A 70,455-nucleotide genomic window follows, 5' to 3' on the forward strand; every position below is an offset into this window, starting at 1 on the left:
CAATAGAGGTGCCATAATTAATCGACTTCGGCATGTCCATGAATGGCTAGACTTGACCTGCTTACAGTGACGAAGCCAGAAATTTAGTTGAGTGAGGGCTTGAATAAATATTAAGTTAAAACTAATAAAAATAATGATAAATGTATCTTTCAAATTTTCATATTCAACCAAATAAAATAATACTATTGACAAAAATAAAATAAAATATTATCAATGGTATTATTTTATTTTTTAATAAAGTATTATTTTTTTTATTATTTGTATTGGACTACTTTTAAAATGGGCTTGATTAGAATAAGAGTAGGCTAATGAATCATGATTAAGATATTGAGTGAGGGCTTTTGTGAATTGGACTTTAATAAATTGAGCAAAGTGAATTAATATATGTATATATCTATATATAAAAAATTTGATGTATATATTTGAGTGAGGGCTTTAACCCCCATATGGGCTAAAGTCCTTCCGTCCCTGCCTGCTTACGTCGCTCTCTGCAAAGCTTTTCGTGCCAGAGCGTCGAACTTGGAGCGTGTTCTTGAGTTCCTGACACTTGCTTCAATTTGGACATGGGAGAGATTTGCATATAAATTTTTAATATTAAGTTTTCATAATTTTTCATATAAAGTTTAGATTTAATAATTTTTATTAGTAAAAAATTTTATTTTTTGGATTTTTAATGGATGGAGTTTGGGTCTAATATTAGGAGGAAGAAGGAGTCGACTGAAAAAAAAGTTGACTGGAGAAGAAAGAAATAAAAAAAAAAAATTATATTATTTGTTTTGTTTTAAATTTATTTTTAATATTTTTTGAAATAATTAATAATTTACAACCATTCAAGAATTGACACCTACTTACAAAGTCAAATATAACAGACTTAATCATTAAACTTTCCATTTTTTTTCAATTAATTAATTAGTTTTAATAAATTTTAAATTCTAAAAGTTTGAATTTTAAATTTTAAACTTTCCATTAATTTTAGAGAAAAAAGACCTACTATAAAATACTCACATATATAATGTGGATAGAAGAAATTAATACTCGTTCCTACAATTGGATTTGTTTAGCTTGAATTTGATCAACTCTAAATAACTTCTATTATTTAATTTTTTTAAAAAAATAAATTGCTCTAAAAACTCTGAGCATGTGTATTTATTTATCTTTTTCAAAAATATAATATTATATTTTTTTTATAAAGCTTTAAAATAAATATTTTTTTATGAAAATAATATTATTTATTTAATTAAATTATATATAATATTTTTATTTTAGCTTTCGAAAATCAAAATACATAAGCATTTCTTGGTTTAACATTCTTGGTTTAACAGAATATACTTAAAAATAAAAGAATATTCTGTTAAATTTAACGATTAGGTTTGATCTCCCGTTAAAAAATAAACCAAATAATTAAACCCAAAAAATTAAACAATCTTTTAAATAAATAATCTTTTAAATATTAATAATCTCTTTTTAAATTAAAAAAATCATCTTAGCCACATATCTCTCTAACAAACTTATCTTGGGAGAATATTAATAATTTTTTTTATTTATTTTTTAAAAAAGAAAAATATAGATAAAATATTTAGAAAAGATAATATAAAAGAAGATTGATTGTGTTGGCTTAGAGATTTTTGGGCTTGGGCTTAAAAAAATAATAAAAAAAAAGATAAAATGGGCTGTAATTAGTATTTACCTTATATGTTTGTACTTATTTTTAGTTTTATTTTTAATTTTACCACCAAGAGGAGAAGGTTGAAAAATATTAGAATATGAAAATATTATTGGTGCTTATTAGTAATTTGCAAAGAATGTGAAAGTCTATAAATATATAGTTGTGTAGCTATTATTAGATATGAAATGAGATAATAGAACTTTTTTCAATTAGAAGATTAATGTACATTTTACTATTAATAACATACATTATTATAACACAACTATATTTTACTTACTAAATATACTGACACATATTTTATTTTTATAAAACAAATCGTTCAAATAATTATACTATTTTAATTATTAATTCAAATAAAAAACTAAAATATTAAATAAAACTAACACTACGTGGCTTGGCACGTAACAATCACCTAGTAACTAAGTATACGTGCTTTGCACGTAACATTTGTCTAGTATATGTATAAGTAAACAATTTTTAAAATTTTATAATAATGTATAATTTTATCATAATTATATATTTAATGTAAGTATTAAAATGTTCATCATATATAATAATTATAGTTATTATCAATTTTTCAAAGAAGAATAATTAGTGGAAGATAAATATCCACTTCTCCAGGGTGGTAGTTCGTTGTAGTGCATGTGAAGTTATTTATTTATTATTATAATTTGGCACACTCACTCACGCTTCATTAACAATTCTAACAACTTTCCAATAATAATTCTATAACAGGTTTCTTACCTCATACCAAGAATCATTAAGCCCTAAATAAGCATATATAATGGATATTGTGTATCAAATTAATGTTCATACAGCACATATTTTTTTTTTTTTTGAAAATATACAGCACATATTTTAGTATATATAATACAAGGAAAAAGCCTTATTAATTAGTCAACCCCAAAAATAAAAGAACAACTTATGAGTCCATGTGGCTTTTATCATATATCCAAGATTTGGTGAAAGATAATATATTCATTTACTATATAGGAATTAGTTTTGTCACCTCTTAATATATATTGAATATATATGGAGTAGCTAGTAGGCAATTGCAAGTGTGTATTTTTATTAGCATGATCATCACTTGATCAATAAACCCCAGCTAAAATTAAACTTCATGACCAAATATTAATGTAATTTTTTGTTTTTTTCTTTCACTCAATTAAGTATTGAATCTGAATAATAAGTCCTATATTAGTTTTTTTTAAAACCTTATCAGAACTTCAAAAATAAATAACAACAATTATACAATCAAACCACTAAAAAATTATGAACTGAGTCATTAATTACTTAATAATATATATTTAATAAAGTAAATATATTTTCTCCCAATAAAATCAGTTTTGTTAGAATAAATTAGATCTAATATTTTCCTAATACAAGTGCCACCTCATTATTATCTCTTTGATGACTAATTAAAAGCATCTCCAACATGACTTTAAAACACTAATGGCACGTTTACTATACAGTAATCAGAATCGGAATAAATTAATGGAGAAATGTAACGGAATAAATGAAAAATAATCGGAATCAATATTTGTAATATGTTGTTTACTAAAATTTTTTAGAAATGGAATAGTTGTGATTTATCTTGTTTACTTTACTAGGAAACGTAATCGGAATGCTTAAATTGACTAAATTGCCCTTTTGAGTTAAACTATATTATATGGTAGTTATTTTGCAAGACATATTTTAAAGGACAAAATTGTCATTATATATTTAATATTAAAAAATAAAATAAAAATAATAAAAATCCATTACCCTTAATGGCATTCCTTACAAAATTGGTGGGAGAAGTTCTCCCTTTCTTTTCTCCCTTATTCAATCAACTTCTCCCTTTCCCAGGCCCGGCCCTGGGCATAGGCGGGCTAGGCCTGTGCCTAGGGCCCACTCAGCCCAGGGGCCCAAAATTTTTTTTTTCTCTTTTAAAATTATACATTTTTTTTAACGATTTTGAAAAATACCACATTTTTTCTAACATAAGGGCCCAAAAAATTTTTTTTTCCCTATGACCCACTTTGTTTCAGGGTCGGCCCTGCCCTTTCCTAATTTTAATAATGCAAGTAAACAAATGTAAGGAAATGATTACCTTACTATTGATTCCCATTACTTATTAGTAAACATGCCATAAATATAGTGTAGTTTCATATTATATTTACTTTAATGGGATATTAAAATCATACTTATAAATAGTTTTATCTACACTGTCCCACCAAATTTAGTAGGGTACGGTAGACGACACTATTTTTTTTTTAAGTTTTTAATAATTAAATAATATTTTTAAGAGAAAAATTAAATAATTATATATATTTAGTATTAAAATATTCTTATTATAATAAAATAATAAAAATAATAGAATAATAGATAATATAATATTGGTGTAATTTTTAGTGTTGTGATTAGAATAAGAAAAAAAAATTAATGTTAAAATAGTAAATTTTTAGTGTGAATTTAGCACTAAATTTAAGTTTTACTATTAGAGATGGTTTAATGACAACTCATTTTAGTGCCCCAAACTATAAATATAACACGTTTTAAAAAAAAAAAACTATAAATATAACATATTTGGAGTGCTGTAAATATAAAATTAAAATCCTTTCGAAAAAAAATATAAAATTAAAATTTACATAATTATATATATATAAAAAAAATATGAGAAAAGGTTTGGGAATTTGGTATTTGATTTGTGAGATTAAAATAGAAGGGAGAAGAAGTCAAGTACTCCACGTGTCAAAGTGGGTCTGAATCTAAGTTTAAGCAGGACATAGAAGAGAGAATTATTCACTTCCACTAATGGTGAATGGTAACTGTAACTCAAATCAAAGGGATCACATTTCAGGAATTCTGTACTCTCTCTCTTCCCTTATGCAACTAGAATGGAAAGCTTTCATGGGGTTTTTGACATTTTGTGAAATGTGGTTGAAATTTGGTGGGAGGGTCCACATGAAAAAGTACAAAGAGTTAGAAACAAAGAAAGAAAATTCAACATAACAACACTCATCACTACTATTAGGGAGTACAACCTTCAAACTTTGGTTTGATTCCCTCTATCTTTTTTTTGTTGGCTTTTAAGGAAGGTGGAAAATTTCATATTCACTACTTCCCTTTTATAACTCAACTTTTATATATAAAGTCTCCATTGATTTTTGCAATTGATCTTATTCAATTTCTCACCTTTTTTCCCTTTTGGACGTGGATCCAAGTCCTTTCCTCTATTCACTCACTACTTTTCTTTCTTCATCTCTTTTCAATTCTTAATCTAAGTTTCTTTTCTGGGCATGGCGGAAAGATTCTTTCTTTGGGGTTTAATTATGGTTTGGTGATTATGCATTCATGGAATTTAGAGATTTTATCTGATCTGGGGATACATCAGATTCTTCTGCAGATTTATTATTAATCTATTATTGTAGGTGGGGTTTCTTTTCTGACTCTACTTGTTTTCTTTCTCTTGTTTCATTATATCTGCCTTATCAACTATTTATCTAGTTGGAAGATTGGGATATACCCCTGTGCTTTTATTTTTCCTTCTTTAATAACAATATTTAAGAGTATAGGTAGGTGGAACTTCTGCTTTTTTAAATATGTGGCTTTAATGTTATCTGAATGATTGATTCTAAAAGCATTCTTAAGAATCTCTGAGGTGGTGAAAGTTGTCATACCATATTAGAATCCTGGGTTTGAAGCACTTTTTTGGTATTGTATCTGGGTTATGTGATTGAGTGTGTTTTTTCTATTCTTGGTCTAGAAATTTGGTTCTGAAAGGCTATTAACAAATCTACTTTAATCTAATTCAGATACCCTTTTAACCATATTCTCTACATGACCATGTTATGTATGAACTCAATCCCATTTGACACTTAGCTAAAAATGTTTGTGACTTGATTTGCAGGAACAAGTTTGGATTATGGGTTGGCTGAACAAAATTCTTAAAGGTTCGAGTCACAAAACCTCACGTGGGCACTATCATGGAACCTATGAAGAGAACCATAATTCAGGGGTAAATGAATTCATGGATTTATTTCATTTTAATTTGGTTGGTTTTTGGCAATTTCTCTGAACTAAATCAATGGAAGCAATGCCGGTTACTATTCTTTGGTCTTTGCAGGATGAGTTGTCAGATTTTGACAAAGAGGAAATTGCACTTGCACTTACTCTATCCCTTTCGGAACAAGATTATAAAGGGAAAAAAGTAGCTGGTAAGTAACACATGATGGGAGATAAGATAGTATTTGATTGTGTACTAAATTTTATAAGATTATTATGCTCATGACAATTGCTACTTTCAGAACCTGAATCCGAATCCGAGTCTGAATCAGAACTCGAGGAGGTTGAATGTATTGCTACAATGCAGTCAGATGAAGATGAAGTTGAAGAACCAGTTCAGGTTATACTTCAATCAGATGAAGATGAAGATGAAGAACCGGCTAAAGTTGAGGAAGACGAAGAACTGCTTTCAAGTGTTCAATTAGAGGAAGATGAACAGCTTGCCAGGGCTATTCAAGAAAGCCTGAGCATGGAGTCTCCTCCCCATCATGACAACGGCAGCTTATTTCTGCCTCATCCTTTCTTGTTTTCATCTGGCTACAGGTAAACACAGTCGCCTTACTACTGTTATAAGCCAATGTCTCAAGTCCCCATGTTCTTAGTTCCTTTTGCAAATTGAGATTGTAGTTTATGCAATTGAATTATAACCATCAATGGCATATGGCTTGCAGGATTTGTGCTGGCTGCAATGCTGCGATCGGTAATGGAAGGTATTTGAGTTGTATGAATGGCGTTTGGCATCCAGAATGCTTTCGCTGCCACGCTTGTAATCAGGCCATTACTGATCATGAGGTCCGAATTGCCATGTCTTTGCCTAACTCATGGAATTTTCATTTGACTTATACAAACCAGTTAATTCTTTTCTATTTTGTTTCTTTCGACAGTATTCTATGTCTAACAACCATCCTTATCACAAATCATGTTACAAGGAGAGGCATCATCCAAGATGTGATGTTTGCAATAGCTTTGTAAGTTTCTTGTTTGTATAGTTATTAATCAACCTCTTACATCTTTTGGTGTTTCATTTATAATGAATTTGTTCTTATTATTGCTGCAGATACCAACCAACTCAGCAGGTTTGATTGAGTACAGGGCACATCCATTCTGGCGCCAAAAGTACTGTCCTGCCCATGAGCGCGATGGAACTCCTCGGTGTTGTAGCTGTGAAAGAATGGAGCCAAGGGACACAAAATATTTGTTACTTGATGATGGTCGTAAGCTGTGTCTAGAGTGTCTAGACTCTGCGATTATGGACACTCATGAATGCCAACCGCTTTATCTCGAGATACAAGATTTCTATGAAGGTTTGAATATGAAAGTGGAGCAGCAAATTCCAATGCTCTTGGTGGAGAGGCAAGCTCTAAATGAGGCCATGGAGGGAGAAAAGAATGTAATTGCAAGAATGCATTGAACTTTGATTCTATAACAAACAGTTAACACTCTTTCTTACCTAACCTTTCTCATTTGTGAGCAGGGTCATCATCATTTGCCAGAGACAAGAGGACTTTGCTTATCAGAAGAACAGACTGTTACAACAGTAAGAGCATATTCCTTCCCCGATTTTCATCTTTTTTACCATGACTAGGCGCGCTTACATAGGATGATATCTTCTTAACTTTCTTTCTATACTAACAGATATTGAAGAGGCCTAAGATTGGTGCGGGGTACCGGATCATAGACATGATAACCGAGCCTTTTAAGCTAGTTCGTCGATGTGAAGTGACAGCAATTCTTGTCTTGTATGGCCTCCCTAGGTAATACTTTACATATCTTTTAATGAAAAATACACAAGTCTTTTTAAGTAGAATTTTCAGTTCAATGGTCTAAAACTTGTACACAGGTTGTTGACAGGGTCAATTTTAGCTCATGAGATGATGCATGCTTGGCTCAGACTTAAAGGTTTTCGCTTGTACTATAATCATTATTGTCCAATGTCAATCTCTGTATGTTTTGGAACTTGTGCTTTTACTAATAGTAGCTATGATGTGTCTTCTTTGACAGGTTATCCTAATTTAAGTCCAGAAGTTGAAGAAGGTATTTGCCAAGTCTTGGGACACATGTGGTTGGATTCAGAGATGTATTCGGGGTTGGGGAACGATGTTGTTATTGACGCCTCTTCATCATCGTCGTCATCTTCAACTCCTCCTGGATCTAGTTCATCCAAGAAGGGGAAGAGATCAGATTTTGAGAAGAAATTTGGTGAATTTTTCAAACACCAAATCGAGTCGGATTCATCAACAGCATACGGCGAAGGATTTAGGAAAGGTAACGAAGCAGTGCTCAAGTATGGCCTAAGGAGTACACTTGACCATATCAAGATGACAGGAAGCTTTCCAATTTGACTTGCACAGAAATATATCTAAATCTATATATGTATAATCAATTATTTGTCAACTAAGTTGAAATAGTACTTTGGCCTTTATGATATTTTAGTGAATAGGATTAGAAAAGTCTAAATCCCATTAAAGCTTATACCTCATAAGATAGAATAAACGACTCAAAAAATGGTCGATTCCATATATGAAGGAAACCCTTTGTAATGTCTTCAGATCAGAACTGTTTGCAGTTGCAGTACCACATAGTATTTATTACACTCACATAATACTTTTGAGATGTTTAAAAGAAATTGTACACAATATGAATATGGAATGAGAAATGGCTTGTTTTATAAATAACATTTTCTAATTTTGAATTATTTCATGAATGGTATAATATAATCTAATATCATTTATTAGAGAAGTATATAAAACCATTTACTTTGGTAAGTATTAATTGTCCAAGTTATATAAAAATATTTTTTAAAATAATACAAAATAATACTTGAAATCAATTTTCGTAATATTTTTTTAATATAATCAAGCAGAAGATAGTTTCTAATCCAAACATATATGTAAAAAATGTAATAACTTAGTCATAATACTTTCTAATTAATTTATTATTATGTTCCCTTTTCATTAACAATTCACTAAGGTTTGTTTGGTACGTCGTATTGTAATGTATTGTATTGCATTGTATTAGTATTATTTAATACAATACAATGTTTGGTATTGACTTGTATTAATTGATTGTGTAAAGTTATAATATATTTTTAATACACTCGATCCCAACACCAACTACGGGTCTGGGTCCCGGGGGTTTGGGTCCGGGTCCGGGGTCCAGGTTCGGGGTCGGGATCCGAGTCCAGGTCCGGGGTCCGGGTCGGGGTTCGGGTCCAGGTCCGGGGTCCGGGTCTGGGTCTAGGTTCGAGTCGGGGTCCGGGTTTTAGGGTTCGAGTTCGGGTCCGGGTCTGATCCGAGTCCGGGTTTGGGTTTGGGATCCGGGTCTGGGTCTGGGTTCGAGTCCGGGGTCTGGGTCGGGGATTCGGGTCCGGGGTCCGGGTCGGGGTTCGGGGTTCGGCGTCCGGGTCCGGGTCCGAGGTCCAGGCCGAGGTCCCGGGTTCGGGTCTGGGTCCGGGTCCGGGTCGAAGATTGGTGTTGACCCCAAATTCTTTGTAAATATTGTAATACAAGCTAATACGGACCATTTATTATGTATTAAATTATACAACATACATTGTATTAAAAAATTTGGTCGTAATAATTAATACAAGGGTAAATGGCGGCAAAATCCCCAATACTTTCGTTTTAGTTTCATTAAACCCCCACAACCCAAATTTCTGCGGGTAAACCCCAATACTCGGGTTCTGTTAGCAATTTAATACTTCCGTCCAAATTTAGCTGTTAACTGCCAGGTTGGATTGTCCACGTGGACACAATATACACGTGGCACAATTTTATTGGTCTACCTAAAAAATTATTAAAAAAAAAATTAATTTAAAATTAAAAAAAATTATAAATAAAAAATTAAATAATTTTTTTTTCTTTCTTTCATTTTTCCTTTTTTTCTTTTTCTTTCTTTTTTCTTTTCTTTTTTTTTTTGTTTTTTTCTTTTTCTTTCGTTTGAAACAAACCCTCTCTCTTTACATCACTCTCTCTCGATCTCCTTTCTCTCGATCTCCTCTATGTTTTTTTTTCTGTTTTTTTCTTTTTCTTTCGTCAAAAACAAACACAAACCCTCTCTCTCTCTACATCACTCTCTCTCGATCTCCTCTCTCTTTCTCGTTTTCAATCTAGGGTTTTCAAAACCCCCTTGGGCGGCCACCAAAGTTCTCCACCCTCACGAGCCTCGCCTGACACCAAGGAGGAGATCGACAGATCTCCGATCTCACGAGCCCCATCGCAGAACCCCACACCTCACGAGCCTCGTGTTCAGTAAGCCCTCTCTCTCGCCCTTGCGATTTTCTTTCTCCGTTAGTTGCGATTTTATTTCTCTTTAATCTGAAGTCTCTTTGATGTGTTTAGATCTGGATGTGGGGTTTTGTTTGGATCTGAAAAGAGGTTTCGGTGATGGTTTTGGTGTGTAGATGTGGTTTTGGTGGTGTGGGCAGTTCTGTTGAGGTGGGCAGATGTGGTGGTCTGGGTGGAGGAAGGGTGGTCTGGGCGGAGTAAGGGTGGTTGTGGTGTGGGCGGTGGTCTGGGCAGAGTGATAGAGCGAGAGTGATGGTTGAGATTGAGAGAGGTGGGGATCGAGTGCTGAGAGAGAGGGGGATCGAGAAAGACTGTTTGCAAGAAAGAAAAGAAAAAAAGAAAGAAAAAGAAAAAGAAAGAAAAAAAAATTATTTAATTTTTTATTTATAATTTTTTTTTTAATTTTCAAATAATTTTTTTTTATTTTTTTTTAAAATAATTTTTTAGGTGGACCAATAAAATTGTGCCACGTGTATATTGTGTCCACGTAGACAATCCAACCTGACAGTTAACAGCTAAATTTGGACGAAAGTGTTAAATTGCTAACAGAACCCGAGTATTGGGGGTTTACCCGCAGAAATTTGGGTTGTGGGGGTTTAATGAAACTAAAACGAAAGTATTGGGAGTTTTGCCGCCATTTACCCTTAATACAATACATTGCTTAATCCAAACATAGTGTTATTTATCATTTAATACAATACGACCCTTATACGGCGTACCAAACGAGCCCTAAGAGTATTATTTTGTACCATTTTAAAAAAAAATAAAAATTTGAATTGTTAATTGTTAAGTCAATAGTGATGCCTAAAACCACTTAAAGTACCATATCGTTTTAAGTGCAATTAAAAATGTGATTCTATATAATTTTAAGTTAATAATTATTATAAAATATCGCTAATTATTTGCATAGCATTACATTTTATGTTGGTTCTGCTTACATGAGGAAAAGGTAATTCATGAGCATTGCATTCTTTCAGAGGATGGTGTTCTTGGTTGGGCTCTTGACTATGCTTTTTGCTATCAGGAAGCCAACATTTCGAAGCCTTGTTGTGCCGATCGGGCTGAATCTCTTTCTATGGGCAGTCTTCAAGCTCTACAGGTTAGACAACGCCTGTCTTTGGTCATTTGAAGCTTAACATTGATGATGACCTAGCCGTAGGAGATAGAATGGCTGGTTGTAGTGTTGTGATAACGAACCATTCTGGTCATTGCTTGGCATCAACGGTAGCCCTTGTTCAAGCATTGGTCTTGCCTCCGACTGTTATAATGGTCTTTTCCTTTGCAGAAGGTTGGGGTTCAATGTTATTGAAGTTGAGTCTGATTGTAACAGAGTGTGCATTGCTTTGACTACTAAAAACACTCTCTTAGTTGAGTTTGGGTTTGTTTTAGTTGATATCTTATCTATTTGTAATAGCTTGACTGTATTTGGTTTCAAATATTGTAATCCATAGCACATGATTTTGCTAAATTGGCCCTTACGTTTGATAATGTTATGTAGTGCTATAAACATGAGAATGAGAATGGTAATTGTAATATGAATGGTAATGTAATGGAATTAAAATTGTAATAAAAATGGTATTATGATGTTTGGTGTGGCTCTGTAATGAGATTATAATCAAATAAAATAAGTTGTATATTGACAAAAATATCCTTAATTTTATTCTTTTTAATATTTAAAATTTTAAAAAAATAATAAAAAAGAGCAAAAGAGATATTTTCTAAGAATGTAATCATCATTACATTAGTTTTAGAGAAATTTACACTCCGCGACGAATTTTTGAAATTAATACTATGATTACCATTTTCTTTTTTATTTCAGTTATAATACCTTCTCATTTTAATTTTTTACATTACGTGTATACAGTCCAAAAATTAAGCAGCACATTAATACAAATACACTAATTGTGTTGTTCTTTTCTTTCCGTTTGTTTGTTTTTGTTTTTGCTAATTTTTTTATTTATTAATATGAAACACACAAACAATAAAAGTTTTCTTTAATATTATAAAAACTTTCTCTCTTCTTTTTTTTTTTCTTTTTTTTTTAAAAAAAAAGAATTTAAAAATTTTTTTTAGTCACACTAATAATTATTTAAGCTAAAAAATTATACCATCATTATCTACATTTTTAATACGATCGTTTTAACATATGAAAAACACATATTTTTTCTTTTACTATTATCAAACAAAATGATCAAAATTAAAAGTAACATTTTAGTTTCTTTTTCACTTAGTTTACTAAAAAAAAAGTAAATTTTCAAATATAATAAAATTTAATATACCAATTATAATATAGTACGTTACTATTTTCTTTTATAATTATTTCATATTTAAAAGTTACTAAATCATATTTTAATTTTATAAAATACTTTTCACAAGTTTTTAAAATAACTTATAAGAAAACATAATAGTACCAAATTTTTCACTTAAACAAAATTCAATGTACCAACTAATTTCATGAGTTACTAAAAAGTATTTTATATTTACTAGATAATATTTTACATAAATTTATTTTACAGAACAATTTCAATAAATGTCTAAAAAAAAGAGTAACCTCTATATTTTAATTTACATAAGTTTTTTTTTAGAGTAATTTTAATACATTTTTAAAAAGTATACACACTCATCTCAATTTTTTTTTACATCACACCGTTAGTTGGTTGAGCTCAAGAGTAGTATCATCAATACCTACTTTTTCAAGATCATCATTTTAATATATAGAAATCATATATTTTTTTGTTGAATCCAGAAAAAATGATCGAAATCAAAAATAACATTTTAGTTTCTTTTATATTTTGTTAACGAAAAAGTAATCAAACTATAAAATTAAACAAACTTTAATAGATTATAAATTATTTTCTAATTTCATATTTAAAAGTTACCTTGTAGTATTCTAAATAAGTTTATTTTATTGAAACTGTTTTGATAAATTCCTAAAAGAACTTATAAAGAAACCAAATAGTATCTTAATCAATATTAGAATTGTTAATATTAAAAAAATTGACTCTACTAATTTTGATATTAAGTATACTTTATCATAACTCTGTAATTTTATCATATATATTTAAAGGTAGCGAAAGTTACTAAAAGAATGTGAAACTATCTTAAATAACAATACATGGTAACTTTTAAATATGAAAATAATAACTAATAATAAAATATAATAATTTGTGTAGTTAGTTGGTTAATTTTACTTATATTACCAGTTTATTTAGTCTTTGGTTAAAAGAAATGGTAGTGATGTCTAACCATTACGTATGAGGTGCCTGCTATATATTGCAATTAAATATTGGGTTTTAAAGATTTTAATTTAATAATTTTTGTAAAATATCACTAATCATTAACAAAAAAGTTACCTCACGGTGGTATTGGTATTACTGATGCTTAATATCAATGCTAAAATATATAGATATAAATAAATAAAAAATTATACTTTTTATTTGGATCATTTTTTTTATGATAGTAAATATTTATGTTTTTCACATATTAAAATGGTTGTATCAAAAAGTAAGTTGCGACAGTATTTTTTAAAACTAAAATAAAATAATTAGTATTTTTTTTATTTAGTGTAACTAATATTTTTTTTTTTTTTGGAAAGATGAATAGGAAAGAGAATATATATGTACTTAATAAAAAGACAAAAAAGGAGAAAAAAAAAAGAATTCAGCAAAAAAAAAAACTTGAAACTGAAAAGGGAGGGTCAGTTCGGTGGGCTTTATTTTTTGAGGTTCGGTATAAATGTCTTGATAATTGTGTATTATTTTTTCTGATACTATTTGTATAATTATTTTACAATATCCGTATAAAACTAAAAAATCCCCTTAGTTTTATGATGTAATGAGAATTACAATACATAGTGTAATGACCATTATAATGTAAAGTCATTACAAATGTTTAAAAATAAAAGCAAACAATATAATGGTAATAATGATTCCATTACAATTCTTATTACAATAAACCAACCATGCCATAATAATAATAATAATAATAATAATAATAATAATAATAATAATAAGGGTAAATACCATTTTGGACCCTCTGTTTTACAAAAGTTACCAATTGGACCCTGTGTTTTGTTAAATGAAAAAATGGACCCTGTATTTTCTAAAATAGTACAAATAGGACTCTGAATTGATTTTTTGTCAAAATAAAGTTTAATTATAATCCGATCGAAAAGTGTTATGACAAAACTGTTTATATTTTTTTGTATCTGTTCGTATTAAGCATTGTCTTCAAGTTGGTTGTATTAAAAAAAAAAGTTGTTAAAAATTAAGCTCAGGGTCCTATTTTTACTATTTTAGAAAATACAGGATCCATTTTATCATTTAACAAAACACAGGGTCCAATCTGTAACTTTTGCAAAACACAGGGTTCAAAATGGTATTTACACTAATAATAATAATAATAATAATAATCTATTTGCAAAGCATAAGTGGAAAGCATAGCTCCTTATTCGTGGACACTGCGAAAGCTGCACTGCACAGCTATTGCCCGCAACTCATATATATACTCCATATTCAGACTCTCATTTATGTTCATAGGCCCAAATCCAACAACTGATGCTCTTCCAATGGCGGTAAAAGCAATTATAGCATCCGAAGCCATAACTGGCTTATGTATTTGATCTGACTGTTCTCATTTTCTTTCGGGTGCACACCAAGTGTTTGATGTTTTGACTGCGTGACACTCCTGCTAGTATTCATGGCAATGCGTTATGCTCAACTCCCTCGCTTGTTTAGCAACATCAACTACTTTAACCAGCAGACTCGCTATTACGCCCGAGACCCATTTCCGAATAAGGTCTCACACTACCTATACCGTGCCAAACTCATTGATTCTATCCGGCTAGCTCTCCGGTCTAACCCTTCGAAGAACTCGCTTGAACCACTCTTAAGTGATCGTGTTCTTGACTCTTTTGTTGTTACTCACGCCCTCAGGTCTGCTCCTTCGGCTGACTCTGCTCTGTCCTTCATTGACTCTCTCGAGAGGCTTCAACAGTTTTCACATAACCAGAATACGTTGCATTCATTGGCTACAGTCTTGGCCAAGTCCCGCAGAAGTGTGGAACTCAAGTCTTTGATAAACTCTATTAAAGATGGAAACTTTGGTTATGTACGTATAAGTTTTATGAATCTTATGCAATGGTATGCTGCTGTTGGAGATTTGGAGTCTGTCCTTCAGGTTTGGGATGAGTATAGAGTTTCTAATGATAAAGTGTGTACAGAGTCCTATAACATTGTTATGCGGCTCTATGCTCAAATGGGTGATGACTCTGAAGCTGTGAAGGTTTTCTATAGGTTGGTTGATGAAGGGGCCATTCCTAATTGTAGAACATACACTATCATGATTGAGCATCTTGTGAATTCTGGGATGTTGTGTTCAGCAATGGAGGTTTTCAAGGTGTTGCCTTTGATGAGGATCAAACGTACTTTGAACCAGTATTCACTTTTGGCAGAAGGGTTTACTGGTGTCAAACAATTTGATAAGGTAAAGACTTTACTTGAGGAAATGCAGGTTGATGGAATATTACCTGGTCGAGCTATGAATTTGTCGTTAGAACGCATGAAAGAGGCGGGTTTTGTCGAGGAGACTGAGAAATTTCTTAAGGAAATGCTTCCGAACAAGCAAATCAAGAATATCGAGTGTTGTGTGGAGAGTAGTGATGAGGATGAGGACGATGGAAGTGAGGACTCTAGTCTTGTTGTTGGGGGTGATAGTGTTGAGGTTCAGTTAAAGCCTTGGATAGATCCCAGAGCTTTGGCTAGTGCCTTACAAAAATGGAACCCTGAGGAGGTAAAGGCTTTAGAGGAAGCGAAATTTGTGTGGACAAGTAGATTATTTTGCAAGATTCTTAGGAATATCAATTCACCAGAGACGGCTTGGAAATTCTTCTGTTGGGTTGCTTGTCAACCGGGATTTACTCATGATATTTACACAGTACAAAGGACAATGACCCTTTTAGCTCGCCATGGATGTGCTGAATTGGTTGATAAACTTATATTTAAAATAAGGAAGGAAGGTATGAGACTACCCTTCTGTACAATCAGATTAATCATTGACTTTTACGGCATCTCGAAGAATGCTGATGCTGCTTTGAAGGTCTTTCATGATCATAGAGATTTATGTGGAACCATATCAAAGTTCAACATGTTGCTTTTATATTCATCTCTCTTGCGGACATTGACTAAATGTAGGAGGAATTCTGATGCGTTGGATGTACTGGAGGAGATGATCTTGCAAGAGATTTGTCCCGATATTCAGACATTCTCTGGGTTGATGCATCACTTTGCAGTACATGGTGATATCAAAACAGTACAGAAACTTTTTCAGATGGTTAAGCAGAGTGGAATTAAGCCAGACGCTTATATGTTCAAAGTACTAATCCAAGCTTATTGCAAGTGTGAAAGAGCTGCTCTCGCTTGGAGAGTTTTCGAAGACATGAGAAACTTAAATTTGACCCCAGACTTTCCCACAAAGGAGCTGCTTGTACAGAGCCTTTGGAAAGAAGGCAAGCGAAGAGAGGCTGCCGCTGTAGAAGAGAATTGTGAGGAAATAAGTGATGTCCTTCCACTTAGATTGCGTGGTCACATTTGGACGGTGAGCTCTGCTGATTTCACTAGAGTTTTTGACATTTACTCCAAAAGCTTTGCATAAACAATGATTGACATGGTAACAAACGTATTTTAAGGTTCTTATATATTATAATTTTATGTGTTATTATCTATTGAAGCAGAAGATTGATAATGGAAGATACATGTCGAAGTTGTCACTCTTTTGTTGTGTGTTGTGTGTAAAATTTTCCATCATATTTTTTGGTACACCTCAGCATCTAACTACTCTCCTATCATTATAAAAAACTTAGAACTGTTATGTCATCAGTAACCAATAATTTATCTGTTAAATCATACATCACATACAGATCATGTTGTGTATATAATACTTGAAAATAGAACCTTTAACCTTAGTCAACATAGAAATGCTAAATATTGAAACCAAAGAGGTTTTTCATAAGATTTGACGAAAAAGATAGGTAAAAAACAGTTTAGGGAAATATTATGAATTAGTTGGTAAGGAAATAAGGTTGTGAATTATACACTATTGGTCAAAATTTAATTTTGTTGAAGTATCTTGAACCCAACCTAGATTCACTTGAGTTTTCTGTCTTTAACCTTGAGATTCTAATAAAGTGTAGCAATCAGTAAAAGCTAGTTATACTACAGTTGAGAGAATTCTTTATTTTATTACTGTTAAATTTTTCCTTTATACTACTGCTATTGAATCTCATTTTTATCTGGACAGAAGAGTCAATCTCAATTCAGAGTCTTTTAAAATTTGTATTGGAGTAATTTGTTTGTCTACATAGATCCGGACACTTGGAAAGAGTGCCATTCACACTGGATTCATTCAAAAGTCCAATCTATGAGCGTTTTTAGAGCCTGCACTAAACATTTTTAAGTACTTAGTTTAGCGTCCTTACACCGTTAAGTGTTGGATATTATAATTTAGTTCCTAGTATAGGAACAAACCGAATATTCTCAGACAATCAATCATGAAAACCACTAAACTATTTGGTTTTTTAATGTTAGCTCAATTGACTTTATATGTACAAAATATAGGTGTGTGACATCTTCTTGGCTCCTGCCGTCCCTACTTTGATTTAACTATTCCACTACTTTGACAGAGTCATATCAAAAGAGAATATATAACACAGAAAAAATCATATAAAAAATCAAGTATTGACGTATTTAGTTGTGCATAATAACAAAAACAATCCACTACTCTTTTTTTCTTTTTTCACATAAGATGGTGAAGAAAACTAGGATAGAATAATCACTCAGAACATAGCTAGAGACAAAAGGTCACTGTATAATATATTCACAATAAGCCTTATTTAATATAGGATATAAAGGCCCTTACAATGTTTTTCAGCTTTTTCCTTAAATTATAGTAAGAATCTACAATAAGTTTTGTTCATCAAGCTTTATATGGCATAATTAGTTACTTCAAAGCTTAACCATCGAAGCTCACCGCTATGGCGCTATTGCTTTATCTCCTACTTTTCTTCATAACCCATGTTTCAGCTCAGTCACCACCCACCTCAGGTACAAACTTTTCATGCTCTGCTAACTCGCCATCCTCATGTCAGACCTATGCTGCTTACTTTGCTCAGTCTCCGAACTATATTGATCTGAATAGTATAGCCAATCTGTTTGGGGTGAGTTCTTTGTCGATTTCAGAGGCTAGTAATCTGCTTCCAGAGCAGATCAAACTGATTCCAGGCCAGCTTTTGCTAATACCACTCTCCTGCAGCTGTAATGGAAGCTATTACTTTGCCAATATCACCCATAACATCACCATGGGGGAAAGCTATTACTTAGTTTCAACCTATTCATTTGAAAATCTCACTAAGTGGCCTTTGGTTAGAGATATGAATCCTGAACTTAATCCAAACCTCTTGCAGATTGGCACCAAAGTTGTTTTCCCATTGTATTGTGGATGCCCTTTAAAATCCCATTTGGAAAATGATATCAAATATCTTATATCTTACGTTTGGCAACCAGAAGATGACATTGTTGGTGTTGGTGCCAAGTTTAATGCCACAGAGGTTGACATTGTAACTGAAAATAACTACCGGAACTTCACAGATGCTGTTGGCTCAGCGGTGTTGATCCCGGTGTCTCGGTTGCCATCTCTCTCCCAACCTCCTTATCCTTCTCAGTCTCAGCCAAGAAACCAACTTAAAGGCAGGTGGTTCCTCATAACTGTTATAAGCTTAGCAGGTACTCTTCTTGTTCTGTTTTTAGCTACTTTTCTACTTTACACTATTGGTTTCTACCGAAAAAAGAAGAAGCTCAACCGTGAGGACTCATCTCTTGAGTCTAGTGATCTGATCCGAACCACCAAAGGTGATAATTCTAAGCTTCAGACGAAGGATAAACTTCTTCCTGGAGTTTCAGGCTATCTTGGCAAGCTAATCATGTATGAAATCGAAACAATTATAGAGGCTACAATGAATTTCGATGAGCAGTATAGGATTGGAGGATCTGTATATAGAGCCATGATTCATGGGAGCTTGTTGGCTGTGAAAAAAGCCAAGCAAAATGTCTCTGAAGAACTCAACATTTTGCAGAAAGTCAACCATGGAAATTTGGTGAAACTGATGGGAATCTCTTTGGACAAAGATGGAGAATGCTTCTTTGTATATGAGTATGCTAAAAATGGTTCACTTGATAAATGGTTAAACCCCAAATGTTTAAGCAGTGGTTCGAGCTCATCGGGATTTCTCACATGGAGTCAGAGATTAAGCATAGCATTAGACGTTTCCCATGGCCTTCAGTACATGCACGAACACACTCAGCCGAGCATAGTTCACAGGGACATAAGAACAAGTAACATACTCCTAGACTCAAGGTTTAAGGCAAAGATAGCAAATTTTTCAATGGCTAGCCCAGCTACAGCAGAAACAATGACAAAATCTGATGTTTTCGCCTTTGGTGTTGTCCTGTTGGAGCTGCTCTCGGGGAGAAAATCTATGGCAACAAGAGCAAGCGGTGAGATCATCATGTTGTGGAAAGAAGCAAGGGTCATCTTGGAAGATACAGAGAAGAGAGTGGATAAGGCGAAAGAATGGATCGATCCTAAGTTGGAGAAATTCTACCCTATAGAAGGTGCACTGAACTTGATATCGTTGGCAAAGGCTTGCACAGAAGAGAAGGCTTCTGCTAGACCAAGCATGGCTGATGTTGTGTTTAGCCTCTCTGTTCTTACTGAATCATTTTCTCACTCTGCAGAAGCCTCTTGGAATAGTACATTAGAAGGAGAAGATATTGTCCAAATTACTAGTCCAATCGATGCTCGCTAAAATTCGGTGTAGATTTGCAGTACTTGTTCTTTGATCATTCATATTATGTGGTAAAAGAACTCTCAATTGTAGTAATTTCTCATTGTGGTGAACAAAGGGTATTGAGTGTATAGTACTTTCTTTTGAAATTGGTTGGTTGTCAACTTGTATATAATGAGTGTTATCATGTGGTTATAGCATAGATCTAATTAAGCAAATAAGAAAAACAATTAGAGAGCAGTAACTTAACTCAAGGAAAAACAAAAAAAAATTGCCAAAGGCAACTGTAAACTGTTTGATCTTTCCTTCTGTGTTATTATTATTAGGGTGAATATCAGGAAATTATTTTAATCATGATACTTTTGGAAAAGCTAAAGAAGTATGCAAAGTGAAGAAAATGTCAACATTTCATTCATTAGAAAATTTAACCATATAGCTGGAGGTTTTTGTTTTGAAGTTGAATTTGAGGCAAGTTTAGAAAAACAAAACTTGAAGCACCATTAAAGTAACTAACTTGCACAGGATAACTAGTCCACTACTACAACTAATAATAATAAAAAGTTAGCATCTTTTCTTTAAATTAGTTTTATTGCTAGTTATCATAAGCAAAAATATATGGTTGATTAGTATTTTTTTTAAAAAAAAAAATTGATATGTACTAAATTGTATTTTTTTTTTTTTTTTGAACATTTTAAGTTGTAAATTTTTTTTAAACTATTAAAATTGTTAAATATAAAAATTTATGTTTAATTTTACTAATAAACGTCTAACAGTAAACAAAAATTCAGGAGATACAAATTAGCCAAATTATACATGATATATAATAATAATAGAGAAAAGAAAAGAAAAAGAAAAGAAAAGTGTGAGCTTCTAGAAACGGTTGACTTTTTTAAGATCACTACAGCAGATAAAAGAAATGGCTTACTGCATCCCAAAATCTCCATTGCAGCTCTGCAAGACCAGAAAATGTCTACACCCACAAAGCTTAAGAGCTTCTGCTCTCTTGCAATGGCTGCTCTCTTCGCTTACTCTGCATCTGTACAGTTAAATGACCATGGTACCCTCAACTCTGACTCACACTTCTTCCTTATTTTACTCAAAACTAAGCTCAACTTTCTCATTCATTTTCATTTATATATATGCATGTATGTATAGATTGGTATTTTTGGCTTCCCCTCTATTCTGGAGCAAGTATTGTGAATCTTGTGAGCTGGGTCATCTCCTCCAAACCAATCAACCATCTGGGTGAGGCTGTATTATGCCTTGGAATCTTTCTGTTTATAAAGGTTGTAATGGAAGATATTGGGGATGGTATAAGTGGGTTCTGGTCAATGGATTTGAGTGAAAGAGTTATTAGAGAGAAAATTGGAAGTGGGTTAGTTGTTATCTCAATGATTTTGCAGTTGATAGCGTCATCATCATCAACACAATCTCCACAAGTTTCAATGAAAAGACAGAGAAATAGTTACCCAAGATATGTTGAATATGGTTAGATTAAAACCATGGTCTTTTTCTCTTCCGATTCTTGATTTTTATACATATTTTTTCATCATGATTTTCTGATGTTTTTTTGTGATTTTGATAGGAATGGCATTTTTGGTGGGCTTCAGTTATGGCCTTCCTTTTGTTTTCTTTGTGCTCCAGAGAGGTGAAATGAAGTTTTGATCATTGTCGTTTTTCTTACATATGTTGTCGTTTCTAAATTGTGGTATGCAATGTATTAGTATTGTCGTTTTGAGAGATAATGGCATGCCATTAGTGTAATTCAGATCAGACTTTTTGACACATGATATGACACGAAAAAATATAAATTTGGGTTTGGCACCATGATATGACACATGATATGATTATATAAGCTTTGAACATGGCCTAAAAAAGTACAGGCTTAAGTATAATACAACATGATAATCATTAAAAACATGATATGAAAACACAAATATATAATCATGAAAATGGGACATGTAAGTAATAATGGGATATCCATCCAAATCTCACATCAGAAAGAATAAGTAATGCTTTGAATATAAGTGTTCACCTATTCTATTAATATAACATCTTTTTAGAAGGTGTCTAAAAACAAAATCGAAACATTCAGGGCATAGGCTCAAAGTGAACATTATGTACTAATATAAGAGTTAAAGTGAAGTGGCAGTTCAACAAACGAATCAAAAGTTTAGGAGCGTTAAAATAGTGGGATGCATTTGCAATGAGTGGAAGAAACTTTTAATGTGATAATCTTGCGATTGAAGATCTATATGATACTTTGTATCGAAAGTCTACTTAATATTGAAGTGGTCAGACAACAAGTCTCACATCAGAAAAATATGCAACAATTGATAAGGCCTCAAGCATGTATGAAACGACCGAGCAAACTATTAACTTGAAATTGAAAATTTACAGTTAAAAAAGTGACAAGCATGACTATAGACTCTAAGTTTACAACACCTCATCCATTGGTAGATTTAACTTCAAGCAAATGTCTTTCATTGAAGGACATTCATAAGTAAACTTTCTCAAACTCTTTTGTCCTTCATGAGATTTTTGTTGACTACAGTTAGCCTTGACAGTCAAGAAGGATTATTGCTCTTTCTATATGAATTTAACATTACTAAACACTTCTGCCTAATGCTATTTGAAAAAAGCCATCAATTTAGGAATACAAAACAAAAAACCATTAAAAACTACAAATGAGCTATACCATGTTGTTGTCAGGTTGTTTTTGACAATTCCCAAGCCATTGAATTGCTTAAGGTTATTGTCAAAGAATGGACAATCTCAGCCATAGTTGGGCGAGCTCCTGGATTTTTCTCTAAGCAACTATAAGTTACTCTGACCACAAACTTAGCAAGTTCATAAGGGTACTTCTCTTCCATTGAAAAATCCATAAAAAGCTTTAAACTTTCTTGATCAACTTCATCACTAAGCACAGCACTCAATGCATGAGATAAGTTCATATTCTCTTTATATATTACAGCAATCTCTTTCCCTGTGAGCATTTCAAGCAAGAGAATTCCAAATGCATAGACATCAAGCTTTGTAGATACCAATCCATTTTCCAAGTACTCAGGAGCCATGTAACCAATACTTCCAACAATATGATTTGTCAAAGAAAATTGTCCTTCCTCACCTTCTGCCAACCTTGCTAGCCCGAAATTCGCAATTTTAGCCCTGAAATCACTATCTAGAAGGATGTTGCTGGCCTTTATGTCCTTGTGAAGATGAGGTGGAGTGGTGAAGCTGTGAAGATAATTAAGTCCTGTGGCTACATCTAAAGCAATTTGAATTCTTTGATTCCAACTCAGAAAGATTCCATCTTTGCTGTCATTATAGATCCAATCACTTAAGGAATCATTAGCAGCATACTCATAAACAAGATACCACTGACCCTGATGAAAACAAAAACCAGAGAGGTGAATCAGATTAGAATGATTGACCTTTTGAAGCAACTTTATCTCTTTTGAAACATCTCCATTCATTTTCTTTATGGCAACTAAATCTCCATTGAGTTTGCCACAAAAGACAGAACCTTTAATCCAACAACTTGGATGGAACTCATTTGTTGCTAGCTGAAGTTCCTCAATACTGTAAATATTTACTGATTGAGCTATCATAGATATACTCTCCATTAAGTCCTTGGATTCTTCTTCTTCTTCCTCCAACTTTTCTTCTACTAATGTTTCATGTGCCATAGTGTTTTCCGAGACAACATTAGAAGTTGTTTTCTTCTTTCTTTTATGGAAGACAATGCAGAACATAATGCTGCCTATGACCAATATAACAACACTTCCTCCAACAGCACCAAGAAGAGAATAAATCCATGTCTTGTTCGAGTCTTTTTCGGTTGAAGAGGAAGGAGGCGATGATAGAGATGGTGGCGGTGGGGGTGGTGGCTCTATGATTTCGGAACCTGATGGTGGATTCTTAAGAGGAACTAAAAGTGTGGTAACAGGATAAATGGTGGGGTTTTGCTCAGAAAGATCATTGGCTTGTAAAGTCCAACCAGTATCAGAACCAAATCTATTAGCAATACTTGAAACAAAATCACCTTTTGCAACTAAGTATGTTAATAGATAGTTAAGACCCAATTCAGTTTGGTTCTTTGTAGGACAAGCACATCTAAGAGGGACATTTATTCTTGTCCCACTATATAAGAGCCTAGTAGTGAGATTACTGTTTTGATCCTCAAGAGCTTGACAAGTAGTGAGACCTTGGAAAATGTTATTAGCTATTAATAGGAAAGTGTCATTGTGTTGAATAACATAAGTTGTGTTAACCTGATATAACTCACCAGAACAGGAACACTTAACTGGAACAATCACTAACTTGTTTGTTTCGAAAGTTTTAGCCTTGGAAACTGAATTTCTATCTAAGATTTGAGAAGGGTCTGAAGCCAATAGATGAGAGATGGCAGAAACGGTGTCGTATGGGGGAAATGATCTGAAAGTAAGGTAAGCTATGCAACTTCTGTTAACCCCATTACAGGTGTATCCAAGAACAGAGTTTGAACTATCTTTAATGGAACAAGTTGTTGTGGACTTTCCCACATAAGGCTGCTGTGAAAGGCTCAGAGAAAGACAACTGAAAATGGTGAGGAAGAAAACTAGAGAAAAAGGACAACAAGAGAACCCCATTTTTGTTGGGAAGATGGGAATAGAAAATGACCTGTAATAGTCCATTTTTTTCAAAGATGAATTGTAGTGAGAATGGCGTGTTAGGCAATGTGAAGTTTCGTGGAAATAATATGATAACAGTGACCACCTTAGCATGGACAAGTAAAATATACAACAAAATAATTGTGTTAAGGAAATTATATGGTTTTAATCTTAATTTTTTTTATATGATTAGTATGTTACACACATACTTCTTTTATTTTATACACTGCTTAAGCCCATTTTTTAGAGTGCAGAGTGCCCATTATGTTTTGTTTCTTTCATGTTAATGGTTGACTTTTCTGGACAGGTTTATTTTCTTGTCGGCAGCTCTTTTGTTTTTCTCTTGCATATGATATTTTAAAGAGTGATTAATACATATCTGATATTAAATATTTTAACAAAGCTCATCACTTGACACAAACTCATTCTCTCTCTATATATATATGTATAAAATGAACCATCCATGTCCAATTATATAATTAGATAACATGTCTTATTCTTCCTTAATATAAAACTCAGAACAAAATTAGGTACTACTATAATGTTGTTCAGTCAATTAATATATAATTACATTACACTACTAATAAAAGTGCACACATATGAGGAAGTTGGATTATTGCATTATTAATAAGAAGTAAAACAAAAAACAACCTGAAGAGCTTCAAGTGAGCTTTTTAACTCACAATGTTATTTCAATGATGATTCCCATGTTAATGAACTGCTCAAAGCTTCAGAAAGAAGCTTCACAACTTCCTCTATTTGCGGTCGATTTCCCGGGTTTTTCTTAATGCAAAGGTCAATAATTTGAACCACAAAATGAACAAGTTCAGAAGGGTACTTCTCTTGCATTGAAGGATCCATAAACTGTTTCAAACTCTCTTTTCCATCATTGTTAAGCACACCATTGTAAACATATGATAAGTCCCTATTCTCCTTGTACAGAAAAGATACCTCTTTTCCTGTAAGCATTTCAAGTAATAAAACTCCAAATGCATAGACATCAAGTTTTGTAGAAACCAATCCATTTTCCAAGTACTCAGGAGCAAGATAACCTATTGTTCCAACTATGTGATTTGTCAAAGAAAACTCATTCTCTTGAGCTTTTGTTGACCTTACTAGACCAAAGTTTGCAACTTTAGCCCTGAAATCACTGTCAAGAAGGATATTGCTGCAATTTATGTCTTTGTGAACATGTGAAGGAGTTGTGAAACAATGAAGATAGTTCAAACCTGAAGCCACATCTAAGGCTATTTGGATTCTCTGAGACCAACTTAGAAATTTTCCATTGTTGTTTTCATTGAAAATCCAATCACTCAAGGCTCCATTTATGGCATACTCAAAAACAAGATACCAATGACCCTCATTAAAACAAACCCCAGAGAGATGAATCAGACTAGAATGGTTGATCTTTTGCAATAAATTGATCTCTTTGGATACATCTCCTTCCATTTTCTTGATTGCTTTGAGATTTCCATTAATCTCACCGCGGTAAACAGAACCTTCAACCAATGAACTAAGGCTAAAATAGTTTGTTGCCAGTTGAAGCTCTTCAAAACTGTAAACTTTGATTGACTGAGCTATATCAGATAAGCTCTCCAAGAACTCCTGTGAAATTTTCACTGAGTTCTCCTGATGATCAAGTGGTGTAGTAGAGCTTGCTGCTGGGACAAAACTCGAGTCGGGTTTCTTCTTTCTTCTCCAGAAGACTAAGCAGTAGAGTAAAGCACCTAAAACTAAGACAAAACAACCACCTCCAAGAGCACCAAAAAGGGCATAAATCCATTTTTCATTTGAGCTCGAATTAGAGAAAGAATTGGTGGCGGTAGTGGATGTTCGAGGAGGGGGTAATGGCGGCGGTGGAGGCCTTATTATGGTTGAAGAATTGGTTGGTGGGGTTTGAAGAGGAACCAAAAGAGTGGTATCTGGATAAATAGTATTGTCATTTTCAGTAAGTTGATTAGCTTTAAGAAGCAAACCATTATCTACATCAAAATCTTCACTAATGGTTGAATCATTATCATCATAATCAACTAAGTAACTCATTAGATAATTCACACCATCATCAACTTGGCTCTTTGTGGGACAAGCACATCTAAGAGGAACAGTAATTTTCTCATCAGTTTCAAGCTCAAATTGATTAGGATTACCTTTTTGATTCTCAAGAGCTTGACAAGTTGTGATGCCTTGGAAGGTGTTGTTGGCAATGACTAGATATGTATCATCTGGTTTGATGACATAAGAGGTGTTTGATTGGTAGTAGCCGCCATAACAGGAACAGGTTACTGGAATTATGACCAATTTGTTTGTATCAAAGGTTGTCTTATTGGAGTTTATTACAGAAATCTGAGAAGGGTCTGCAGCCAAAAGGTTTGAGATTGCTGCCAAGGTTGTGTAAGGAGGCACAGCTCTGAAAGTAATGAAAGCTTGACATATTCTGTTTAGACCATTACAGAAGTAGCCAAGAGAAGAGGTTGAATTATCCTTTTTGTCACATTCAGTTGTGTCTTCTCTCACATATGGCTGCTGAGCAAAAATTGAAGAGAAGCTACAACTAATGATGATGATGATGAAGAAGAAGAAGAAGAAAATGGGCTTTGGAGAACTCATTTTGTCTTGGAAAATCTAAATAGTTATTGTTCTAAATATGAATAGATATATTATTAACAAAGTCAACAAAGAAAGTGAAACCACTTGTATGAATGGGATGAAGGAAGCACTTTAACATTGTTTTTGGGCATTATTTAGTATACTTATCTTTGCACCGTTCATATCATCTAATCAGAGGTTGACTACTCAATATAAATGCACCATTAATAGTGGTCTCCAACACAACTGTCAGTCTATGAGACGGTATTTTATGAGGGAGCGTAGTAATTTTTTACAGTAATTATTAATTTAAAATATTTAATATTAAATTATATTAATAGTGGGATGATACTTTAGGTGATGTTGTGCACCCCTTCATTTTGTTAATTAACAAAAAAAAAAAAAAATGAACGATTTCCAACTATCTTTTTATTTTCCTTAAAAAAAAAATTGTACTATCTTTATATATATATATATATATATATATATATATAAGGAGAGGTCTGTTGTCACGCATGTGATTTTTGAGTGACTAGTGCTGCACACTTTTAATAGCCATTAGATTGTATTGATTTTAATTTAAAAGCTGATATTACACACTTCATATATCATTTCTATATAATATTATGTTTGATAAATAAAGGGGTATTTGACTTGAAAATGGGAAGTACAAGCGGTTGTAACCAATTGCAAAAATATTGGTTTTCGCGCCCATTTAGTAAAGTGAAGAAACACTTTCAACAAAACATGGCCCATTTAGTAAACTCCAAAATAAAGTGCTTATTCCTCTCATTTTCTCAAATTCGTACAAACTCTCCTTAAACCCTAAATTCTCTCCCTCCAATTGGGTCTCTCACCCAACCCACTTCGTCAGCTTTCCACCCTTTATCGCTAGCAGGTATTTACTCTTATTCTCCTTAAATCATGTCAATTGTCATTTGGGTACTTTGTAATTTTTTCCAAGTCCATTTTTGAGGTACTGGGTTGTTTGTGAGAGATTGTATTATGCAATTGCCGATGAATTTGGTCATCTTCTGAAAGTTGAAGTTCTTGATATTATTTTGAAGCTACAAGAAACATATCTGTATTTGAATATATCTCTGTACTTCAATCGTGTTTTAACTTTGTTTATTGGCTTAATCTTTGTAAAAGCGTTAGAACTAATATTGTTTGGAAACTGTAGTCAAATTTGGCTTTTCATTTCAAATTGTTTTCTGGGAAATTCACGAGTGAATTGGCAGAATAATAAAACAAGCTTTTTATTCTACTAGATTCAACACTGTCTTTCTGTAATTCAGTCTTGTTTAGTTTGTTTCTTTGCTTAATCTTGGTAGCAGCATTAGAACTAAGAATTTTTTAAACTGTAGTCAAATTTGGCTTCTAATGTCAAATGGTTTTCTGAGAAAATTACTTGTGAATTGACCCAAAAATAAAACATAATTTTTATTCTAAAGATAATAATAGAAGAGGTTCTGACTTTGTTCTTTGTTCCAGGTCTTTTTAACAAGTGGCTACCAAGAAATTGGATTCTTGGAAGCTATTTCGTTTTGAATGGCCAAACGTTATTTGATTTTTGAGATTTTCCTTTATTCACATTTAACAATTTGAATGTTGATTTTAGTGTTACAAGTAGTTACAAATATGTTTCTTTTCGTGTCAAATTATTACATTCTAATGAAAGAAATATAGTTCTTTTGTGAGCCATCATTGTTTGGTTCTTTTATATTTGTTTCTTCATTCTCTGAAACAATGTTTTACTGCTAATCAGTATGATTAGAATCCATTCTGACCTTTTATAGTCTCATTTATTCAATTGTATGTTGATCAGAACACTTCCCTTGTTAATTTTACATGACTACACAAATTGCATGTTGATCATTTTTCTTGTTCTTATTAGTTGTTTTTAGGGTTCTTAAACTCCTTTGCTACATCACAGAGGGTATCGCCACCGGAGAAGCTCGCGAAGAAGATGTTGCCTTGTCCTATGTAGAATTCTGGGAATCGTTTGTTACTTGTACAAGTAAGTCAATGTTCTTCTTCTCTCTCTCTCCCTCTCCATTAATATATAGAGGATCAGAACATGGTGTTCTTCCCATTTCTCTCTGTGTGTCTTCCTTTTAATCCTCAACCAGGATCAGAACCAAACTTTTAAAATGCTTTCAGATCAGACTTTAATAAACACACAAACAAACATATCAACCCGAGTTGTGAGTTAGGCGGGTTGAACAACCCATCCAACCAGCCCTGGAACATCCTTCTGCCCATGATTTGCTACTTAGTTCTGATATTCAAGATTTTACTTGACCTAGTTAGCGTTATATAATAGTCCCTAGATTGTAACTGTCTGTTTTGCACAAGAGTCAAGGTTTTAATTTGTAACTTGTGTTTGCAAAGCTCAAAAATTAAGAGGGTTTCGGATTAAAGCAAAAGAAAATACGAGAGTAGATGGTAACTTTGAAATATTAGTGTTTTTATTTTTCACTTCAAATGGCTTGGAAACACATTTTTGCAGTATTTTTTACAAAACAATAAGCATGTTGCACTTCCAATCCACATAGTAAAGAACTAGGGATGCCTTGATTTACAGAACATAGTAGCTCTTATTTCTTAATTCGCTCCTTTCCAATCCTAATGCTACCCAAAAAGAAAGGGGAAAAAAGGGTATAGGATTGAAGACTTGTAGTAAAACTTAGATCACTGTTCCATCTTTGATTACTTAATTTTTCAGTACGACTGTTACGCCTGAACGGATGTAAAACCCTTCCGTTGACCTATCCGCTTCTTGGACCCCCTGCAAATAGGAAAGAAAAATTCAATAACTTGGGATATTTCATTATATAATAACACTTCTACTCATTGCTATGAAGGTATTACCTCTGAGTTAGCAATGATAACATTCTTTCCAATTCTTGCATTTTTGTCAATGATGCATTCTCTGTGAAATGGACAAAAGATAATGGTTTTAAACATGAAATCCTTGCCCAATGTAACTTGATTAACAAAATCTATTTCTCTTAGTGGTAATAAAAAAACAAGAAGATTTCTTTGTACTTGATTTTTGTGTTTTCTCCTATTCCAATAGGAACTCCTCCCTCAGCAAACAATGAAGCCACTTCAGATTCTGTTTCATAAAAATCTGCTCCAAGCATCACAGTATCCTGCATGTTTTTTTTTTTTTTTCATTATTCAGTTTTTGGTGTTTTTCCCTCCAAACTCCATTGTTAATTCAATCACGACTTATTAGGAAACAAACCTTTAAGTGAACATTAGAATTAATCCGGGATCTGATACCAACAACACTATGCTCTATAACACTATTAGTTAAGAAACTCCCATGAGATATGATTGAATCAACAATCTGTATAAACAACCAGAAAGAATATTAACAGTTGATTAAATTAAAAGCCAAAAATCGTTGATATTTAGTTGACTGATTTAAATGTTTGTTGTAGATGTCATCGGGAAAGCGCAATGTCGATGAAGATGACAAGTCAGTTGCTAAGCGCACAAAGGCCTCCGACAAAGGGAAAAAAGTAGTTACCAATGAGGTAAATTTAACATGTATACGTAAATGTGTGATGTCGCATAATTATTATTTTCGGTTAATTTTTGGTATTCGGAATACAGAGCATCTTCCACACAGAAAATTGATCACTAAACAATAGTATGTTCCATGTAAATAACACCATAAATTGATGTAGATTGAGCTGAAAAGATGTTGAATGGGCTACAAATAATCACTAATGATGACCCTATGAGATTGTCCTATGACTATTAGGCCTGCAATAAATAATGCTCAGAATTCAGTTCTTCATGATCACACCGAACACAATGAAAGTATAATTTAGTCCAATCATACACTTGCAATGAACTAATGTCAACATATACCTACTCAAATTGAATGTTAAAGCCTTCCACAAATATAAAAATTAAAAAATACACAGTAATCATCAAAAGAAATTTTATGTCAAGCATGGCAATCATTTGCCAGGCAATCACTACAAAACATTAAGATACTTATATCTCTATTGATAAAAATAATAAATTGCAATAATTATTGAGTTTAATAAAACACAATGCATAACCCCTTTCCCTTAAGTTTTTTTTTTTTTCTGGCTAAGGTATCATCTTTAAGTACAAACCCCTAAAGAGTTTATTTTTATTTGTTCTGAAAAAGTTTATGAGATATATTCTGTATTTTGAACAATAAATTGAAATCCATAGCTACACAATCACTTTCATCATCAACAACAAAAATTATAGAATATATATAGCTCAATTCTATGGACCCACTAAGGATCTTGTATGTTCATAAGCCTTTTCTAACCTAACTTCTCTTTTTATTGGGTCCTCACTTACTGCTAATTCCCTCAATCATAGTCTTTCGTTCACTAATAGGGCCTTTATACCAACCTTAACAATCCTCAGATGAATGTCAGTCATTAAAGTTAGCACTGCAATGTATCTATGGTCACAAATTAATTGAACCTTTATGCATATCAATAGTGCTTGTGAGAATTCTGATATGCATTACTAATTAAGTGCACACATTTGATATGATCATAACAAAATAATTCATTGTTGTGCTCGAAAGAAATCCCGCATAGATTTTCATTGCCCACCTTCTGAATTATAATCTTTCTTTACTAAAGAGAATCTACTCTTGAGTCCTTATGAAAAGGAAACATCCCTTCATTATTGAAACTTAAATTCACATACAAATACACCAACAAAACACATAAGAGTGTCCCTATCCTTCAATCCAATGACTAAAACATTCTTTAACCTTTTCATCTTAATATCTCATCTTACTAATTCAATTTTGAACCCTTGATAAACTTTCTCAGCCAACAAATTTCAAAGATATTAAACTACATGTTACATATTGTAGACAACAAATCTAGTTTATTAGCATGTCCTAAATCATTTGTAGGCAAGAAATCTTATCAAATCATATCACTGAGTCCAGCACAATGAAACCGTAATACAAGAATAGATGTTCTGTATGTTGTGAGTAGTTTTGTCCTGGTAAAAGTTGACATGATCTTCTAATATAGACAAATTCTTTAGCTTTGTCAGTACCTAAGAAGGTTCAGAAGTATCTCCTTCTTGAAGACATATACTCCCATGGAAGCAATATATGGCTTCTTTTCAGCCTCTTCCTTTGAAAGTCCCAAAACTGTTGTATCTACTTCCTAAAGAATTTACTGAATTTAGCATTAGCAGTTAAGTACTTAAATTCATACATAAATTCAAATTTTATTTTGGCATCATAATTCTGAGTATTACCATTCTCTTCAGCTCTTCTCCTTTAGGCTTTTCACTATTGATGCCTAATATCAAATGTTGCCTTGAAAAATTCAAGACAATCCATATTAGGTACCCTCTTGTTTGTAGCCATAAACTCTTCTAGTCTTCTTTAGTGTAATTCATGGGCTTGATATACTTGATATAATTATTATTAGGTACCCTCGCATAATTATTATTGTTGTATTGTATTGCTAGATATACTTGATCTATGTGTAAAAGGTATAAATAATTTGATCTTTTACATTATTGCAGGAACAAAGTATAAACAACTCACTTGAACGTGCACTGCAACGTCTACTAGAAAAAAAAAAGCATCAATAATTGCAGGGAAGATCACTGCAAAAGAAAAGATTAAGGAGCCAATAGTAGAGAGTGACAATGACGAAGATCGTTGTAGGGTCCAATGTAGATGCAGTCCATAACGATTAAGAGAAATTGTGATCGGTTTGAACGAAGCACAAAAGAAAGTTATTTCAGATATAGGCTTCGGGTCCCTCCTTAATCCTGAAATTCTGTCAGTGCGTAGTTCTCTCATATGGTACTTGTACAACCATATGGATCTTGAAAAATTTGAACTAGTCCAACATGGGGTAATTTATCCTTTCACTATTCAATCGTTTAAGGAAATTATGAAAATCGAAGATGGTGGTGAGGACATCAACTTTGAAGATTATGTTGACATTGACAACAAAGTTCGAAATGAAGTGTGCAACCTCGAAAAATCCATTAAGTACACAGACTTGGTGGAGCGTAAAGGAGATGGAGGTAGTGACAAATGGTGCACGAATCCAGAATCGCTATTTTCATGAGAAGATTTATTAAGTGAACCTGTAGAGGGTATTGCTTCATGATTTTCCATTCGCAATAAGTATGCAAGTTATAGTGAACTAGTAGAGGGTATTGAAAAAATAAGGATTGAGTTAAAGTTAGGAGGTGAGATAAGTTTGGTAAATGGTAATCTTTGTTTATTGAGTAGTGAGATATATATATATATGGAGATGGATGATTATTATATACCTAACTCTTTTGTCTTTTTTTGTTTTGTCTTTATTTATTTATTTATTTTGCTTATTTGATTATTAATAAGGATGTAGTACCATTGATAAGACTACACACTTGTCATTAGGTTGCTCAATGACATATGTTAGACTAAAAATTAATATCTACGGGTGTACATCGATCAGTTTGGTCGGGATATAGTATATTTTTACCAACCCAATATAAATGTCGGGTTGCAAATATCTAATTGAAACCCGCCCAACGGAAAAAAAATAAAAAAGTGTAACCCGCCCAATGATTTTTTTCAGTTTGGTCGGGTTAACTCGTTTGAACCAATATTAATTTTTTAATTTTTTATTGTTGTTAGTTTTGGGTTTTCAAATAAATAATTTTAAAAAATAAATGTATAGCATATGTCTTTCAAAGTTACTCGTTGCTTGCAAATCATCACTAGTAGTGAATCAATCATCATTGAAAGTCTGTTTCCATAATGACTGGGGGCGTTTTAGGAAGGCATGTACAATCCGTTATGCATTCCTCAATCATCCCGGCGTGACTACTAGTGGATTCACTATAGTTGACTAGAACCGATCTTGGTCAAAGTTACTCGTTGCTTGCAAATCATCACTAGTAGTGAATCAATCATCATTGAAAGTCTGTTTCCATAATGACTGGGGGCGTTTTAGGAAGGCATGTACAATCCGTTATGCATTCCTCAATCATCCCGGCGTGACTACTAGTGGATTCACTATAGTTGACTAGAACCGATCTTGGTCAAAGTTACTCGTTGCTTGCAAATCATCACTATCAGGTATCAATCATCATTGAAAGTCCGTTTCCATAATGATTGCTGGCGTTTTAGGAAGGCATGTACAATCCGTTATGCATTCCTCGATCATCCCAGCGTGACTACTAGTGGATTCACTATAGTTGACTAAAACCGATCTTGGTCAAAGTTACTCGTTGCTTGCAAATCATCACTATCAGGTATCAATCATCATTGAAAGTCCGTTTCCATAATGACTGCTGGCATTTTAGGAAGGCATGTACAATCCGTTATGCATTCCTCGATCATCCCAGCGTGACTACTAGTGGATTCACTATAGTTGACTAGAACCGATCTTGGTCAAAGTTACTCGTTGCTTGCAAATCATCACTATCAGGTATCAATCATCATTGAAAGTCCGTTTCCATAATGACTGCTGGCGTTTTAGGAAGGCATGTTGTAACACCCTAACTACCTTAGGCGTATTACGTGACTTTTTTTTTAAACGTACTGTGCAGCTCGTTGCTAATCAACGAGGTTTATGGAAAAACGTGATTAATTAAAATTTTGCTTTTTGATTAAACTTGTAAAACATATTACAAAAGACTCGGGATCCCGATTATAAAAATATTTACAAAAAGTTTAACTGTTTAACTATTACATCAAAATAAAAGTCGTCTAACGACAGTTACAAAAATCTCAGCCTTGCTGTCCCGAGGATCGTACGCTCCAGGCCTAACCGCCCCGACATGTACAATCTCATAAGCTCGCTCACGGTCCATCAGCTATAGCCTTGTCTTTACCTACACATGAACATAACTGTGAGTCGACAGACTCAGTAAGAAAAGCTTAATAATATCATACATAACTAACTGCCGTGTCCAACACGATACTGAGTCCCGCTACTGCCATGTCCAACATGGTACTGAGCCACTACTGCCATGTCCAACATGGTACTGAGTTTTGAACGTTCAGGGGACGGTACTATTGACAAGTATCCTCCGATCGGCCGAACCTGGCCATACTCCGCCGCTGGTCATACTCCACCGTACCGACGGGATAGGTCAATAAAGACCGAACCACCAACCAAATGTCGATCTGATCGGTCGAACCGGCCATACTCCGCCTTGGTCATACTCGCTGTACCGACGTGACAGGGGTTGGATGGTTCGAAGCCTAAATACATAACTAATGTAATCTAGCGGGCTTCCTACATGCACGCTAAACATGTAATCTACATATGCATACCGTTATACTAATCTTACCCGGATTCCGATTTCGGTGTGTGGCCAACCCGACTGAATCGAAGCCGAGCTACGGCGGATCGGCTCCTAAACCATAAAAATCACAACGCTATAAGTGACACGCTAAATCACTTCCCGGGGACTAAAACTCGGAACTAAAAGTTTCCCTATCGATAAAAAGCATGGCAATACCCCTAAAAACCTAAAAACGAGGAAAACTAGGGTTCGGAAAAATTCCCCAACCTAAGCAGACCGGTTGCTCCAACCGAATTCCGCCTACGGGAATTACTGAACCCTCATCCGGAATTCCGGATGCACAACCGGAATTCCGGTTCCTCACAGGCAGCCAACCAAAATTCTCATAACTCGACCAATTCAACCCCAATTGGTCCCAAACTTTCCAGACCTGTTCTAAACTATCCCAAGAACAAATCCAAGGCATCAAAACCACCCAGAAAACACATATACAAAAATCACCATTGGAGCTCAAGCTTTGAGTTCCAAACTCAAGCTTGAGCAAATCCACCTAATCATGCATCCAAACCTAGTTAATTCTACCCAAATAAGCATAATATCACCTCTGAAAACTAATAGAAACAACAGCAACATCACAGAATAGATTCACAATGTTTTCCTTCCAAAAACCACATTTTACATAGAAAACTCAAAGCTTGAACAACCTAACTAATCATGCTTCAAACAACTCAATTAACATCAATTAAACATGCTTTGAACCTCAGAAAATAACAACCAAACACAGCCATAATCACAGCCACAAAAGCATGCATGCATCAACAATATATCAAACTTTTCCTAAAAAAAAATAAGAGGAGAAAGCTAGAAGACACCTACCACAATCAAGAATTCACTATAGTTTTGCAAATCAAGCTTGAATCACCACAAAAATCCAGCTCCAAGCACCCCAAGTTTCAGCCGAAAAAGAGAGAGAGAAAAGAGAGTGTTTTGCTTGAAATTTTCTTTCTTTTTTCTAAACTTAATATTTTGAGAAAATGAAAAAGAATTAAACTAACTAAGCACTATTCATTTCAGCCAAATAAACCATGAAATAAACATTTAATTTTTCAAATAAAAAGTCACTAAAGACAAAAAGTCATTGGGGCAAAAAGACCATTTTGCCCCTCCACCATAAAATCACATAAATCATACTAAAGGGGTATTTTTGGGAAATTCTAAATTCCCGGCCATTCCCGACATTCCCAATGTCTAAAACCCGTCCCCAAACTACTAACATACTAAGTTGTGATTTCTACTGAGCCAAACGCCGAGTTCCAAAATACCGGACACCGGAAATGCAGAATATGCAAGCTACTGAATAACATAAATAACAGTAATAAATTATTTAAATAGCTATAAATAATTTCATAATTAAACATAAACAACTGCTAATTTCCAAATTAACTAAGCGGGCTTTACAACTATCCCCCCTTAAAAGGATTTCGTCCCCGAAATCTAACCTGAATAACTCTGGATATTGAGCTCTCATATCCGACTCTAGCTCCTGTGTGGCTTCCTCCACCTTGCTGTTTCTCCAGAGAACCTTGACCAATGCTATGGTCTTATTCCGAAGGACTTTATCCTTTCTATCCAGGATCTGCACTGGTTGTTCCTCATATGACATGTCTGGCTGAAGCTGAAGACTCTCATAACTGAGTATATGAGAGGGGTCTGAAACGTATTTTCTCAACATTGAGACATGGAATACGTTGTGCACTGCTGATAAGGCTGGAGGAAATGCTAACCGATATGCCACTTGACCTATCTTCTCGAGAATCTCGAAAGGTCCAGTAAATCTAGGGCATAACTTGCCTCTTTTCCCGAAACGTTTAATCCCCTTCATCGGAGATACCCGTAAAAACACATGTTCCCCTACTTGGAAGTCAACATCCCTGCGTTTCGGATCTGCGTAACTCTTCCGTCCGCTTCCGTGAGGCAAGCATTCTAGCTTTTATCTTTTCTATTGCCTCATTGGTCCGCTGAACTGACTCTGGACCTAGGTATTTCCTCTCCCCTGTCTCATCCCAGTGGATAGGGGATCTACATTTCCTACCGTACAACAGTTCATAGGGTGCCATCCCTATCGTACTCTGATAACTGTTGTTGTATGAAAATTCTATTAACGGTAGATATTTACTCCATGAACCCTCAAAGTCCATAACACAGGCTCTCAACATATCCTCCAATATCTGAATTGTCCTTTCGGACTGACCATCCGTCCGAGGATGAAATGTCAGACCGAATTTCGCTTCGTACCCATTGCCCGTTGCAAACTTTGCCAAAATTTGGAGGTGAATTTCGGATCCCTGTCCGAAACTATAGACTTCGGTACCCCGTGAAGTCTCACTATCTCTCTGACGTACAGTTCTGCCAACTGATCCACTGAAAATGTTGTTCTAACTGGCAGAAAATGAGCAGATTTCGTAAATCGGTCCACCACTACCCAGATGGAATCATGCATACCCGTGGTCCTAGGTAACCCGACCACAAAATCCATCGTAATATCCTCCCATTTCCATTCTGGTAGGGTTAGAGGCTGCAACAACCCTGCTGGTCTCTGATGTTCAGCCTTGATCTGCTGACAAGTGAGGCATCTCGATACGAATTCTACCAAATTCTTCTTCATACCGTTCCACCAGAAGTACGGTTTCAAATCTTGGTACATCTTGGTGGTGCCGGGATGCAGAGAATATGGAGTAGAATGAGCCTCCTCAAAGATCTCATTTCTAAGTTCCACGCTATTCGGAACACAAACCCTGGCTTTATACAAAAGCATCCCACTGTCTGACACTGAAAAGTCTTTGGCTTGACTAGCCAATACCTCATCTCGGATTTTCACTAACTCCGGATCTGTCATCTGAGCGACTTTTATTCTTTCCAACAGATCAGATTGCAGCGTCAAGTTGTGAAGCTGACCTACCACAAACTCAATGCTGGATCTAACCATATCCTCTGCTAGCTGTGGTGGGATCTGAACCATGCTAGCTACTTGCCCGGGACCCTTTCTGCTCAGGGCATCGACCACTACATTGGCTTTTCCGGGATGATAGAGGATCTCGCAATCGTAATCCTTCACTAATTCCAACCAACGCCTTTGTCTCATGTTCAAATCTTTCTGAGTAAAGAAATACTTGAGACTCTTATGGTCGGTATAGATCTCACACTTCTCTCCATACAGGTAATGCCGCCAAATCTTCAGTGCAAAAACCACTGCGGCCAATTCTAGATCATGAGTCGGGTATCGCTGTTCATAATCCTTTAACTGACGGGAGGCATAAGCGATAACCCGATCGGCTTGCATCAATACGCACCCCAAACCCTGTTTGGATGCGTCACAGTAGACTACGAACTTCTCCTTGTCCGAAGGCAAAGCTAGCACGGAGCAAGAATCAATCTCTCGTTTCGGCTCCGAAAGCTAGCTTCACATTTATCCGACTCGGATAAATCGCCGATTCTTCTTTGTAAGCTCGGTTAGGGGCATTGAAATTTTGGAGAACCCTCCACAAACCTACGCGTAGTACCCGGCTAATCCCAAGAAGCTTCGATCTCCGTCACCGTCTTCGGTCTCGCCAATCCCCGACAGATTCAATCTTCCCGGGATCCACCTTGATCCCATCTTCACTCACAATGTGCCCTAGGAAGGACACCTGAGACAACCAGAACTCACATTTCTTGAACTTGGCGTAGAGCTTATGTTCTCGAAGTCGTTGCAGTACCATCTGAAGATGTAACTCATGCTCCTCTTCTGATTGAGAGTACATGAGGATGTCGTCGATAAACACAATCACACAGATATCGAGGAAATCCTTGAATACTCTATTCATCAGGTCCATGAATGCTGCAGGAGCATTGGTTAGTCCGAATGACATAACCGAAACTCGTAGTGTCCATACCTAGTGCGGAAAGCCGTCTTTGGAATGTCCTCCTCTCGGATCCCTCAAGCTGATGATAACCCGAACCGGAGATCAATCTTGGAAAAGACCGTCTTCCCTCGAAGCCGATCGAACAAGTCATCGATCCTAGGTAATGGATATTTATTCTTCACCGTCACCTTGTTCAACTCCCCGTAGTCGATGCACATCCTCATAGATCCATCCTTCTTCTTGACGAACAAAACCGGGCTCCCAGTGGTGACACACTGGGCCGAATGAACCCTATGTCAAGTAACCCTTGGAGCTGAATCTTTAATTCCTTAAGTTCAGCTGGAGCCATCCTATACGGGGCTTTGGAAACCGGATCCACCCCTGGTGCCAAGTCAATCACGAAATCGATCTCCCGCTGAGGTGGTAACCCTGGAAGTTCTTCGGGAAAAACGTCCAAAAATTCCCGAACCACTCTGATGTCCTCTGGCCGAACGGTGTCTGGCCGAGTGGTGTCCACCACCACGGCCAGAAACCCCAAGCACCCGCCGTGCAATAATTCTTTCGCTGACATAGCCGAGATCACCGGGATCCGAGATCCCTGAACCGAACCCACAAATACAAACGGTTCTTCACTTTCCGGTTGGAAGACCACCATCTTCCTTTTACAGTCAATGCTCGCCGAATATTTAGATAGGAAATCCATTCCTAAAATAATATCAAATTCGATTAAGCTCATCTCTATCAGATCAGCGCTTAACTCTCTACCATCTATCCTGATCGGCATAGACCTAATCCACCTATTGGAGATAACCAATTCTCCGCTGTAACAATGTGGTTCCAAACCCTGATTCATATCTATCAAAGGGTCTACCCAACTTACTAAAGACTCTGGCCGCCACATAAGAATGTGTAGCCCCAGAATCAAACAACACTGAATAAAGCGAGTTGTTAATGAAAAGCTGACCTGTGACTACTGATGGGCTGGCATCTGCATCAGCCTGCGTGATAGCGAATACCCTGGCTGGAGTGGGTATCGCTGGAGCTCTCGGTGCCTGCGGTCGAGCCGGGGACATTCCTCTTGAAGTGTCCGGCATGCCACAATGAAAGCATCCCCGACCTTTGCACTCACCCCGATGGTGCCTCTTGCAGCCTAGGGCACTCGGGGTAGGAGAATCGGGTCTCGCACCACCAGACGACTCCCTCTCGTTCGGTTCCCCCGAACCTCTCGTTCCGACTCGAGCCGCCGAAGCGATGGGTGCCCTCTTCCTCCGATCAATGGCCGAACCACTACTCCCCGCTATAGCCCGATGCAGAGGGGTAGGAGCTCCGCCACTAATCGAGTACTAGCCGATTCCCGACATGCACCCCACCGCGCCCTCGCCTCGCAAGGCCTTCTCCACCATCCGAGCATAGGTGGTGCCGTCGTCCGTGGTGATCATCGTGGTCATGCTCGATCTTGGGATTCAACCCGTCCGGGTACTTCTCCTTCATCGAAGTCGGCCTAAGACAATTCCCGAGGCTAACCTCGCCAACTGATCAAACTGAGTAGTATACTCAGTGACGGTCATGTTCTCCCGCTGGGTCAGGTGAACGAACTCTTTCCTCTTGGCGCTTCTAACCGCCTCGTTGTAGTACTTTGCGTTAAAGAGTTCCTGGAACCTTTCCCAGGTCATGGTGGTGACGTCATGGATCTGAGACACCATGTCCCACCATACCAAAGCGTCCTCCTGGAACTGAAACGTGGCGCACACCACTCGTCGTTACGGTGACACCCATGAAATTCGGGATTCCGGTAATCACCGTCGCCCATCGCTCGGCCATTACATCCGGACCTCCTGTGAATACCGGAGGTGCTTGCTTCCGAACCGCTCATACAATGGTTCCAATCTATGGGCCGCCACCACTATCTCGGCTCGGCGGCAAGCAGGGCGAGGTGCCACCGGAACTATAGGCACCGGAACCGCAGGAGCACCCCGCCGTCTCAACCTACGAATCTCGAGGTCTTGTTCTTCGATCCGGGCTTGCATCTCCGCAAACCGTAACTCCCGCCGGGGCTCCCCGATCGGCCGGGGAGCTCGGGCAGCCCGTGGCGGGTTCTCATCACCCCGCCACGAGCCCCGCCTCGGGACCTCTACCTCGGCCCCTAGCAGTGGGGGAAACCGAGCTCCCCGTCCCCGATTCGACCCTACGGAGTTGCCCCGACTCCCGGTAGTCCGCCCGGCGTCCATCTAGTTAGAACCGCCCGCGAAACCAAGAGTTGGCATATCGTGGTCGTATTCAAGGCGAGCTTACTAATGCCGCTTAATTTGGAAATTAGAAATGAAACATGCGCCTATTCTACTATCAAAGCTACTAACATGCTTCCTAACAGTGCTTTTCTTTTTTCATAACCGAATAAAATAAACTACTAAAGCAATAAAGGCTTACCGAACCGTGAACCGAGCTAATCGCCGATGATGATTGTACATGTCGTGACGATCTTCTAAGACAACCCTGGCGGCTACGATACCAAATTGTAACACCCTAACTACCTTAGGCGTATTACGTGACTTTTTTTTTTTTAAACGCATCTTGTGGCAAAATTTCGTTGCTAATCAACGAGGTTTATGGAAAAACGTGATTAATTAAAATTTTGCTTTTTGATTAAACTTGTAAAACATATTACAAAAGACTCGGGATCCCGATTATAAAAATATTTACAAAAAGTTTAACCGTTTAACTATTACATCAAAATAAAAGTCGTCTAACGACGATTACAAAAATCTCGGCCTTGCTCGTCCCGAGGATCGTACGCTCCTGTGCCTAACCGCCCCGACATGTACAATCTCATAAGCTCGCTCACGGTCCATCAGCTATAGCCTTGTCTTTACCTACACATGAACATAACCGTGAGTCGACGGACTCGCAAGAAAAGCATAATAATATCATACATAACTAATCGCCGTGTCCAACACGATACCGAGTCCCGCCATCGCCATGTCCAACATGGTACCGAGCCACTACCGCCATGTCCAACATGGTACCGAGTTTTGAACGTTCGGGGGACTCGTACTATTGACAAGTATCCTCCCGATCGGCCGAACCCCAGTCATACTCCGCCGCCGGTCATACTCCACTCGTACCGACGGGATAGGTCAATAGCATCGAACCACCAACCAAATGTCACTGATCGGCCGAACCTGGCCATACTCCGCCGTCGGTCATACTCCACTGTACCGACGTGACAGGGTTGGATGGTTCGAAGCCTAAATACATAACTAATGTAATCTAGCAGGCTTCCTACATGCACGCTAAACATGTAATCTACATATGCATACCGTTATACTAATCTTACTCGGATTCCGATTTCAGTGTGTGCCGCCAACCCGACCGGAATCGAAGCCGAGCGGCGGACATCGGCTCCTAAACCATAAAAATCACAACGCTATAAGTGACACGCTAAATCACTTCCCGGGGACTAAAACTCGGAACTAAAAGTTTCCCTATCGATAAAAAGCATGGCAATACCCCTAAAAACCTAAAAACGAGGAAAACTAGGGTTCGGAAAAATTCCCCAACCGGCAGACCGGTTGCCCAACCGGAATTCCTTCGGGAATTATCGAACCCTCATTCGAATTCCGGATGCACAACCGAATTCCGGTTCCTCGCAGTACCAACCAAAATTCTCATAACTCGACCAATTCAACCCCAATTGGTCCCAAACTTTCCAGACCTGTTCTAAACTATCCCAAGAACAAATCCAAGGCATCAAAACCACCCAGAAAACACATATACAAAAATCACCATTGGAGCTCAAGCTTTGAGTTCCAAACTCAAGCTTGAGCAAATCCACCTAATCATGCATCCAAACCTAGTTAATTCTACCCAAATAAGCATAATATCACCTCTGAAAACTAATAGAAACAACAGCAACATCACAGAATAGATTCACAATGTTTTCCTTCCAAAAACCACATTTTACATAGAAAACTCAAAGCTTGAACAACCTAACTAATCATGCTTCAAACAACTCAATTAAAATCAATTAAACATGCTTTGAACCTCAGAAAATAACAACCAAACACAGCCATAATCACAGCCACAAAAGCATGCATGCATCAACAATATATCAAACTTTTCCTAAAAAAAATAAGAGGAGAAAGCTAGAAGACACCTACCACAATCAAGAATTCACTATAGTTTTGCAAATCAAGCTTGAATCACCACAAAAATCCAGCTCCAAGCACCCCAAGATTCAGCCGAAAAAGAGAGAGAGAAAAGAGAGTGTTTTGCTTGAAATTTTCTTTCTTTTTTTTCTAAACTTAATATTTTGAGAAAATGAAAAAGAATTAAACTAACTAAGCACTATTCATTTCAGCCAAATAAACCATGAAATAAACATTTAATTTTTCAAATAAAAAGTCACTAAAGACAAAAAATCATTGGGGCAAAAAGACCATTTTGCCCCTCCACCATAAAATCACATAAATCATACTAAAGGGGTATTTTTGGGAAATTCTAAATTCCCGGCCATTCCCGACATTCCCAATGTCTAAAACCCGTCCCCAAACTACTAACATACTAAGTTGTGATTTCTACTGAGCCAAACGCCGAGTTCCAAAATACCGGACACCGGAAATGCAGAATATGCAAGCTACTGAATAACATAAATAACAGTAATAAATTATTTAAATAGCTATAAATAATTTCATAATTAAACATAAACAACTGCTAATTTCCAAATTAACTAAGCGGGCTTTACACATGTACAATCCGTTATGCATTCCTCAATCATCCTGGCGTGACTACTAGTGGATTCACTATAGTTGACTAGAACCGATCTTGGTCAAAGTTACTCGTTGCTTGCAAATCATCACTAGTAGTGAATCAATCATCATTGAAAGTCTGTTTCCATAATGACTGGGGGCGTTTTAGGAAGGCATGTACAATCCGTTATGCATTCCTCAATCATCCCGGCGTGACTACTAGTGGATTCACTATAGTTGACTAGAACCGATCTTGGTCACAGTTACTCGTTGCTTGCAAATCATCACTATTTGGTATCAATCGTCATTGAATCCATTTCCATAATGACTAGGGGCGTTTTAGGAAGGCACATGCAATCCGTTATTAAACCCGGATCATCCCAGCAAGACTATTAGTGGATTCACTATATTTAACTGGAAACGATCTTGGTTGCAAATCATCACTATTAGGTATCAATCATCATTGAAAGTCCGTTTTCATAATGACTGCTGGCGTTTTAGGAAGGCATGTACGATCTGTTATGCATTCCCTGATCATCCCAGCATGACTACTAGTGGATTCACTATAGTTGACTAGAACCGATCTTGGTCAAAGTTACTCGTTGCTTGCAAATCATCACTATCAGGTATCAATCATCATTGAAAGTCTGTTTCCATAATGACTGGGGGCGTTTTAGGAAGGCATGTAGAATCCGTTATGCATTCCTCGATCATCCCAACGTGACTACTAGTGGATTCACTATAGTTGACTAGAACCGATCTTGGTCAAAGTTACTCGTTGCTTGCAAATCATCACTAGTAGTGAATCAATCATCATTGAAAGTCTGTCTCCATAATGACTGGGGGCGTTTTAGGAAGGCATGTACAATCCGTTATGCATTCCTCAATCATCCCGGCGTGACTACTAGTGGATTCACTATAGTTGACTAGAACCGATCTTGGTCAAAGTTACTCGTTGCTTGCAAATCATCACTAGTAGTGAATCAATCGTCATTGAAAGTCTGTCTCCATAATGACTGGGGGCGTTTTAGGAAGGCATGTAGAGTCCGTTATGCATTCCTCAATCATCCCGGCGTGACTACTAGTGGATTCACTATAGTTGACTAGAACCGATCTTGGTCAAAGTTACTCGTTGCTTGCAAATCATCACTATTTGGTATCAATCGTCATTGAATCCATTTCCATAATGACTAGGGGCGTTTTAGGAAGGCACATGCAATCCGTTATTAAACCCGGATCATCCCAGCAAGACTATTAGTGGATTCACTATAGTTAACTGGAAACGATCTTGGTTGCAAATCATCACTATTAGGTATCAATCATCATTGAAAGTCCGTTTTCATAATGACTGCTGGCGTTTTAGGAAGGCATGTACGATCTGTTATGCATTCCCTGATCATCCCAGCGTGACTACTAGTGGATTCACTATAGTTGACTAGAACCGATCTTGGTCAAAGTTACTCGTTGCTTGCAAATCATCACTATCAGGTATCAATCATCATTGAAAGTCCGTTTCCATAATGACTGGGGGCATTTTAGGAAGGCATGTACAATCCGTTATGCATTCCTCGATCATCCCAGCGTGACTACTAGTGGATTCACTATAGTTGACTAGAACCGATCTTGGTCAAAGTTACTCGTTGCTTGCAAATCATCACTATCAGGTATCAATCATCATTGGAAGTCCGTTTCCATAATGACTGCTGGCGTTTTAGGAAGGCATGTACGATCTGTTATGCATTCCCCGATCATCCCAGCGTGAATACTAGTGGATTCACTATAGTTGACTAGAACCGATCTTGGTCAAAGTTACTCGTTGCTTGCAAATCATCACTATCAGGTATCAATCATCATTGAAAGTCCGTTTTCATAACGACTGCTGGCGTTTTAGGAAGGCATGTACGATCTGTTATGCATTCCCCGATCATCCCAGCGTGACTACTAGTGGATTCACTATAGTTGACTAGAACCGATCTTGGTCAAAGTTACTCGTTGCTTGCAAATCATCACTATCAGGTATCAATCGTCATTGAAAGTCCGTTTCCATAATGACTGGGGGCATTTTAGGAAGGCACGTGCGATCCGTTGTTAAACCCCGATCATCCCAACAAGACTATTAGTGGATTCACTATAGTTAACTAGAAACGACAAAAAAGGACTTTAGGAATCATTTACCTGACTCGCAATTTTCTATAAATTAAACTTTTATACATAAAATTTACAACATCACAAGATTAAAAATTTACATTATTTATCTAATTACCATAACAATATTTATTTATCTAAAATCTTTATGACTAATAAGATATGATACTATGTTTGAGTTCACTAAAGACTATTACAAAACTATGTTTGATTTATGGTAAACATAGATGTTGCTTTAAAAGAAAACAATAAATCTTGATATTGGGCCTAGATACATAGTTAGATTATGGCCCAAAATAGGCCAACCAATTGACTAGCCTATATACATTTATATTTAACTACAACCTATATATTAAATTAAATTCTTGTGTTAGTTTCATAAATAACTACACCAACCACACCACCTACAAGTGTACAAATATGAGGACCTCACAATGGCAAAATTAAACAACTAAAAGTAAGTACTTATAAAAAGTTATTGATCTCACTCTCATTCAACTTCTTTCTATAGTGTCATTTGGTAGAGTTTTGGTGGATGAATCAATCTCACTCTCACTCACTTGGATAGTCTTGTAAGTCTCCTATTACAATTATAAAGGTATGTCTTATTAACACAATATCTTATTTTGACAGCATGTGCTTATCTTTTACTTACCATATAAATAGAGTCTAATATTGAGTCATGGATTCAAAGCATGTTCATTCTATGGTTATTACATATGATACAATAACATAGATAAGTATATATTATCCAAGAGACAATCTTCATAACAAAAGAAGTGTTAAACTAAAAGAAGTGATTGTGTTGTTTCTAAAAAAAAAAACTATAATACTAAAAAAAAATGATAACATCACAAGATTAAAAGATTGCATTATTTATCTAATTTATGAAAATAGATAGAATATTTACTGATGAATATTTAATTACCGTCACAATAGTTGAACGTGTTAACTAATATAAAATTTATTTTTCATAAAATCTTTATGACCAATAAGATGTGATACTATGTTTGAGTTCACTAGAGACTATTACAAAACCATGTTTCATTTATGTAAACATAGATGTTGCTGTAAAAGAGAACAATAAATCTTGGTATTGGGCCTTGATATTGGGCCTTGAAAACAATAAATCTTTTACTTACCACATAAATGGAGTCCAACTATATTGAGTCATGGATTCAAAGCATGTTCATTCTATGGTTATTACATAATATATATTTTTATAAATGTAGGATTTTTTTTTAGGTAAGAGCATTATTTATTTTTTTTTTGTACATATGAGAGTATTTTTTTAATATTTCAATTGGTTAATTAATGAAAGTGCATGAAATTACAATAGAACGTATATGAAAATAGTATGTTTTTTTAGGTAAATTTGTTCTTCACTGTTTGCAATACCATTGACTATGAGAGTTAGTACAACAATAAAGATTACTGTTAGTAGTCAAAACAGAAAAGCTTAAATTTTGTGTCAAATATTTAAGGAAAGTCATCAACTTCATTAACTTTAATATGTAAGTTAATGTGTTTTCATCATACACTTGAATGACTAATATTCATTTTATTGAATTATTAGGAAAAGTATGACGGACGTAGATATTGCCTCCAACTCTCACTGGCAAGAAATTTTGGACACACTTCAACTATCCAAATCAGTTGCAGAAATAGATACTCATGATATTGAAGGGAAAGAGATGGTAAGTCTAAAAATGTGGGAGGCATTCTATTATACTTATGCAAGATGGAAAGGTTTCAGTCCTAGAATTGACGATACAAAATCCAGGAAAAGTGATGGAGAAATATACATTCGACGATGGGTTTGTAACAAAGAAGGTTTTCGGAACGAGAAATTTTTGAACATGCCAGACAGGAAGAAGCGACCAAAAGAAATAACACGTTGTGGGTGTCAAGCTGCGTTACGAATCCTTCGGTTACAAAAAACAAATCTTTGGCGGTGTCAAGAATTTGTACCATTTCATAATCATGATTTGGTAATACCATCACAAATGCAATTCACTCGGGCAAACCGCGAGGTTCCTGAAGCAGTAGCTGCACAAGTAATTAGCATGAATAGATGTGGTATCAAAACTTCTTCCGTTGTAGCACATATTGCCCTACAATCTGGAGGGTATGACAATCTTCCTTTCCAACTAAGAGATGTGTACAACAAAGTGGCTAGTTTAAGAAAGCAAGAGAACATATCAAGTGATGCAGAAGGTACATTGGGTTTCTTAGACGGCTTATCATCAATGGATCCTGAATTTTACGTCGAGTACAAGATTGATGACGAAAATCGATTAGCATTCCTTTTTTGGGCTGATGGTATGAGTAGAAGAGACTACATGTTATTCGGGGAAGCTATTGCTTTTGATACAACATACCGCACCAATAAGTATAATAAGCCATTGTTGTAGTTGTTGGCGTCAATCACCATTTTGAAACTTGTGTGTTCGGTTGCGCAGTTTTACTTGATGAGACGGAAGACGCTTATATTTGGTTCTTGAGGGTGTTCCTTGATTGCATGGGCAACAAAAAACCAAAAGTAGTCCTCACTGATAATGATGAAAGGATGGGATTCGCAATCATACATTTGTTACGAGACTCTACCCATCGACTTTGTGCATGGCATCTAGGGAACAATGCCACAAAGAATATTAAGATTCCGCATTTCAACAAAGGCTTCTTTGACTTAATATACAACTACTACACAGTGGAAGAGTTTGAAGAAAAATGGGCCGCTTTGTTGGCACAGTTCGGCCTTGAAGAAAATTCTTGGTGTCGTACTAAATACAACACACGTGGTCAATGGGCAGAGACGTTCTTAAGAGGGGTTTTCTATGGAGGCATGCGAACAACCCAAAGATGTGAGTCTATGAACAATGTACTCAAGAGACTCTTACTTGCTAATTACAGTTTACGAGAGTTTGTTTCACAAATTACCCATGCTATTGGCACAATGCGCCATAATGAAGCCGCTAAAGATTTCAAAAGCATGCATACCGTCCCTCATATTCCCGCTGGTAAGACAGATTTCTTGCAAACATATTACAAACAAAGCCGCCGCAATTTTCACCGAAACATATATTATAAAGTAAAAGAACAAGATTGAGGAAGAGCAACCCTATTCAATTTCTCATCGGGAAGATCAAGGGGATTCATACCTCTTCTCTTTAGCTAGATTCCAATACGGTACGATAAGACACCGAGTCTTATATAACAAAGAGAAGAATGAGTTAAATTGTTCGTGTTTGTTGTTTGAGTCCGATGGTATTCCATGCAAGCATATATGGTGTGTAATGAAAAGTCTTGACATTCGAGTTATACCGTAATCCTTAATATTAACTCGTTGGCGAAAGGATGTCAAGACTTCTTCCTCTACACAAGTTGGTGAACACTCATCCGAGCATCAAAAGATGACCCAATTGTCAAGGTAAATTAAAATTAAATTAGCAAATAAAATTCTTTTATTCTTATTCTATTAGTGTTTTAATTATGATTCATATGATTGTTCAGGTTTGGAGCGCTCAATGCTTATTCAAACTCAATGAATTTCTTTGCATCACACTCAAGCAACATTCCAAATGGCAAAGATGGAGTTGGAAAAACTTAATACCATCTTTAGGGCGTCTTACGAGGAGGGACATAATAGCCAAAACTCACAACCAACCACAACATATCGTGATAATCCAAACATAATCCAAGATCCTGTAAGAGTGAGGACGAAGGGCATGGCCTCAACGAATTCTAGAAAAGGAACAAATGATGGAGTACAAGGAGGTAGGCAATGCACACTTTGTGGAGGTCGAGATCATAATAAACGAACTTGTATGAGAAGGACAGGGGTCTAAAACTCATACAAGACCATGATCATCTTCCACCCATGCATGTTGAATACATTCCACAGTAAAAAAGACTAGTCCCCATTCTTAAGCCTTCAATGAAACATCTAATTCTTATTTTATATTGTTATTGTCATTTAATTATGTGAGACCATTAGTTGTTATTTCACCAACTTATATGTAAGACTACTTCAATTCAACATATATGGCATGGTATTGTGGCTTTATTATAGGGAATAGTTTGAGATAGCTAGACTACTTATGCATAAAACCTAATGTTAAATTACACGTGTTTATCATACCCATTTAATTATGAATGAAGTATAAAATTGAATAAATCATACCATTAACGTTATAGTTTAGTTTATGACATATATTTTCCATATATATTTTAGCAATAGTTTTATTAGTTTTAGTTATATTTAAAATAAATAATTTTAGAGAAACTAAAGAAAATATTATAACTAAGTATAATTTAAAAAATAAAAAATTTATTAAGTTTAATTATTTTAAATTTTTAATTAATATGTCAATTAATATTATTCTTTTTTCAAAAAAAAGAAATCACCCAGTTTAATTACCATATTACTTGTACTCCTAAAGAAAATTCTGATAAACTAATATTTTTCATACATGGTCTATATTTACCCAGTAACATCTATATTATTTAGGTGTGGTTGATATTCACTCAAAAACGTAATAGATTACTTATGCATGAAAACTTAATGTGAAATTACACTTATATCCCTACCTAGCACATATAAAATATTTGTGTCAACTCAACAGGTTAGTATAACCGGCTATATTAGGTTAATATTGTCCTTTATCTATTATTTATTGGCTTAAAATAATAGTTGTCAGAAAAAGAAAAAAAATTAAAGGAACACATGTCACTTTTTTAGATTGTACTATGTTTGTTGATATAATATATATATATTATTTTTGTGAGTCACTAGTCACGCATTTGATACAATGCGTGATCACATCCAAAGCCTATATATAATATAGATATATTTAATATGCAATTCTGTATGCAAAGAACAACTATTAAATATTTCTTAATTGTCTAAAACATCAGACTCATGCCAGGTCTTATTTGAAACAAAACAAAACGTGAGAAATATAAAAGTTGAATTAAAACATTGAAAAGTGTTGAATTGATTGGTAAAGCCTTAATTACAGGAATTGATCGACTAAATAAAATTCATTCATTCATTCAGCTGTGAAAAAAATTAATTCTTTCACAAATTGAAATGTACAAAATTTATTCTCAAGCCATAGGCATAGCATTGCTAAAAAAATATTAATTTATGTTGAAATAAATCCTCACATACATTAATTTATTAGAATGTTAATGGATATTGCACATACAAAAAATTTGAGAAGAACTAAATTGTATTAATCCTTAAAGAAAAATCAAACAATATCCATTTACATCTTAATAAAATATTTAGTTACTTATTGTCATTGTAAACAATTGATTAAGTAATTAAAAAATAGAAAAAAAAAAAAAAAACTCTTTAAAAATTAATGGTTGTAGCTTCTAAGATAGTTTTTTTGCCTCTATTTTCGTCCTTCCAAAAGTCCCAATCAAAAAGCTACCCTTCTTTTTTTGAAATTAGGGTTTTAAAACCCTACTGAGTCTCTAAAAGCAAGCGGGTTACGGCATAGCCCTTTCAGTATCACGGCTCAGGTACTTGGTTTTAGGGCAATGAGCTTCCTTGTGCGACGACTGATAATATATTAGTCATAACTCTTTCGATATTGCTCGGAATTAAATGATTCAAGATATTTTAGAAAGTTGAAAGAAAGATTCAGAACTTTTAGTCAAAAACAGACTTGATTTTTATCACAAATAAAGCGTGTTGAGCATCTATAATTTTGAAATGTTCACCAACTATATTCTAGAATGTCAAATTCCATGATAAATTCATCAGATTCATCTCATTTAACATGTTTCTTTCTATTTTCAATTCATTTTATGAATTTTACCATTTAAACCTAAAACAAGTATAAAATAAGTGTAATTCTGCACAAAATAAATATAATCAATTGAAACACACCTGTAAAATACATAAAATGAACTTAAAACTAGTATATCATGGGATTCATACAAATTAGTGACAAAATAAAACAAAAAGTTCTCCCTCATTTTTAAAGAGTATATTTCCCTTTCTTAATTTATTTTATTTTAATTTAATTTTTATTAATTAACAATAAAAAAAAAAATATGCTCTTCAATAAAAATCTATAAATAAAAAATAATTAAATGTTCTAATAATTATAATTTAGTCATATTAAAACATTTTAATTACCATTTTCCTATTTAAACAAAATAAAATGATATTGTTTTCCTTTCCAATTAATTTAGTATACAAAATAATAAAATATCATTTCCGATTATTTTATATTTTAAACCGATTCATTTTTTTATTAATTATTCCAATTCATTTTTTTTATTGATTAAGTGTATAAAAAATGTTAATAAATGAAATAACATTGGCACTGATCAACAACTGCTCAAATATAAAAAAATATATATATTTATACATAAAAGAATCATAACACATTCACAAAAAAGAATATAATAAAAGTATCAAACTGGTACTATAAAATTGCTACTGAACAAAGGTGTTTGATAATTCCCAATTCAATGAGTCGTTCAATGTTCTTGAAAGAAGCTGAGCAATCTCATCCATGTCTGGCCGAGCTTCCGGATTCTTCTTCAAGCAACCTTCGATAATTCGAACCACAAACACAACAAATTCATAAGGATATTTCTCTTCCAAGGAGGGATCCATAAAATGCTTCAAACCATCTTGTTTTTCTTCATCATCATCATTAATAAGTAGAGCACTAAATGAATCAGATAAGTGCTTATTTTCTTCATACAAAACAGAAACCTCTTTCCCAGTGAGCATTTCAAGCAACACAACTCCAAATGCATACACATCAAGCTTTGTAGAAACCACACCATTTTCCAAGTACTCAGGAGCCATATAACCTATTGTACCAACAACATGTTTTGTCAAAGAATATTGACCATCATGTCCTTGTGTTGATCTTGTTAAACCAAAATTAGCAATCTTAGCTCTAAAATCACTATCAAGAAGAATATTACTACTCTTTATGTCCTTATGAACATGAGAAGAATTAGCAAAGTTATGAAGATAATTCAGCCCTGTAGCCACATCTAAAGCAATCTGAATTCTCTGACTCCAATTCAAAAACCTTCCATCTTTTCTCTTATGGTGAATCCAACTACTCAAAGGTCCATTGGCAGCATACTCATAGACAAGATACCAAAAACCGCCATTGAAACAAATCCCCGAAAGGCGAATAAGATTCGAATGGTTGATCTTCTGCATTATATTAATCTCTTTAGAGATATCTCCATCAACTTTCTTGATAGCTGCAAAATCTCCATTTATGTTACCTTTGTAAACAGATCCTTTGACCAAATTAGTACTAATACTAAAATCATTTGTAGCCAACCGAAGTTCCTCGAATTTGTAGACTTTGATTGATTGAGCAATATCAGATAAACTATCTAAGAAGTCTTGTGATTCTTCAATCTTTTTGTCCACTACTTGTTTCTCCCCTGCCTCAAAACTTTTCGAGACAAGAACAGGTTCTTCGAGTTCTTTACTCTTTTTTCTCAATACTCTGCAGTAGATTATGGTGCCTAAGGCCAATATAAAAGCAGTTCCTCCAAGAGCACCAATGAGGGCATAAACCCAAGTTTTGTTTGAGCTCTCATTAGAAGAGGGAGTGGTAGTATTAGGACGAGTAACTGGAGGCGGTGGTGGCGATGTTGGTGGCTCTACAGTTATAGAATTTGATGGTGGCTTATCAAGAGGAACCAAAAGAGTTGTGTTTGGGAAAATGGTGTCTTGAGAAATACCATTTGTACTAACAAGTAAGTTTTGATCAATCTTAAATCTTTGACTTATAAGTAAAAGAAACTCACGCTTAGCTACTAAGTAGCTAATAAGATAGTTCAAACCCGAATCGATTTGATTCTTTGTAGGACAAGCACATCTAAGAGGAACACTAATTCTTTGACCTTGTAAAAGACCACTAGGAATGGGATTTTCGGGTTGATTAGCTATAGCTTGACAAGTTGTGAGGCCTTGAAATATTTCATTAGCAATAGTGGAATATTGGTCACCTTGGTTAACAATATAAGAAGTGTTTGATTGATAAAACTCACCAGAACAGGAACAGTTGACAGGAACAATCACCAACTTGTTTGTATCAAACGTTGTTGTTTCCGGGACTGAATTTATGAGTGAGACTTGAGAAGGGTCAGCACCCAACAGAGTAGATATGGCTGAAACATTGTTGTAGTTAGGAATGGCTCTGAAAGTAACATAAGTTTGGCAACTTTTGTTAACTCCATTGCAGAAGTAGCCAAGACCAGAAGATGCCTTATGTTGATCGTTACAATCTGATGTGGTTTTTCCCACGTAAGGCTGCTGTGCACCGATCAAATAACAACTACAAATGAAGAAGAAGAAAACAGAAAGAAGAGAAGAAGAGAAACTCATATTGTTTTGGAGGGTCTGAAACTGAAACAACAGGACATTATAGCATAATAAATAAGCTGAGATTGACTTTTTCTAAGAGGTAATGGAGAAGAAGTTGTATGAAAAACTTGTAAGAAGATCAATCAAAGGGTTGTCATGTTCTTTGTCTTAGTCTTCGGTTGACCAGGCTTTTCAATAATTGGGCAAAAGTTTGACCTTGACTAGTATAAAATTTTCATCAATAGCCGCCACTACGCGTAGTATGGTACGTTATATAATTTTATATAAATAAACAGTAAGGCGTATCATATCATTTCTCCTTCTACTTAGGTCGCATTCAAGAAAAAACTACACACCTTACTTGATTCTCTTTCAATATTAACTCTAATATAATGTTTGGATGGAAAGTTGCATGAAATTGGATTACATCATATTTTTTTTAAGTTAACTATGAAAGCTCTGTAATTTCTTTGGTACCTATGAATCTATGATGCTTAAGATTAGTGTAACAAAATCTACTGCTTTTAGTAGCTTTGTCTTTAGTATTTAACTGGAAAAAAAGAGTAAGTAACATTTTATACCTTATGTTTTGTAAAAGTTATTAATTGGACCATCTATTTTATTAAATGATAAAATGGACCTTGCATTTTTTAAAATTATACAAATAATACACTAAACTGATTTTTTGTCAAAATAAAACTTAATAATAATCCGATCTAGAGATGTTATGGTAAAACTGATTTTATTTTCTGTATCTGTTCGTGTTAAAAATTGTCTTAAAATTGGTTATATTAAAAAATAAAATTGTTGAAAAATTGAGTTCATAGTCTTACTTGTACAATTTTGAAAAATACAGGATCCATTTTGTCATTTAATAAAACAGAAGGTCCAATTAATAATTTTTACAAAACATAGAATCTAAAATAGTATTTACAAAAAAAAAAAACTACTAATTGGATAATTTTGCAAAAGTCTTTGTATATACAGTCAAGTGTAATAAATGAAACTACACCTGTTAAAGATTTATAGGTTATTTAGGATTTTTATCTTTCGAATTATTACAACTATTAAATCGTGTCCTCTAAATTTTTTTGCTCATTAAAAATTTTCCCGAACTACTTGCAATGCTGAAATATAAGGTTTTTGTAAAATTTTATCTTTGCATTTTGTTAGCTATCTGGGATAAAACTTAACAAAAGTTCAATGCTTCAGTATTATGAATAATTTAAGAGAAATTTTTTAACAGGCAATAAATTTTTAGGGGTATGATTTAATAGTTGTTAGTTCGATGTGAAAATTTTAAATAGCCATATTTATATATAGGAGTACTTTTTGGATTTGTTTGTTATAAGCTTCCATTATCTAAATTTTCAGAGTATCTTCTTTCTCATGTAGGTCTATGCATGTTGTATAGTAAACGTTTTTTATATGGCATATATTCCTCCTAACTTTCATATTTGTTCCAATCTTTATGTAATTTAATCACTTTTAAGAAGAAAAAAAAAATAAAGGACTCAATTGTAAAAACAAAAAATCAGGGTCTGGACTATCCAAAGCAGAAAACATTAAAGTATTTAAGCTAAAACCTTTTTTTAAGCTAACCTGGTCTCACTAATAAGTATGTAATGCAGAATGTGTCAAAAAAAATATAATGCAGAAAAGATGCTCACGTTCTAATTAGTGACACACCTAAAGGCTTAAGTTCCTAATGTAATAAAAATCCTAATTAATAAGCATCCAAGTTCCAAAACCAACTCATATAATCAAAAATAGACGTCATAATTGGTTTTACTCCTTTAAATTTACATTGCTCCAAAAGCATAATTGATTCTAAAATATAAATTATAATACAACTAATAATCAAGCCAGTCCTTGATACTAATGCAATTATGCATCAGTAGCCCAAAACCATTGGCAGAAGCTATTACAAACAGGTGTATTCTATGTATATATAGTTTGAATTTGATACTGAATCCAAGAGGTCAGGACACCATATGCAAGTGGCCAAGGTGCTCCCACTGATAGGACAGCCCAACTTCCATGACTTGTTCTTTGGAGTCTTGTCAGTGGACATGGTGGAATAATGGGCCAATTGAATACTTGAGGGGTTGTCTTGTGATCTTAAAAGGACCCCCACAAAACTAAACAAGCTCATTATAATTTTTCAACAAAAATACATCCAGAACAAACAACTTCAGGTCCCAACCTTCTTTTACACTTGACCCCCCCTCTTAAACCCCTATCTAAATTGTTACTTTCAGAACTCTTTTGTTGTATAGTACTTTATGTAAAAATAGAATATAGAAAAGAGATAGCAAAAGGTGGCTGGTGAGAACAACAGTTTTTGAGAAAATAAACACTAACATTTCTCAGTCTCAACAAAAGGAAATCAACTGGTTGAGAAAGTTTATTCTCAACAAAGCTTTCAGCTCAAGCAAGAATGAAAAGGTTGGGAATAGGAATGTATATGAACATGATCCAGGGAGACTCACTTATTCTAATTCCATGGAAATATGGTAAACAAGAGGAGTAATACTAAACAACAAACATAACAAAATAAATGACAGCCGTTTTCAGTTTCACAGAAATTAAGTTGTCTAACTCTACCCCCCTTAAATGTTGTTAGGACAAGTAAGATACCGATGATGAGACAAAATATGTTCCCGGCAGAGGTTTCACGCAGTCCCTTGGCGACATAATCAGGTGTTATGACAAAGAGAATGAAACGGGAAACTGAAACATATAAAGATATGCGAAAGAAGAAAAAACAAATCTTCAGAACATAGATAAAAAGAAAATGAAATATGCAAAACTTAATACTTCTACCCTAGTGAAAAGGTTGGGGTTTTGTTTTATAATGTTGAGGAGATATATATGAACCTGGAATGTCTTCTGGGAAGAAGAGGTGAGCTGCAACAGCAAGAAAGGAAACCCAGTAACCAAATCCTCCTCTGCTAAAATTCAGAATGGTTAGTCTTGAAATGTGCAGATATATGAATTAGTTAATGTAAATAGGAAAATGAATTGGGGTATGGAAGAACCTAACAAAATTGAAGAGCCCATTTGGCAAACTTGTCAATAGATAAAACACTATAAGAGTAGTTTGCAAAGATGATCTGCACACCCTAGTTCGATTTAAGATCAACAATAATCTGCAACATAAATTTGATACACACAAAACACATTAGTAAGAACAGATACCATCTTCCCAAATCTAAATCTAACAATTTGTTGATCTTGTTCCTAATGCTTCACTGAAAATTGAATCCAGAGAAAAAGACTAAATCTTTACTGAGAAATCTCCATGTAAAGTGATGACATGTAAGCTAAACCAAAAAACAAGCACTGTATATGCATGCAGCAGTGTAAAAGATATTTCATTTCATCTACATTAGTGAAACATAAACCTGAAATTATGCAGAGTTTTTGAGCCAAAACAAACAAACTCGTAACAATCAAAATTTCAAGGCAAGACCTTAAGAAATCACCAAAATGTATGTCCACAATAATTTCATCTCTGTTCCATTTACTTTTACTATAAAATCAAGAGAAAATAAACAGAATAAACTTCACTAAACATCTTCCTTATTCCATACCTTCTTCTATCATCCCCAGGCCAAAATAAAGATAAATTGAAATTCATGATCTGGGTATTGCTTAAAACGCCATAAATGTACATATGAAGAAAAAACTGCAGTAAAAAAAGAAAAGGTAGGATTAAAGATTGACTCACAAGGCGCAAAGGGTTCCACCCCATTGAAAAGTGGTTCGACTATGGCTAAAGCTGAATCCTTTTTCAGAATCAGATAAATAAGAGACCAAATCTGTGAACCCCATTTCCATATTTCCCAGTCTCTTCTCCCTTTTCACCAAATTCTGTACACTCAATCCATGAACAAGTCTTCTTCCACTACTAGTACTAACTCACATCACGCTAGTACCCATATTATTTTAGTTAAATAATTCCTTCCTTGACTTCATGGACTTCCTTTTCTTATTTTCTTTATTTATTTCTATCGGATATTCGAAACAAGAAACAATAAAACCTCGAAGATTTGTGAACGTCGGATTGTACACGTGGCTAGATAGACCATCGATTCGCCAACCAGTTTCTGACGTGGCGCCGTTTTAGTGCTTCAAGTCCAACGTGGATTAATTTAATATCGTACTGAACAAATCTATTTATTGGGCTTCATTGTAAAATGTTGTCTGTGGACCGTGTCGTTGTCTGCCTCGCTCCACAAAGTTTGATGTTATTTTTCTTTAACGATTTTTTCTTCTTATTATCTCAAACACACTTTCCATTTTGTTATTTTTCAAAAGTAAATTTTATTTTACGTATTTAAAAAAAATGAATAAAAGACAATTATGTATTTAAAATAGATTAATTAGAAACGAAAATGTAAGTTTCGATTTAAAAATTAAAATTTTATTGTGGTCATATCATGCTCTTGTATTTTCATATGTATGTCGTTTTGTTTATTGAATATTAGAATAAAATTATCATATATATTTATTAAATTAATAATATTATTTTAGTAGAAAGATGTTTTAAAGCTCAAAAAATTATATAATAGTATATTCTTAAGAAAAATAAATAAATACAAATAGGTAAAATGTATTATAAGGAATAATTTTGCATTGATATATATATTTATATATTTGGCTAATTTTTTTCCCTGAATTTTTGTGTACTAAATAATGTTTTTTAAACTTTTTTTGTCGTTAAAAATTTTTCTTGAACTATTGAGATGATTAGATTTAAGGATTTTTGTCTAATTTTATTTAATTTTACTATTTCAGTGATTGTTTATATACTAAATCATGCTTCCCAGACTTTGATATCTACCAAATCATACCTATCGAACTTTGACATGTACTAAATCATGTCCCCTGAACTTTCATTCATGTTAGACCTTTTTTTTTACTAAAATTGGACAAAAATCCTTAAATTCAACAATCTCAATAGTTTTGCGGGAATTCTTAACGATCTTAAAAGTTCAAGTTGCATAATTTGGTACATGTCAAAGTTCAAGAAGAGAAAATACTAATTAGTTATTAGCCTATATATTTTTTTAATGTTGATAATAGACATATCTATAACTATAATACATTATCATATAATTAGTCCAATATGTACACAAATATTAATAGCGGTTGAAAGATAAAAGCTAATCAAGTAGCTAGCATGCAGCTTCGTCAACATATATTAATACAAATTGTTTAATTTTTCTTTATAAGTCATTATATATATAATTTATATATATATTAAAAACATTGCTTAAGCCTTAAGCTAGCGCGTTAGAACAAAAACCATAGATGCCAACATTTCTATTTTATTCACTTTTTAAATTTTGGAATTCTTGTGGTTTTTCATATAGTTGATTGTTTGAGTATCTAGAATTATTTGGTATCTTATAAATACTTATCATTACTTCGATCTATTATAATTAACTTAATATATGTCAAATATATTTTAATTTAATAAAGTTTTTACAGGAAATTAATTAAGGCCAAAATTCAAAGCTCAATCAAATACTTTATTAATTACTTATTAGCAAATCATCTTCACGAGAAAAAGGCAGTAAACGTGCATTTCTTTTTGGGTAAATAAGCACAGATTAATGGTAAAGGATATTAGTGGTGTTTAGAATTTTTCTATGCGTTAATATTATTATTGGTTCAACTAAGTATCGGGTCTCATATAGTTTAATATAATAACTTTTAGTACGAGTATCGCTAGTCAATCACAACACAACGTGTCTAGAAAAATACAAGGCACCACTCATACCTAATAATAATGTTCATAAGCAAATGTATTTCATCTTAAACTTTCATGTACATCATATAGCTATTTATATCAAATAGCCCCTCTTTACAATCCTTACAAACCAGACATTTGAAAATAATTGGTGGAACCATTGTCTATACATCCTATTTTCTCTATCTCTTAAAGAGTGAATTTTAATACTTACAACTTACAAGGCCTGTTTATAACACATCTAAAAAACTCTTTGCAGTTACAACATCACTATCCCATAATGCCTTAATTCGGATTCTCCAAATCATATACACAAAAACATACATTAAAAATAAGTATGTAAATATGCATTAATTTTTTTACAACCTATTTTACATAATTAAAAATATCATATACATAAATACATAATATATATATAATTTGGATATGCAAATATTTACGTCATATAATATACATATTAGTGGTTTATTTTATATTTATTTTCTTGAAGAAATATATTAGTGGTTCTTATGCATATATAAATATTAATTGTAGAGATTCTTCACACCAAAATAACAACAACATAATATATATAAGTAGTACAGTATATATATATCATCACAAAATTACAGATATTGATCAATATTCATCAAAGGATAATATATAATTATAATTAATTAATTAATTATGAGGTCATCATTTGGTGAAACTCATTAAAATCAAGGACACCATTTCCATCAGTATCAAAGACTCGAATCATAGCCGCACAATCATCAAATGTCTTGGAATGATCGCCTAAACGAGCCAACATCCTCTGCAAGCTCTTTGGGGTAATACAACCTTTTTCTAACTCAAACATCTCAAAAGCATTCTTCAAATCATCATTAATATTTATAATACTATTATTACTACTATGATCATCATCATCTCTCTTGATCATCTTTAAGAAGTCTTGATAGTCAATCAAATCATCACCGTCCGTATCAAAATCTTTGATCACAGCCTTTGCTTCTTCAATAGACATGTACTCACCTATTGATCCAAAATACGATCTCAGCTCTAGGGCAGATATTTTTCCATCTCCATTGCTATCAAAATGACCAAAAACTAGTCTCAACTCTTCTTCTTTCTTCTTCTTCTTATCATCATATGATCTAATTATGTTATGATCACGTGCAGGGCACGTGAGAGGTGAACATACAGCATTTGGCGAAGCTGCTGACGTGGAAGATGATGATATTGACAAAGATGATGATGAACGGCTACGATTGATCAAGCTTAGTTTATTGAGACCCTTGTTTGAAAACCATCTTTTGGATTTCGAAACCAACTGTTTGGCACTTGTAGTCATAGTTTAATATAATATTATATATATATACGAAACTAACTGTATTTACAAACTATAAGAGCCTAAGAGAGATGTTATATATATATGAATGTTATATGCATATATATATATATATGCATGTTTATATAGAAGAGGTTAATAGGTGATGATGAGCTGAGAAAATGGGAGTTTCAATGAAATTGCTTATTAGTATTATTTTCATACCAATTTAGGGTTTTTATGATAAAGTAGTTTATGGTGTACTTTTTTTCTTCTTTATCTTTTTTCTTTCTTTGGGTGAAATTATTATTTGGAAAGTTCATGGCAATTTCCTCAAGGTCCACAAAATTGACTGTACAATGTCCTTTATGAAAATTGTTTAACAAAGTGTTGTTATTATTATAAATATAGGTGGAAATTTGTCCCATATTGATTTTGATTTCGAAACTTAAACATAGAAACAAAGGCACCTTAATTATGTTTTGAGAATTTAATAATTTAGTTAAACAATCTTAACCCTTTTTTTATTATTAATATTGGTATAGGAAAAAAAGCTGGTTTTTTTAATAATTTTTGTTTAAAATTAATGATTTTAAAATAATTATTGAGCATAAACGAAAAAAATATTATTTATATTATTAGTCGGAAACCAATTAATAAAATTAATGGTCCATAAATGTTTAATGCAAAAGCACCAATATTATTTGGTGGATAATCACAATTTACATATGGACATGATCACATGATCTAATTCTATGCCACGTAATTAGAACGATCGAAATATTTTTTTCCACGTAATTAATTGTTAAGTAATAAATATACATTTATTTATGTTGATTATTTTTAATTATTATAGTTATATATGCATTTTTATATATATTTTTTCTATACATATTTGTCAGCCAAATTAAATACGTAAGTACTATTACGTATTACATATATATTTGTAATAATAAGTAAGTATTATCTCTAAAAAAAAAAACGTAAATATTATAGGAAAATTCTACAATAAACACCCCAAAATTGAAAGTACGGGTACGTCCAAAATCCTTTGTTGTTATTGGCTATTATTGTTTCTGTGGGACTAGTCTTATGTGATACATGTTGTATTAGATCTTCTGCTGTTAAAAAGAGGGTGCACCAGTGTGACTCATAAAGTTTCTTATTATTGGTACACCTGTCTACGAAGTATAACCATTTTCAACCTCGTCTCAACACCTCTTCAATCCCATAGTAAACAATTTACTCCTTCGAGAACTCTCCAATTGATTGACCCTCTATCTTAAAAACCCAGTTTAGGGCATCCATCAATTTAAATTCTCCAATTTCTTTTTAACAGCAGAAATTCTAATTCGATTGAAAACATGCTATCAAAAAATTACTACGCGTAAACACAATATAAACATGTATGTGTATTATTTGATTGAATACTTCAAGTATAGCAGCAGCAAAAAGATTAACAAGGGAATCAAGATATATTCTTCAAATCCCAAACAAAAAAAATTGTTGGGCTCAAAATCCATAATATTGCCCAAAGAGCACTAAGAAAAAGCCCCACATATGAAAAATGTAAAAAGAGGGAGACGAGATAGTTTAGAATCGATGGGTGGACGTAGGAACAATGGTGTTCTTACTTCAAAGTTCTCAAGAAGAAGAAAAAAGTTACACTTCTATTTTATTTTTTAAAATTCAAGTTGATTAGATAATTAAGTGAAATGAAACAGTTTCCATGACTCTTAGATTTCAGTATTTTCATTTTTTTTTAAAAAAAATAATAAATTTGAAAATAGTAATTTTATTTTAATGTTCTACACCCCACAAAAATACAGTGTATCCTAACACTTCGACGAATTACACTGCAATATTAAGGGGTCACACCAATATATCTGTTTTAGGGGTGTGTACTCTAGAAGTGTCCAATATTATATATCCTGTTTTGATCGGTGGAATAAGTGTGAAAAAATTGAGGGTTTTTCTTATTCATAAATCTTTTTGCTCCGGCCAAGTGGGTTTTTTTTGGATTTAGGCTTAGTTTTGTTGAGATTGCGTTTTGTTACTGCAATTCGATTTTTACTAGGGCGATTAATTTTATTTTTATGCAATATAGTTTTGAGTAGTGTCTTATGGTTTTATTTTTGTAATATAGATTTGAGTGTTTTAACTTTTGTCTGTGTGACATGATTTTATTTTATTTTGTTTCGTTGTTGATTTTTTTTCAATGACTCACCATTAAATCGTTGTTAGTACATAGTTGAGAATAACAAGTCTACGACTCATGAAAGGGTTGTTAGTAGTGAAGTTACGTACCTTACGCAATAATTGAGTGCTGAAGCTAGCTATGCGGTTGAATAAACTTGCTGCAACAGTTTCTACATGTGTGTGTGTCTTTAAGCGGTGCATAAAACAGAATATAAGTATTCTTAAGATTAATTGTGATGCTGTAATTTTTTTCATTTGATTTTATTTTAATTTTTTTATCAAACGATCTAAGAATTAAATGATTAATTATTTCACTCATTTTTTTAATTATAATCTTAGTCGGATTTCCAACAGGTGAGATATATTGATTGGAAGTTATTATTTTAGCTAATTGTTAATTAATAAAATTTCTTAATTTATTATAAAATAAGTTTTAATTTTCACATTTTTTTTTTAAAGTTAAAAAATATTTTGATGTTGAAATCACGATTCAATTAACTTATTCCGCGTGAGTACGTATAATTAATTTTAAAAAAATAGGCATGTTTTAAGATTTTAAATAAATTGTAACTTTTTTTTTATGAATCAGATAATTTTCATTATTCTAAAAATAATTTGTACAAATTACAAGCATCCTCATTCCTCAGTCAAGAAGATGTGTATAATAACTCTAATATTTACAAAGTGTCAAACCAATTGTAACTCAACTTTTATATATATAAGTTTATATTGTAGATGATAGATAATTTATCTGTTTTTTTTTGTTTTAAAAAATTTTTATGTTGAAAGAGTTCAAACATCCAATTGCATATGCATGTACTATTTTTTTTAAGGAGTTGCCAATTAATTATTTTAAATTTAATTTTTGGTGTAAATTATTCATAATTTAAAAAATAATTAAGTAAAATGCCAACCTATTATATATATATAATTATACTCTAGATAATCATATTAAATAATTAATTGAGAAAAGTGATACCCCAAGAATACTTATTGTAATGCATATGCTTAATTAGTTTGGAGGCCTAACTACCTTGGTAGGCAATATTATTGCTATCAATCTAACTTGGCCCTCTTTTACCTAAAAATCTATTAATTGCTACTATATAGATTTATATATATTGGTGTGTACCGTGTACGTAGCAATATATTTAAATTCACAAATATAAAAGAAAAATGACTAAGCCAAAAAAATAAATTAGGTGGTTATATATATAGTTAGTGATTATGTACAGTTTTGCCGAAAACGAAAGGAACCCTGCCTAACGCTGAGTTGGCTATAGCTGAAGTTATGGGGAATTGGATCAAAAGATGGTCGACATACGGTGGTTCTTGAGAGACAAATTATTAATTAGTGGTGATTAAAATTATTCGCAGTTATTTAGTGATAATTAAACTCTCATTTTAGTTAATTGGTTGTTAATTAATGATTGTAGACAATTAATTATTTGTATGAACGTACAAAGTCTTTTCACTGTATTTTCTCCAAGTCAAATTTTTAGGGGGAGTGGTATAATTCGTAATGAGTTTATGTCTATATTGAAAATTGGGAGTTGTTTTCCATTAAAAAAAATTCTTCTCTTTTTCTCACTTTAATATTTTCTCTTGTTTAATAGGAAATCTATTACCATATATATATATATACTAGAAGAAAGTTACGTGCAAGGCACGTATATTTAGTTTTATGTTAAGTGTTCTATAATTTAATTGAGAAAGATTCAATAAATAATCATATAATTTAAAATGATTTAAAAACTAATTTTAATTAGTGTGTGGGGTTATTTGAAAATCAATAGTGAAAAGTCAAATTTAAAATTTGCAGAAAGAGAAGAGGAGAATGGAGATTAGCTTGAAATATATTTAAAAAATAATAATGCTACACACTTACTATGGACACTTAACTCGAGCCGGTAATAATAAAATTATAAAAAAATAAGGGTAGCAGGCATATAACTGGACATATGAAAGAAATAATATATAAAAAAAAAAGAAATATGATAGCTTCCAAATAATATTATAACAAAGCAATGCTCTCCAAATTTATCTTAATATCATTCTTCTCTTGAAGCCTCTCATCAATCTCATAGCACTCCATGATAGATTCAACAAAATATATGTGTTTATGTATATTTGGATTCAACAAAATATATGTGTTTATGTATATTTGTTTTGAGCAAATCAGTAAACATATATTTTCAACAAATTAACCCGATAAACTCAAGATCCACATATATATATATAGCTAAGTATTTAAATACAATTGTAAAATCTAAACTTAAAACAAAATTGGACAATTCATGCTCAACTAAAGCTATATATATACTGTTATGATTACATCAACCCAAATATTCTTACTTGCTATAACCGAATTATAAAAATTAAAAAGTATAATTTGAGATATATAGACTAAAATCATCCAAATAAATAAATAAATTAGTTACACATAGAATTATAAATGATACTTTTTTTAGAGTGTGTTTGAAGCTTATGTGAATTTTTTTGGATCTCTTCACTACTATTTTTTATCTCTATTTTTTTTTTTTGTATATATATATAGAAAATTTATATTAAAAAAATGAAAAATATATGTACATATATTTTATTGTTGTTAATTAAATTCAAAATAGTATAGTAATAGAGAAAATTTAGAAATTAGATTTTTATTATGAATTTTTATTTATTTAAAATAATTAACTTTAATAAAAAAAATTAGAAAAAATGAGAACGTACAAGATTAGGTATATATATTATTATTGTTAGAATTGTAATATTACTATTAATCTAATTAAATATTATGTTCCACAATGAAATTTTATCATGTACCACTCTTATGTCCTAGTCATGTCTCTTGACATGTGTGTTGTCTCTCTACATTAGAGTGATTCTTTTTTGTGTGTAATTGTTTACTGGTAATTGTTTGATTGATCTTTTCTGCAATGGCTTCATCTAGTGGAGTGAACAAGGATATGGAACAAAAATGGAAAAGTATATGTCTTGACGATGAGGAAGATAACGAGGTGGTTTATGAAGAGGAGGATGTGGAAGAACTCGAGTTTGACGATCGGTGGTGCCTCGTCGGACGACTGCTAACGGGAAAAGTGTCGGACTTCATGATATTTCAAAATATTATGGCGGATTTATGGAAACCGGGGAAAGGAATGTATGTCAAGATCATTGAACAGAATCGATTCCTCTTCCAATTTTTTCATGAAATCGATATTCAAAGAGTGTTAACGGGAAGCCCATGGACGTATGATCGAAAGCAGTTAATTATTGAGCGGCTGAAAAAGGGTGATAATCCGAGAACAATTGCACTAAATAAGCTGGACATTTGGGTGCAAATCCACGATCTTCAATCTGGATTCAAAACTGCAAGGGCGGTACAACAAGCAGGGAACTATATGGGCGTTTATCTGGAATCGAATCCGAAAAATTTTCAAGGTGTATGGCGTGAATATTTGCGGGTTCGAGTTCGTTTGACTGTTGACGTCCCACTCAAGAGGCGCATGAAATTCAGAAAAAAAGGTGGTGAGTCATTTTATGCAAACTTCAAGTATGAATATCTACCAACCTTTTGTTTTATTTGCGGTATAATGGGCCATTCCGAGCGTTTGTGTCACAAGCTATATGATACTCCATTGGAAGACATTGAAAAACCTTATGGTATAGCCATGCGAGCCCCATCAAGAAAGCAAAGCTTCCTCACAGCTTCTCCATGGCTGCGTACCAGCTTTGCCGATCAACCACCAAGAGCCGACGGTAACAATGGTGGTCCGAGCACCATTACTCCAACGCCATCAACACAAGCTGATTTTGTGGGATCTCACCAGCTGCATCATAACACCCACGGCAATCAAGGCATTCCAATATCTCAATCCCATGATTCTAGGGAGGTTGGTCAAAGACTTGATAAGGCTATCTTTGATCCTATCGTTAATGTGATAGAGAATGATGCTATGTATATCTCTGATGTGGATATGGATTTGGTGGAATTAAAAAGGAAAAGAATGGAAAGTGCCATATATAAAGCTGCTGATGTGGCAAAGTCTAAGGAAGTGGACCATGATGATGAGCCCAATAATGTTCTTGTTCAAGATAATATTGGTCTTTCAAAAAATGGGAGTTCGGTGGGCCCTGGTTTCCAGGCCCACCAATCATTATGAATATCATAAGTTGGAATTGCCGTGGGCTTGGGAACCCGCGGGCCTTACAATTCCTAGTTGACATTTGTGTCAGTAAGAAACCCAAGTTCTTGTTCCTTTGTGAGACTTTGTGTAAGAAAGATATTGTGGAGAGGGTAAAAATCAAATTGGGCTTTGAAAGTTGTTTCTCTGTTGAAGCCCAAGGAAGAAAAGGAGGCCTTGCACTATTTTGGAAGATATCAAGTGAAGCCCATCTTTTAGGATACTCCAACAATCACATTGATATGGAGATTTCTATCACTGGGTATGCTAAATGGAGGCTGACCGGCTTTTATGGTGAACCCCAACGTTCACTCCGCGCAACAACTTGGAATTTGCTCCGTGATATTGCCGCTGAGTCGACTCTCCCATGGTGCGTAATCGGAGATTTCAACAACATTACTTCCAACGGTGACGTTAAAGGAGGCCGCCCCTACCCCGACACCCTCATCAACGGCTTCAATCTTGCTCTTTGTGACTGCCGTCTTGATGAATTGGCTCTTGGTGGTTACCAGTACACTTGGGAGTGTGGAAGAGGAGGTCCTGCACATGTTGAAATCAGGTTAGATAGAGCCTTTGCTACTCATGAATGGTTCTCTATTTTTCTTGAAGCTAAGCTGTCCAATTTTGATTATACTTCCTCTGATCATACACCCCTGCTGCTTGAACCCGACCCCACTATAAATTTCAGACCAGTCCGTTTGTTTCGTTATGAGAACGCATGGGGCCGTGAGGCATTGTGTGGGCAGTTGGTTAAAAACTGCTGGGATGAAAATGTACATGTTTCTCTTGCTGAAAAAATTCATATGTGTAGTTTAATTTTAACTGAATGGGGATATGAAATTACTGGAAGCTTTAAACAGAGATTAAATAAAAGCAAGAAAAAAATGAGCCATCTCAAGTCGGCTACTGGCCCTTTTTCTACTGATGATTTTTCTGCAGAACAATGTAATTACTTTGAGATTTTAGCTCAACAAGAGATTTATTGGAAGCAGCGATCAAAACAATTTTGGCTACATGCGGGTGACAAAAATAGTAAGTACTTTCATGCTACTGCAAGTGCTCGTAAACGTAGTAATGAAATTGTTCAATTGCAAGACGATCTTTGGTAATTGGAAGAACTGGTCTTCGGGGCTTGATCATGTTATTGTTGATTATTTTTCCTCTCTGTATAATGCTGAAGGCATCACTTGTGATACTGTTGTGAGAGGCATCAATTGCTCTGTGTCTAATGTTCATAATGAGACTCTTTTGCAACCGGTTACTCCTGAGGAAATCAAGCAAGCTCTATTTCAAATGCATCCTGACAAAGCTCCAGGCCCTGATGGCATGGGTCCTGGCTTCTTTCAAAGAAAAGATTGGGAAACTGTTGGTCCTGATATTGTGCAACTTGTTACGAATTTCTTTGTTACTGAGGAACTTCCACCAAGTATAAATGACACTCACCTCGTGCTGATTCCTAAAAAGAAGAACTTTACTACTATGGGTGATCTGCGTCCTATTGCCTTGTGTAATGTCTCTTATAAAATTGTGGCCAAAGTTCTTGCAAACAGGATGAGAGGCATGATTGATCTTATTATCTCTCCCACACAGAGTGCCTTTATACCTGGTAGACTTATATCTGACAATATTATGGTTGCTTTTGAAGTCATGCATTATCTGAAGCGGAAAAGAAGAGGTAAAAAAGGCTTCATGGCCTTGAAACTTGACATGAGTAAGGCATATGATCGTGTCGAGTGGGACTATCTGAAAGCTGTTATGGTCAAGATGGGATTTGCTAGTAAATGGATTAATCTTATTATGAAGTGTGTTACCTCTGTCAGATATTCTGTGGTTCATAATGGTCATATCTTGGGGCCAATTATTCCTTCTCGTGGGATTCGTCAAGGTGATCCATTGTCTACTTATCTGTTTATCATTTGCGCTGAAGGTTTTTCAGCTTTAATCAAGAGTTATGAGGCTAACAGAATCATACAAGGCTGTCGCGTGGCTAATGGGGCACCTTCTATTACGCATATGCTCTTCGCTGATGACAGTTATCTTTTACGCAAGCCACATCTGATGCCGCTGGTAGTATGAACAGACTTCTTCACACTTTTGAGCTTGCTTCGGGACAGCGTGTTAATGTCACCAAGTCTTCCATCTTTTTTAGTCCTAACACAGTAACTTCGGTTAAGGAGCAAATCACTTCTATTCTTGGAATGGCCGAAGCAACTGTTGGTTCTTTCTATCTGGGGCTTCCAAATATTATTGGGAGGAAAAAAACGGTGATTCTTGGCTTTCTCAAAAACAAAATTGTTAACCGAATCAACAGTTGGGATGGTAAATTTCTTTCTCGTGCTGGGAAAGAAATTTTGCTTAAGACTGTCATCCAATCTCTCCCAACGTATGCCATGAGTGTTTTCCTTATTCCTTTGGGTATTTGCCAAGACATTGAGAAAATTATGGCAAGCTTTTGGTGGAAAACAAAGAGTTCAA

At 34.2% G+C, this 70,455-nt stretch overlaps 12 protein-coding genes across 15 annotated transcripts; 6 read left to right on the forward strand and 6 right to left on the reverse strand.

Annotated features, from left to right (window-relative positions):
* The first annotated feature begins 4,340 nt into the window (after positions 1-4,340).
* On the forward strand, positions 4,341-8,385 carry LOC115714050 (protein DA1-related 1). Of its 3 annotated transcripts, none has more exons than XM_030642574.2 (11): positions 4,341-5,079; positions 5,559-5,666; positions 5,775-5,865; positions 5,956-6,256; positions 6,385-6,505; positions 6,598-6,681; positions 6,771-7,103; positions 7,188-7,250; positions 7,349-7,467; positions 7,554-7,612; positions 7,715-8,385. In XM_030642574.2, the coding sequence occupies exons 2-11, from the start codon at positions 5,574-5,576 to the stop codon at positions 8,053-8,055; spliced, it is 1,605 nt and encodes a 534-aa protein (XP_030498434.2). In that variant the 5' UTR covers positions 4,341-5,079; positions 5,559-5,573; the 3' UTR covers positions 8,056-8,385. The 3 variants fall into 3 exon arrangements, with proteins under 3 accessions (XP_030498434.2, XP_030498435.2, XP_060970535.1); XM_030642575.2 differs by having other exon boundaries at positions 4,467-5,075; XM_061114552.1 differs by lacking the exon at positions 4,341-5,079 and adding an exon at positions 5,237-5,362.
* A 6,033-nt stretch (positions 8,386-14,418) lies between these two features.
* Positions 14,419-16,768, forward strand: LOC115714808 (pentatricopeptide repeat-containing protein At5g66631). The gene has a single exon (XM_030643568.2). The coding sequence runs from the start codon at positions 14,698-14,700 to the stop codon at positions 16,648-16,650; it is 1,953 nt and encodes a 650-aa protein (XP_030499428.2). The 5' UTR covers positions 14,419-14,697; the 3' UTR covers positions 16,651-16,768.
* Positions 16,769-16,903: 135 nt separating this feature from the next.
* Positions 16,904-20,128, forward strand: LOC115714810 (serine/threonine receptor-like kinase NFP). Its single transcript, XM_030643569.2, has one exon. It carries the CDS (start codon positions 18,029-18,031, stop codon positions 19,856-19,858), a length of 1,830 nt encoding a protein of 609 aa, XP_030499429.2. The 5' UTR covers positions 16,904-18,028; the 3' UTR covers positions 19,859-20,128.
* A 507-nt stretch (positions 20,129-20,635) lies between these two features.
* LOC115714811 (uncharacterized) lies at positions 20,636-21,667 on the forward strand. The gene is made up of 3 exons (XM_030643570.2): positions 20,636-20,894; positions 20,993-21,325; positions 21,423-21,667. The coding sequence occupies exons 1-3, from the start codon at positions 20,651-20,653 to the stop codon at positions 21,500-21,502; spliced, it is 657 nt and encodes a 218-aa protein (XP_030499430.2). The 5' UTR covers positions 20,636-20,650; the 3' UTR covers positions 21,503-21,667.
* Positions 21,668-22,190: 523 nt separating this feature from the next.
* LOC115712515 (lysM domain receptor-like kinase 4) lies at positions 22,191-24,921 on the reverse strand. Its single transcript, XM_030640801.2, has one exon. It carries the CDS (start codon positions 24,601-24,603, stop codon positions 22,546-22,548), a length of 2,058 nt encoding a protein of 685 aa, XP_030496661.2. The 5' UTR covers positions 24,604-24,921; the 3' UTR covers positions 22,191-22,545.
* Positions 24,922-24,937: 16 nt separating this feature from the next.
* On the reverse strand, positions 24,938-27,266 carry LOC115715216 (lysM domain receptor-like kinase 4). The gene has a single exon (XM_030644059.2). The coding sequence runs from the start codon at positions 27,094-27,096 to the stop codon at positions 25,177-25,179; it is 1,920 nt and encodes a 639-aa protein (XP_030499919.2). The 5' UTR covers positions 27,097-27,266; the 3' UTR covers positions 24,938-25,176.
* A 2,263-nt stretch (positions 27,267-29,529) lies between these two features.
* LOC115722945 (glucose-1-phosphate adenylyltransferase large subunit 1, chloroplastic-like) lies at positions 29,530-30,462 on the reverse strand. Its single transcript, XM_030652334.2, has 4 exons — positions 30,329-30,462; positions 30,127-30,233; positions 29,950-30,010; positions 29,530-29,866 (listed from the first exon to the last, which is right to left on the reverse strand). The coding sequence occupies exons 2-4, from the start codon at positions 30,222-30,224 to the stop codon at positions 29,792-29,794; spliced, it is 234 nt and encodes a 77-aa protein (XP_030508194.2). The 5' UTR covers positions 30,225-30,233; positions 30,329-30,462; the 3' UTR covers positions 29,530-29,791.
* A 17,283-nt stretch (positions 30,463-47,745) lies between these two features.
* Positions 47,746-48,576, forward strand: LOC133037165 (protein FAR1-RELATED SEQUENCE 5-like). The gene has a single exon (XM_061114010.1). The coding sequence runs from the start codon at positions 47,746-47,748 to the stop codon at positions 48,574-48,576; it is 831 nt and encodes a 276-aa protein (XP_060969993.1).
* Positions 48,577-52,507: 3,931 nt separating this feature from the next.
* Positions 52,508-55,243, reverse strand: LOC115712343 (lysM domain receptor-like kinase 4). The gene has a single exon (XM_030640617.2). The coding sequence runs from the start codon at positions 54,549-54,551 to the stop codon at positions 52,620-52,622; it is 1,932 nt and encodes a 643-aa protein (XP_030496477.1). The 5' UTR covers positions 54,552-55,243; the 3' UTR covers positions 52,508-52,619.
* Positions 55,244-56,272: 1,029 nt separating this feature from the next.
* On the reverse strand, positions 56,273-58,780 carry LOC115711940 (cold-regulated 413 plasma membrane protein 4). 2 transcript variants are annotated; one of them, XM_030640137.2, is made up of 4 exons: positions 58,264-58,780; positions 57,572-57,682; positions 57,411-57,481; positions 56,273-57,263 (listed from the first exon to the last, which is right to left on the reverse strand). In XM_030640137.2, the coding sequence occupies exons 1-4, from the start codon at positions 58,371-58,373 to the stop codon at positions 57,028-57,030; spliced, it is 528 nt and encodes a 175-aa protein (XP_030495997.1). In that variant the 5' UTR covers positions 58,374-58,780; the 3' UTR covers positions 56,273-57,027. The 2 variants fall into 2 exon arrangements, with proteins under 2 accessions (XP_030495997.1, XP_030495998.1); XM_030640138.2 differs by lacking the exon at positions 57,572-57,682 and having other exon boundaries at positions 58,264-58,777.
* Positions 58,781-60,843: 2,063 nt separating this feature from the next.
* Positions 60,844-61,866, reverse strand: LOC115714455 (probable calcium-binding protein CML41). The gene has a single exon (XM_030643174.2). It carries the CDS (start codon positions 61,619-61,621, stop codon positions 60,956-60,958), a length of 666 nt encoding a protein of 221 aa, XP_030499034.1. The 5' UTR covers positions 61,622-61,866; the 3' UTR covers positions 60,844-60,955.
* A 6,089-nt stretch (positions 61,867-67,955) lies between these two features.
* Positions 67,956-70,056, forward strand: LOC133037166 (uncharacterized). Its single transcript, XM_061114011.1, has 2 exons — positions 67,956-69,048; positions 69,161-70,056. Exons 1-2 carry the CDS (start codon positions 67,956-67,958, stop codon positions 70,054-70,056), a joined length of 1,989 nt encoding a protein of 662 aa, XP_060969994.1.
* Positions 70,057-70,455: the final 399 nt, after the last annotated feature.

This window comes from Cannabis sativa, chromosome 4 (assembly GCF_029168945.1).
Source record: "Cannabis sativa cultivar Pink pepper isolate KNU-18-1 chromosome 4, ASM2916894v1, whole genome shotgun sequence".
Classification (NCBI taxonomy): domain Eukaryota; kingdom Viridiplantae; phylum Streptophyta; class Magnoliopsida; order Rosales; family Cannabaceae; genus Cannabis; species Cannabis sativa.

Coding starts and splice junctions, on each gene's coding strand:
- LOC115715216 (XM_030644059.2), bottom strand. CDS start 27,096: ATGAGTTCTCCAAAGCCCATTTTCTTCTTCTTCTTCTTCATCATCATC.
- LOC115712515 (XM_030640801.2), bottom strand. CDS start 24,603: ATGCTAAGGTGGTCACTGTTATCATATTATTTCCACGAAACTTCACAT.
- LOC115711940 (XM_030640137.2), bottom strand. CDS start 58,373: ATGGAAATGGGGTTCACAGATTTGGTCTCTTATTTATCTGATTCTGAA. Junction 57,482..57,571: donor GGGCTCTTCAATTTTGTTAG/GTTCTTCCATAC, acceptor GAATTTTAGCAG/AGGAGGATTTGGTTACTGGG. Junction 57,264..57,410: donor CTTCCCAGAAGACATTCCAG/GTTCATATATAT, acceptor TATATGTTTCAG/TTTCCCGTTTCATTCTCTTT.
- LOC133037165 (XM_061114010.1), top strand. CDS start 47,746: ATGACGGACGTAGATATTGCCTCCAACTCTCACTGGCAAGAAATTTTG.
- LOC115712343 (XM_030640617.2), bottom strand. CDS start 54,551: ATGAGTTTCTCTTCTTCTCTTCTTTCTGTTTTCTTCTTCTTCATTTGT.
- LOC115714455 (XM_030643174.2), bottom strand. CDS start 61,621: ATGACTACAAGTGCCAAACAGTTGGTTTCGAAATCCAAAAGATGGTTT.
- LOC115714811 (XM_030643570.2), top strand. CDS start 20,651: ATGATATATAATAATAATAGAGAAAAGAAAAGAAAAAGAAAAGAAAAG. Junction 20,895..20,992: donor TGTACAGTTAAATGACCATG/GTACCCTCAACT, acceptor ATGTATGTATAG/ATTGGTATTTTTGGCTTCCC. Junction 21,326..21,422: donor CCCAAGATATGTTGAATATG/GTTAGATTAAAA, acceptor TGATTTTGATAG/GAATGGCATTTTTGGTGGGC.
- LOC133037166 (XM_061114011.1), top strand. CDS start 67,956: ATGAATATCATAAGTTGGAATTGCCGTGGGCTTGGGAACCCGCGGGCC. Junction 69,049..69,160: donor TACTGCAAGTGCTCGTAAAC/GTAGTAATGAAA, acceptor ATAATGCTGAAG/GCATCACTTGTGATACTGTT.
- LOC115714050 (XM_030642574.2), top strand. CDS start 5,574: ATGGGTTGGCTGAACAAAATTCTTAAAGGTTCGAGTCACAAAACCTCA. Junction 5,866..5,955: donor TAAAGGGAAAAAAGTAGCTG/GTAAGTAACACA, acceptor TGCTACTTTCAG/AACCTGAATCCGAATCCGAG. Junction 6,506..6,597: donor AGGCCATTACTGATCATGAG/GTCCGAATTGCC, acceptor TTCTTTCGACAG/TATTCTATGTCTAACAACCA.
- LOC115722945 (XM_030652334.2), bottom strand. CDS start 30,224: ATGCTTGGAGCAGATTTTTATGAAACAGAATCTGAAGTGGCTTCATTG. Junction 30,011..30,126: donor GGAGAAAACACAAAAATCAA/GTACAAAGAAAT, acceptor TCCATTTCACAG/AGAATGCATCATTGACAAAA. Junction 29,867..29,949: donor TTATCATTGCTAACTCAGAG/GTAATACCTTCA, acceptor TCCTATTTGCAG/GGGGTCCAAGAAGCGGATAG.
- LOC115714810 (XM_030643569.2), top strand. CDS start 18,029: ATGGCGCTATTGCTTTATCTCCTACTTTTCTTCATAACCCATGTTTCA.
- LOC115714808 (XM_030643568.2), top strand. CDS start 14,698: ATGGCAATGCGTTATGCTCAACTCCCTCGCTTGTTTAGCAACATCAAC.